Source organism: Pleurodeles waltl, chromosome 4_1, assembly GCF_031143425.1.
Source record: "Pleurodeles waltl isolate 20211129_DDA chromosome 4_1, aPleWal1.hap1.20221129, whole genome shotgun sequence".
NCBI lineage: Eukaryota > Metazoa > Chordata > Amphibia > Caudata > Salamandridae > Pleurodeles > Pleurodeles waltl.
The window spans coordinates 929,662,975-929,735,063 of NC_090442.1; positions in this window are offsets into that span (position 1 = coordinate 929,662,975).

A 72,089-nucleotide genomic window follows, 5' to 3' on the forward strand; every position below is an offset into this window, starting at 1 on the left:
GGGTTTTGTAATCAATCCTTTGCATGGATTGACTTCAGCGTCTAAGCTACTGTCATGTTTTTGTGCCTAAAGCTTTTTCTTCCAAGATGAGCAACTCCTTAAAAGGGACAATCTTGGGCTTCATGTGCCTTCTATAGCTGAATACCAAAAGGAAGTGTTCATGCTTCAAAACCAGGGAGAGGCCTGTCTGTTGAATTCTGTCCTTGAGATTAGCAGGACCTTATAGCCTCTCACATATTGTTGAAACAGAACCACTCTCAATGCACCAAAGTCAGATAGTGATTATCCAGCTTGTAGAATACTCTGCTGTCTATCGCAGTATGTATGAGTACAAGGTCAGGAACAAAAAATGCCAGTGGTAGCCAGATCTTTTCCAGTTTGATATTGTAGGTGTCAGGGTTGAACTGAGCTAAGCAGCCCAAAGGCCGAGAGTAAAAGTCTGACAATGGGCATGTAACTTATTGGGTAGTATGTATGTGGATGTAGATATAGCTGTACACATGCCTTGTGTGGAGGACCTCCCTGATGGCAATCCCTCCCATCTGAATCCACTAGTTCACAATGGTGACACTTCCTGACACAAGGATGCTACCTCTGATATAATTTGAGGATCCTTGGCACAATAGTTGCCTACCCTGCCACAATGATGACTTCAGCTTATAAATTGGAAGACACCCTTGGTTTAACTTTTTAATTATGGCAACACATGGCATGCTGTGAACATCCTTGGCATTCTGGTGTAGAGCCTTGGAACACATATAGCCTTTAATGGCATTTTGATGGGTTACTTTTTCTAATGGTGCCACTGTGGACAAAATCGTGATGATCAATCCGTGCATGAGGAGCAAATCCTTGGCACTATGGTGTCCACCCCAGAAAAAATTGTGGTTTTGCTTTCCACACTCTAGACATCTTTGACATTACGATACTAATCTCCAGAACACAATGGTAATAATATGGCTAAATTAGGCCTAGTATCTCCTTTTGAGGCAGTTGTGCACATTAGTAGATTTAAAAATGACAAGCTAATTTTTGTGGAACAAACATGCACATACTAAAAATAAATATGGCAATTTGAGGTAAAGTTGTGCTTTTGTTGTAGAAAATGGAAAGTTTTTTTCTGGGACAATTACGTATGTTGTTTCCTGTAGCCTACTGTAATGCTATCTGTATTTAACCGCCGACTCCATCTTGACCACTGACTCCATTTTGTGCCAAGCTTAGCTTCAAATGCTGTCACATTGGTGGTGCAAGTATTTTATCGCGCACAGCCTGTTAACAGGTTTTTCGCTAGTTCTCACCAGGGAAAGGGAACATTACATGGGGAAGGAATACAGATAAGTATGTACCAGGCTGAGAATGTTTATGGTAGTGCAGGGTACGGCTCGGTCTTGGAAATACACTGTGAGATCTGGCCAGTCTCTGTCATGTTTTTTCAACATTGACCTGGTACGGTCAGCACTTGAATTTCACAACCTCCTCAAAGGGAGGGGGGTTTCTAGAACCTTTCTCTTAAGTTTGTTCAAAGTATATAAGGTGGGGAAGCTTGACAACTGTGAGAGAAGGAATTCATCGCTGAGGATGGACGCATTGCTCAGAGAGTAATCCTATCAGGGATGTTGTCTTTCGTCACAATTATCACGGGTGTCACAACTTGAAGTTGGCATACAAAGGATAATGTTGGATTCAAGGCCCATGGTGATACAATTTTAATTCTTAATATCTAGCTTTGCTGTGTCCATGCATGGATGCATAGTCACTACATATACATTATATTCATTGCTGATGCATTGCATTGTATTTGATTATTATTATTCCACTGCTGTGATTATTTTAAGAGTTGCACATGTCTTGCTGCATTTACATTCAGTGCTCACGTTATTATCTTTGTGTAACCTAGTAAGTGCCTTAATAATTTCATTACTCAGACTAAGATTCCTGCATTCTTTGCATTCCTTTCACTTCGTTCTCTCTCGGTCTGAAGAAAAGCAGAACAAATTGACATAGTCAGCAGTACAAGAGTGGAAGGTTGAAAAGTGTAAGACTTAAGAGTGGAAGGTTGAAAAGTACAAGATTTAAAAGTGAAAAGTGTTTGTCAAGAAGCCAAAAGTGGTTTCCCAGGCAGTTTCCCAGGTTTCACGTGAGATTCCCAGGTGGGAGAAAGAACCTTATAATGCTCTTGCAAACAAATGGTCTTCTGGTGTTGGTTTATACAAGAGCTGGGACGGATGTCTTAGCAATCCTGAGCCAAAAAATGTTTTACTGTGTTTACAGAAAGTACCTCTTGAACTATGTGATCTATCTATTTGTTCTCTACCGATAGAAAATGCATAAAAAATGTAGGCAGTTGGAACATGAAAATCAGCAATTTGAGAGGCAGCTAGTTGAAGCTAAAAATAACGTAACCATACTATCTTGTCAAAATAAGTTATTGCAAGATAAGGCAGATACTTATCAGTCTGTCGCTGAAATGGCAGCAGTCAGAGTCGCTCAATACAGGTATTGGAAATGTAGGGGTAAAATCAATCAAAAGAAAGTTCATTTAGCTATTGCTAAGGTAGGTTTAGACGGAGTCCCAGAAAACTGGGACTCAAATATCTGGGAATCTACTGATTTTTCTAATTCCAGTGATAAAGAAGTTAAAAAGGTGGAGGCCAGATTAAGCCAGACGAGCCAAAAGTGGTTCGCGCACAGCCAATATTTAGACACAAAATACAGGGCACTCCTAAAAATCTGGCAGGAATTGAGATGCTCTCCCTAGAAGATTACACCTAGCAAGAAGTTAATTATATTATAGACAGATTCAAGCAGAGATCTGGGGAAACATTACTTACATGGATGGTGCAATTATTTGACACAGGAACCTCTGGAGTAATATTAGATAGGAGACGCTGCTAAGTTTTGTACTCTTAGCACTGACCCTATAATACAGCAGCAGTTCAGGGGTTATCAGGGTAACCAACAGATCACCCTGCTGCAGCTAGCAGTCATGGGGTGCAACCATAAGTATCCTATAAAATCAGATTGGCCACAAAATGACAAGCCCTGGCACACCTTGTGAGATGCAATGCAGCGAATTAAGGAGGAGGGAATGAAAACTGCTATTTTCTTTGGTGATGCTCACCATCTGTTAGACGGACAACTTTCTGTATCAGTGCGGAATAAAACATTCACCTTGCTCTTCCAGCTTATATGAAAGTAATAATGACTCTCTTAATTCTTTGGATAGGGCAGGCAATGAAAGATGTGCTAGAGGCAGTTCGCGTGTTAGGAGAGCTTGGAGACTGAAATAAACTTGAGAGATCCTCGAGGTCTGAGGGTTGCAGGAATAATAACAGAGTATCTAGGAGAGACATGTTTATGGCATTACTGAAGGATGGAGTAAATAAAGAGCAGATTGATGGGATAGATACTAAAAGTTTGTGGAAGATATACCGCAAGAGAGGAATGGACAGAAAAGAAGGCAGCAGGAAAATAAACAAGCAAGGTAATAAACAAGTGAATCAGTCTAGACACAAACACAGGAGGACAGAAAAGAAAGGGAAAGAAATGTTTCTTCCCAAGGGAAAGAGGAGGAAGATTTGGACAGTGAGTGGTTAACTGCTGAGAACAGGAAAGGAGAGGAATCTACTTGCAGATTTGAAAACATATATTAAGACCTGACTTAGGCAAAAGTTGACAGGTTTAAATCAGATTAAGCTCCAGTACAGGAATGGAATTGTAAAGATGACAGGCCCCATGTTGATTTAGAAATACACTAGAAGCACAAAAATGTTCAAAGGGTCCAAGAATTAGTCAACACCGGAGCGGAGGCCTCTTAAATTTATGGAAATTCAAAAAAGATTACCGGTCAGCACTACACCATCACAGGGTTGGGTGGAAAACGAATCCTTGCCATGCAGATTATTGTTCAGATGAAAATAGGAAGAGCACCAAAAAGAGAATATATTGTTCTGATTGTGCACCTCCTAGAATATATACTGAGAATTAACATTCTAAAGGGGATGACATTGTCTTTGGATGATGGTTGTAATCAATTTGGATCAAAGAGATACATTTCAGTGGCAGCAACGAGAGTGGGTCATTTGAAGATAGCCCCAGTGAAGGTGCCTCCAGCAACCTGTTGGTTCGTTTGAAGCAATACTGAATCCCAGGAGGGAATGAGGAAATAAGTGAGACTATACAGGAGTTGATTGAGGCTGGTGTGGTAGCCCCAGTCACTAGTGAATTGAATAATCCTCTGTGGCCCGTAGGCCAACCTGATGGGCGCGATAGAATGACAATTGATTACTGCGAGTTGAATAAATGTACACCTCCTTAGACTGCTGCAGTCCCCGACACCATCACTTTTCTTGATAGAATACAGAAACATAAAGGGACCTGGTATGCAACCATTGATATTGCTAATGCTTTCCCTTATATACCATTGGCCCCTGAGAATCAGGAACAATTTGCTTTCTCTCGTGGTGGCAGACAATTCTGGATGTTACAACTCCCACACCATCCGTCACCATGTGGTGGCAGAACACCGGGATTAAGTATCTGTCATACTAAGGGTTCAATGGACCCATTACATTGATGATGTGATGATTCAGGGAGAGACACTAGATCAGGTGCAGACTCAGTTGGACTGGGTTGTGGAACTCTTGCAGAGGAAAGGGTGGATGATAAATTCAGATAAAACACAGGGGCCCTCTCAAAATGTGAAGTTTCTAGGAATTCATCGGAATCAGTGACATAGAAAGGTGTTACCGCAGGCAAAAGAAAAAATCTTTAAATTTGCAACTCCCCGCACTAAGCAAGAGACTCAGCAATTCATTGGATTGTTTGTTTTTTGGATACAGCATATCCCTCACTTGAGCCAAATTTTGGCCCTTTTGTACAAAGTGACACGAAAAAAAACATGAGTTTGAATGGGGTGAACAGCAGCAATGTGCATTTGACTTGGCAAAGGAGGTGATTCAACAGGCTTTAGACTTATGGCCAGCACAGGATGGAGACAATGAGTTGCATGTAACCGTTCAGGGGCAACATGAAAATTGGAGCATGTGTCAAAAACAGGGAAGAATGCAGGTGCCCCTGTGTTTCTGGACTAAAACATTACCTGATGCTGGAGAGCGATATACTCCCTTTGAGAAACAGTTACTTGCTTGTTACTGGGCTCTAGTGGATACTGAGCATATGACCCTAGGTCATAATGTGATTCTGAGACCTGAGATTCCAATAATGCAGTCCCCTTACAACTCACTGCATAGAACATGCACAAGAAGCTAGTATCATACGTAGGAAATGGTACATACAGGACAGGACCAGCAGCTTTACATGAACAGGTGTCACAAGCCCCTGTTCAGGATGATGAGAGGGTGCAGGAGGTGCCATAGATAAAAAAGTCATCAGTGAGATGGGGTGAGGTATTTGAATCCTTGTCCCCTGAGGATAGGAAGCATGCATGGTTTTACCAATGGTTCAGCAAAGTATGTGGGGGCCAAAAGAAATTGAAAAGTAGTGTCATAGAACCCAGTCACCAAGAAGTTGTTATCTACTACAGGAAAAAGGGAAGAGTATTCAATTTGCAGAACTGTGCGAACAAAAATTACCTGGGACTTGTCATATTTATACTGATTCTTGGTCTACTGTCAATGGGTTAGCCACCTGGCTTCCCACATGGCATGCACATAACTGGCAAATACATTCAAAGAAGGTGTGGGGAAAAGAGTTATGGCAAGAAATTTGGGAAATGCTAGAGCAAAGTTTTGTTACTGTGTATCATGTAGATGCCCACTGTCCCACCGACTCTCTAGAACTCTGGTTCAATTCCCTTGTAGACAATAAAGAGAAAATCTCAGAGACAAAAGTGGAAACACCAGATTCTGACTTGGTGGGGATGGCTAAGTGGGCACACCAAAATATGGACATCTGGGAAAGAAAGCCACTTAGAGGTGGGCAGAGATTAGAGGGATACACATTCCCCTAGACTTAATGAAAACCGTGACCATGCAATGTCTTATTTGTCATCACACACAACAGAGACCTGTCCCGCAAACAGTCAGAGGTCAGTTGGGGAGAGGGAAGTTGCTGGGACAGATATGGCAAATTGATTACATCGGGCCACTACTGACTAGTCGCTGGGGTCAATACGCTTGCACAGTAGTAGACACTTAGGCCCTCATTCCAACCCTGGCGCTCAGTGATAAAGTGGCAGTAATACCACCAACAGGCTGTTGGTATTACCGCAGTGAGAATGTCTTAAGGAGAATACAATAACAAAGCTGCTTGCTGTCAGAGAAAAGTGGATTTTCTTGAGTAATAGATTATAATAGAATTAAGTCTTCATTCTTGAGTAATTGCAGTTACCAGCAGGATATGAGGAAGAATAGATCACCTGAAAAAATGCTGTCAGAAATACATTGCTGAAGTTGTTAAGTTATGAGGTGCTGAATATCCATAAACGCTTTTGTGAGGAGATTGGAGCATGCTAGTCACCTACAAAATGGCAGGCACAATGGTGTTTCAGGTGAAAAAACCTCCTGTGATCCATTTCCCAGAGAAGAAGTATTTCTCTTGGTGAGGATTTAGCTCATTTGACTCACCAGGGCTACGGGTAATGAAGTGTGCATTCTGCTTTAATTTTTTCAGCTTCTGGGAAGTTTTATGAATAAAAAAGACTCTTGCTTCGGACTGAGCTTTTCACAGGGTCTCCATCTTGATGGGCGCTGAGACCATGCCCCCACATTAGTGCCCACTTCTAACTTAGCTGCTCATCTCTAAGGGAGGCCTTTATATTTTTATCTTTCTGTTGGGGCATATGTTGTGTATAGGATAGGTTCACCGATAACAGTGTTCTCATATTTGCCTCTGGCAGAGGATCCTTTGCATTTTAATGCAGATTTAAAAGGTTGTGTGTTCTCTGTGCAGTAGTTTTAGTTGTTTAATTTTCAGTCTCTGTCTCTGATTGTTTTGGTCTTTCCTATCAGAACATTGTTATGACCCTCAGGCACTGTTGGCATGTCTCGTGCTGGTTGCTCTTTGGTGATATTACTTTTTATCTACTTCAAAAAATCTTCCTTGTTTTCACATTGTTTAAAAAGAGATCTTATTCAGTACATTTCATTTAGTTTGTTTGCTTAACTTCTTTCACTGTCACTTTGATCCTCTGGCATCAACTATCCTTGTCTTTTTGCACTGTCTGAATCAGACTTGGCAGAGATGTAGTCCTCTGCCTCTTAGTTTACCAATTTTCTACATTTTGTAGTTTCTGTTGTTGTTACTTTGATCACTTTTCTGGTCACAAGACACACAAAAAACAAAATAATAGGAACAAAAAGAGCATCACAGCCTGTGTAACACCCTCCTCATGGAATCAATCTTTTCATTGAATTGTCACACCTATTGTGTAGGTACTATTTTGAAGAGGGGTTTGTCGAAATTTTCCAGTTCCCTCTTCTACTTTCTTGAAGGATATCTTTGGAGAAGTGGATGTGTTGTCAGTTTTTGATTGACCCTTCTGGTGGGTATTTATATTTCAATGTGCTGTTGAGGGAGTGAAGGGAAGAGTTTATAAGGTAGGCTGTTCTTTGGATTTAAGACAATTAAAAACTATCTGACAAACTTTTTTTGTTGAATCTTTCCTTAAAGATGTTATCTAATTATTTTTAAATTGTACATTTATTGGTATGCTGGAGAAACAATAGAGCAATGTCATGTAATTGTGAGAGATAACCTGGAGGCCCTACTTATAGTGATTTCATTGAACTGTCCTCAAACATTTCTCTGAACCTTTCTGTTATTCAATAATTATCAAAAGATAGAATAGCCCTGTTGGAAAATTGATTATTGGTAAGGGCAGGTAAGTACCTACACTTAGCAAGAGGCCACTAACCTCCACTTTGGTCCAGTTAGGTCTCAATAAATTAAACCCAGCTCAACCATTGGTAGCTTGGCAACGATCAATAAGGCTTAACTTAGGAGTCATATGTGTAAAGCACTTAAAAATCACAAAACAGTAAATAAGTGAAACACAAAACAGAATATAAATTAAACACCAATTTATTAGAATAGATTATATTTTTATCTTTAAAATGACACCAACACGATTGAAATCGGATAAGGGGAACTGGAAATATCAATTTTTAAAGAAATTAATGTGTTTTAGCGCTTAGAAACAAATAGCACCAATCTGGTCATCTGGTCACACTTCGACCGGGGCAAAGTCAAAGTTTGAGGCTGACCACCATGGAGTCCTGCTCGGTTACAGCCTGCAGGAGGCCTCGGTCAACAGTTTAGCTTCGGACTTAATCGTTTTCTTGAAGATTTTCTTAGTCGTTTTTTTTAGATGAAAATTCTTTAACCAGGGCAAACCTGAATCTTGATCCAACATCCCTGGAGCCCTCTTCGGACACACTGCCTGGGAGATCCCAGTCAACTTTCCACGTTTGGACTTAGTCACTTTTTCTGAGATTTTCTTCACCAGGATGAACCTGCAAGTCAGGCCGGGTCATGGTTTAGGCAAGCCGACTAGAGTTACCGTGGCAGGTCGGTCCCTTTATTGAGCTTTTTACAAAAAGTTTTCCAAACTTCTCCAAACTTCTGGATCTTCTCCCAAATGTTCTTGTAAGGTTCTTTTGAGGTCCACATCTCACCCCAAGGTTCCAGAAGCTCTGAGATGCTCCTTGAGGGTGCAGACCACAACTCCCAAAATGCACCTGGTGCAAACTCCAAAACAGCCACTGGATAGTGGTCAGCTGGTCAGTTTCTTCAGGAGCTGGTGCAGGGGACTCTAGTTAGCAATTTTTCACACGTAGCAGACAGGGAGTCGCTCCTTGAACCAGTTGAAGCCAGCCAAAGCCCTTCTTGTGGTGGAGCTCAAGTGTGCAGTTGGTGCAGTCCTCCAGAGTGCAGTGTCCAGGTGCAGGTAACGGAGTCCAGCAGGGCAGTCCTTTTTCTCCTGTAATTCTTCCATGTGGGAATCTGGTAGGGATGTGAGGTGGGGGTGCAGGTCTGCCAGTTCTATCCTTGCTTTTGGTTGAAAAACAGGGGGTCCTGGTACTCCAATCAGGTGCAAGGTCCTTCTCCCTGTGATGACCTCTTCCTGTGAAGTGTGGCAAAATCAATCCCAGGGAGCCACATTCCCCAAAAATCCATCATGGCTGAAAATGATTTTTGGAGGTTACATCTGGCTGAGCCCACCCACTGGTTTGGCAAAAAACCATAAACACACCCTTCTCCTTCCCTCCCCTAATCTAATCGGGGGGTCACTCAATTGTCTGGGTTTGCAGGATGTGATGGAGGTGCTGGGTTTCTCCAAATGTCCTTCCTGCCTTTGAGGACCATTTTGGCAGCCGTCACCCCTTCCTGCCTCTCCATCTGCTGAGGGAAGTTCTCCTCCCCCAGGAACATCTCTTTTGTGTTCAGCCCAGGCTACTTCACACCTGATCAAGGCAGCCTGGCTAGGCTACCAGAGGCTGACCAATCAGAGCAAAGCACTACAGGGCTGAAGTTGGCAACTTTTTGGGTAGAGTTTAAAACTCTTTACCTGAACAAGTTACTTTAAATCCAACAATTAAAAGGCGTGGGATTTATTATAGCAATTAATTTGATACCAAACTGGAGGTATGTGACACTTAAGGGGACTTTATAAATTAAAACAAAGTCTCCTCATTCTAGCCTATGGATGCCATTCACTACAATGAGGAAGAAAACTAATTTGGCTGTTTTACCTCACCAAGGGCTTATAAAACTATTTTATAAGGTCCCTGCTTATTGGTATATGGCACCCAGCCCTAGGAGCACATAGGACACACCTTAGAGATGACCTATATGTAAAAATAAGGTAGTTTAACACGTTGGAAGTACTTTTAATTCCCAAATCGAATTTGCATGTTATTTTAATTTAAAAGCAGCCAGCAAGGCAAGCCTGCCTTTAAAATGACACTGGACACCGCAGCAGTGCACATATGGCTGTACTATCTATGCTGGGATCCCTAAACCTACATGCCCTTCCATATACTAGGGACTTATAGGTAGGTTAACATAGCCAATTTTAATTAGCCTAATTTGCATACCAATGTTATACTGAGCACAGGCCCTGGGATTGGTTAGCAGTACCCAGGGAACTCTCTGTGTCAGCAGGAAAACACCAGCAAAAAGTGAAAAACAGGGGCAAAAAGTTAGGGGCCTCTGCAATCAGCTCTGTTTTCTCACAAACCCTATAATAGTTATGTTGCATGGTTACTGTTTGAATAGCACGAAGTCTAAATACCACATGTCTGCCTCTGCTGCTTAGGCATGGGTGCAATGAGATTTGAAGATCCATGTGGCAAGAGTCTGGTCAAGTCAGGGTGCCTTTATTTATGTCCTCCTGATTGGTCTTTATGAATATTTCTCTGCTTAGGCCCACATTATAAGTAGTTTGCAGTAGGGTGAGGTAATTACATCCAATAGTAAATATTATTTACACTTGAAGGGGCATTCACACATGTTGTAAACACTGCATATTCTGTGGTTTCTATAAGAAAATAGTGCATAGCATGCAACATTATAATATATCTATGTCATGTTTTGCCTTTTCCAGACCTGCCATAATTTATGAGGGAACATTGAGAGGCTGTGATCATTATCAAACAACACATAGGGGGTTATTACAACTTTGGAGGAGGTGTTAATCCGTCCCAAATGTGACGGATATACCACCAGCCGTATTACGAGTTCCATAGGATATAATGGACTCGTAATACAGCTGGTGGTATACCCGTCACTTTATCGTCACTTTTGGGACGGATTAACACCTCCTCCAAAGTTGTAATAACCCCCATAATGTCGAGTTCCTTTGCAAACTCTTGTTTGCACAGGGATCAGAATGTAGTCCTTAACTTGTAATGACGACCTATGTCTGTGGGTCTGAATGCTGTGACATCTTTTTAGAGGCTGCCTGTGGCTTCAGTATTAATTTTACTTTTTGCTGTAATTCTCAATGGAAGAGGGTACTCGTGGTCAAACTTTAGTGGAGCCTTAAGATTCTGTTTTTGCACAGTAGTTGAAAGCAAATAGTAGTTTAAGTCCAATGTGGCCCTGATACTGTAAGCGTTTATTGAGGTGTCAACAAATATATAAACTATCACAGAACATGACATCCAAACACTTACTCCCTCATACTGCTGTTATTTTTGTAAGGATCACCCCAGTTTCTTAGCCCTGGTAAGAGCCCTTTTGATTGTGTATCCTTTCTCTCTGCATTTCTGCATGTCTACTTCTCATCATCACCCACTGATTCATCTCTTTCCCTTCTCTTGAACCCTGTGATACCCTTGACATGCTCAGTATGGCTCCATAGCTGTGACAATATGGTACTGAGTGCTAACTGCCTGGACATAGGTGGAGAAGGCAACAAGGGTGAATTAAGGACTCATTGCTGTTGGACGTGAGGACATGCTCACTTACAGCATAGACATCTGACACTTTGAGACAATAATTTTACTAATTTCTGGTGATACTGTTGATCTGAATTTGGTTTTAACAGTGGGAAACTGCAAGCCTAATCTTTTATTGCCTTTTCACTTGCACTGTGATTTTAGGCATTGTCCTGCCTAGTTCACTGGGTTTTTTGGTTGCGCATGTCTGCACCCGAATGGGCCCAGGGGCCAGAAAGTCTGATTCTTGTTTTACAACGAGGCTAGCCTATTCTTCTATAGAGACCAGTGATCTCACTTGCGAGGGCATTTCTTGGACAAATAAATATCATCTGCTCAGTTTGAGTTGTCACTCACACACAAAGCACTACCCAGTGGTTTTTAACTTTTTAGTTGATTATAAGCTTGGTGCCTTCTTTCTTAAGAGACTTGGTAGAGTGAACACTTCACTCCTGATGTTGAAATGCCCTTCTCTGATAACTATAAATTGGTCAAACATGATTGTTGGGGAAAAAGGGCTGAGGTATTGCAATTATTTTTGAGGCCAAGTATGATTTTTGGATAGAGAAACTTGATGTTGTTAACTGTGAACCACGACTCCTGAACAACGAAGTCGTAGACAACCAAAGCGGAACAACGCTTTCATTAAATACGATTTCCTTGTTCGGTGCTTTAACCACACATGTGCTGAACAACGCACATGTGTGGTTAAGGCACAGAAGAAGGGATTCGGCTTCGTCGGAGGATGTTATCAGGTAAGTGGCGCTGGGGCTGTTTTAGGGGCGGGGTGGGTGAGACAGGCATTGTTAGTTTTTGGGGGGTGAGAGTAATTTTAGTTTTAGGGGTTGAGTGGGGGGTTGGGGTAATTTTAGTTATAGTGGCAGGGTGGGGTGTTGGGGTATTTTTAGTTTTTGGGGGTGGTGTTTGGGATGTTTTAGGTTTAGGGGTGGGGGTGGAGGGGTTGGGGCATTTTTAGTTTTAGGGGTGGGGGTTGGAGTATTTTTAGTTTTAGGGGTGGGATGAGGGTGGGGGGTCGGGGTATTTTCAATTTTAGGGGCAGGGTGGGGGTCAGGTGGTTTATGTTTAGGGGCATGGGAGGAGGGTTTGGACATTTTTAGTTTTTGAGGGTGGGGTCGGGTGGGTTGGGTTTATGGGTGGGGTGGGGGTCAGGGCATTTTTAGTTTTTAGGGGCAGGGAGGTGGGTTGGGGTATTTTTAGTTTTTAGGGGTGGGGGTCGCTGTAGTTTTAGGGGTGGGGAGGGAGGTCAGGGTAGTTTAGGTTTTGGGGGTGGAGGTTGTGGTAGTTTAGGTGTGGGGGTTGGGGTATTTTTAGTTTTTGGCGGTGGGGGTTGGGTAGTTTAGGTTTAGGGGCAGGGTGGGGGTGGGGGGGGTCAGGGTATTTTTATTTTTTAGGGGCGAGGGTAGGGGGGTCGGGGTAGTTTAGGTTTTAGGGGTTGTGGTAGTTTTAGGGGTGGGGTGGGAGGGTCGAGCGGGGTCAGGTAGTTTAGGTTTTAGGGGGTGGGGGTTGTGGTAGTCTTAGGGGGCAGGGTGGGGGGTCGGGGTAGTTCAAGTTTTAGGGGTGGGGGATTGGGGTACAATTGTGTTAGGGGCGGGGGTTGCGGTGGGGGGAGTCACATGCTGGAACCACAAATGCTGGTCATGCATGCCTTTACCAGGAATGCCTTTACAATGAAAAATCGTTATTAAGGCATTTGTGGTGAAGGCATTCATGGTAACAACGCAGTCATTGTTCCGACCGCGTTGTTTAGGCATGCATGGTTCCACATGCGTTGTTCTGACTCCTATTCACTGTGAAGGCTTGGTCTTCTCATTACATCGATCTAAGAGCTTCACTTTATCTTGTTCCTGGATTTATCGCCCCCCAGGTTTGGCGGGTAGGTGGTGCTCTCTGTTATCTGAGGTTTTATCCCTTTAATACTCAAATGAGCACATTTTATCATACTGGGAGATCTTATTAATTTTGATGATCTAAACTGTTGTTAGGTGTCTTTCCTTACAGGTGATTTTCATGCCTTGGATATGCAACAATTATTTCACGACTGTACTCAAATTGCTGGATATATACTTGATCTATATTTACTAACTTTTCTTTCCCTGTTGTAGATTCTCCCATCCCTTTGACATGGTCAGATCATCCGGCCATTCCTATGTCATTGTCTGTTTTTGAGGAAGGAAGACATTTTTTAAGGTCCTCTATACACCTTTACAACCTTTTGTACTTATCTTCAGAATAGTATCCTTGATTTAGATGGCCTGCAAGACAACAATATTAGTGCAATTGACAAGTGGATCGATTCTACATTAACACTTTCAAAGAATGCCAGGCACACCATTTTGGTTATCGGAACATTCCAATTTCCTCTCCAAATATCAACCACATCCGTATCTTTGCCCTGAAAAAGTCCATGTGACGAAACACGTGTCGGCTGTTCACAGACTATACTTTGTCTACAAGGAATAAACCTCCATCAACCACTATACAGTGTATGAACTCTGAAATTTTTTCTCCACTTTGGAATTACTTCTCGGACTACTTTTGGTGTACCCTGGCATTCTTTGACTTTGCTTCAGCTCTGGTTGGTGTTCTGATCAGTGTGCCGACACCCGTGGTGGTTGGCTGTTTGTACCAGGTTGGCAGCCCCAACAATTGTGTTGAACTTGAACTACTGAGTCATACATTTGAATGCGGATGTGCGAACATTTAGCATCAACCACCAATTTTGTTTATCTTTTGCACTACATTAACACTTTGATGACAGTGACTCCTGCCACCATGCACAAAGTGTGGCTTCCTGCCCTTTGGTTCAGTGATTCTTTTCTACCTCTGAAGAAAAACTGTAGATGCCTCGAGTATATCTAGTGGATGCATTATAATCAGGATGATAAAGCCAAGCTTAAAATCAGTTCTAGGGATTATCATAAGCAGCTTTTGGTGCTGATAAGATCGATAAGTCTCAAAACTCTTCAGGAGAACTTTTTCAAATAGTGAAATCTCTTGTTGATCCTATCAACACCTCTCCTCATTCTCCTTCACAGAGAACATGCAACAAACTGTCTGAACTCTTCTTTAGAAAACGTGCCTCATACATGCCGCTTTATTAGCTTTAAGGAGGAGGAGTTGGTTAATGGACAGAGACTAAATTCTGAACTGCATTAATTAGTTTTTAATCCTATTGATAAAACTCATTTTCTGGTCATTTTTAGAAACTGATAAATCTGGTTCTCATTTCGACCTTTTACTACTAGGAAATGTTTAAAAAGGGCTATCCCAGTTCTGGCACCCCTTCTGGGGAAGCTGCTTCATTTCTCAATGATAGAGGGCATGGTTCCCTTGGCCTGGAAGCATGCCATGATAGTACCTCTGCTAAAGAAACTTGACCTGTATGGATACAAGCCTGCTAACTTCCATCCCATTTCTCCTCTGCCTATAAGCACGAAGATTCTGGAAAAACATATCAATCACCAATTGTCCGAACATCTTGTAATGCATTACCATCTTTACCCATCACAATCAGGATTTTACCAGGGTCATCACTGGTGTAACAATACCTCTGTGTCCCGTGCAGTGTGAGGGGTCCTCTAAGCTTTAGTAAACTGTGCATGGAGGGTGGACCCCTGTCCGAGAGCTCCCGAATAGGTCAGTGGGGTCCTCAATGTACTTTGCAGGGGGGGGGGGGTAAAGTTTTGTTATTCCACTCTAGGTCATGGAACTAAGTCTGTGCTCTTAGGGGTAAAAGAGAACCTTAGCTTTATTTTAGATAATGGGGGTACAGCAGCCCTTATTCTTCTGAATCTGAGTGTAGCATTTGAGGCTGTATGTCTTGAGATTGCATCTCATCCTGTGGCCCTGATGAGATTTGGTGACAGCAGTATTCAGGACACTCATTTCTGCAAAATCACTCTTCTCAAGTTGTTTCAAAACTTTATGTGCCCTCAGTTAAGCTAGTTTACCTTATGGGGCTCCTCAAGATTCTTCCTTGAACCCCATATTGCTCAATGTCTATGTCTGCCATGCGAGAGGATATAATGGCTTTACTTCATCATGCTGATGACGCACAGATCATTGTCTTGCTGTGTTCACTGGATGTTATCACGTCATCTAACTGTTAGAGTCTGTTTGTTGGTGTCTGGCTGAGGTTGCATACTGGATGGAAAAAACTGTCTGAAAGTCAATGTTTCCAAGACTGAGGTATTAGTTGTGAGAAATACACCCAATTTCTGGGAGACACAATGATGTGCTAAAGCTCTTGGGCACTCCCTACTCTGAATCAAGTAGTCAAAGATCTAGGATTCTGGCTTGACAAAAAGTTGTCTACATACTTCCAAATTAACAAAATGGCTGCTGGCTGCTTTGGTTTATTCAGGTGCTTAAGGAAACTCTTATGGTTATTTCCCTTGGCTTTGCTTATCTCTCATTTAAATTAGGCTGCAGATCATCCAGAATGTGGCAGCTCAATTGCTATGCACATCCCAAAGTTAGAGTTAGTTTCCTTGCATCTCTGGAAGCTCCAAGGCCTTCTGATAGACAAACAAAGACCAAAGCTCTATGCTATATGCATAAAGCTATAATGAGGTCTTGGCCTGCATCCATAGAATGGCTTGCCCATTCTTACTTTTCGGAAAAATCTTTGCGATCATGCAGTCAAAATATGGCCTGATCCCTCATTTTAAATTAGCCACACAAGGGCATGCTCTTTCGCTTTCCTGGGACCCAGGCTATAGAAAACTCCTCCCCCTATGCTGCCATGGTACTCGACTTTTGCGAGGTTCAAGAAACTACTGACAACTTGACTTTTCTAGTTCTCTGATGCCTGTTTTTTTTCTGTACTCTGCTGTTTTAGCACTGGGAAGCCCCATATGCATAAAATTGCATAACGTAACATTATCTAACGTAACATAACATGACAAACGTTTAAGCAAACTGAAGTCATACAACAAACTACAGAGGATTGCCCAGTGTGATTCCCTGAACTACCAATATTCTGCAAATGGCAGTGACCATTGGGTCTAGCCTCTATTTGTGATAAAGTTTAAATTAAACTTGTTTTAAATGAGATCATTCATCAACTGCAGTATGTAATTCCTTATACAAAGTATATAGGTCTCTCAAGTAACAATAAGCCTGTTGAAACCAAAAATACATTTACTCATGTCTTTGATTCAGAAGAGGTAAAGTGTTCCTTGTGTTTTTTTTTCCTGAAAAATATGTATATACTAATGTTGTATCTATTGTATATTTTTTATTTTGCTGAAGAAACAGGAGTTCTTGTACCAATAATTTCTGTGATTCTCCTGAGCATGTTCTCAAGGAAAGCTTGACTGCAGCTTGTTGTATTACGTTGAAAACAAAATTAGATGATGTATTCATCATGAAAGCAAACTACAATGATTAAAGATAATATACATACATTTTAGCTTTGAATGTGGATTATTAAACATTAAAACAGTAGGCAGGCAAATGGAGTTTTGATATGATTTAATGCGATTAATATGATATGATTTAAATGGTACCTACCAACCCGTTAATAATAATAATACAAATTGGTATCACTATTAAAATTGTTAAATTAAACTAAATAATATACATTTATGTCATTATTAGTTAAATAATGCTTGCTTTTTAATTTTCATTCAGTATCTTATTTAGGATTCAAATTATCTAACCATAGAGAGCACTGAGAAAGCCCAGACGGCAAACATATTTGGTATTTTGAAGGATCTGACCTTGCTTATGTTCATGAAAGACTTGTATTCCAAGGGACTCAGGGGCTAAATGAGAGTATAAAAGGTGACCCTTCAAGCTTACCCTGTCAAAGGACCACCTGTTGTATTTAAAGATTTTCCACTAGTTCTAGCTTCCATCACTGGAGCAACCCACTCAGCTGCTACATTGAATAGGGAAACTTATCATTGTGGGTGCCATGTCTGAGATGCTCGCGCTTCAAACATTTTGCTTTGTCAATAACAAGGTCCCAAAAAATTAAGGACCCTGATACGCAGAAAACATAGTGTAGATTTAGAGTTTGAGAGGCCGGACTCCCTCTGCCCAATTGCAGCTCATGCCCTCTGTCACGATATATGGGAGCCACTATGAAAATTCCCTGCCTGGGACCGCCATGCCTGGCGCTTCCAAGCAGGGAAATGTACTGATGGTCACCCCGCACTGAATAGGGCAAAGCAACTTCCAGTATGGTCTGATAATTCTGTGTTCGATGGGTCATTAGGACAAAGGCTTCTTCTGGCCATCAGCTTCCAACATCTGAGACTCCACCAACAGACACATAGTGGGAAACTGTGAATTTGATGGAACAGGAGTGCTACCAACGTCTCATAAACTATTATTTGATCTTGTGCAGCTCGTCATAAATATCAACCTGACATGGTCGAGTATATATCATTTTTACAAGACACATTTTACAGTTTGTCTATAAAGTTGGTCTGTTTTAAAAAAATAACACACTAAGAGGGTTTTTACAAGCCCCAGTGGTTCAGAGAAGTGACCTTCCTGCACTGCCATTTGCCACAAGAAGAGGACAGAAATGTGGCTTGTCTACATGATACTTCACATTTCTGTCCTCTCTTCCTGTACTGGCACACAATGGGCTGCCTAGCATTGAGGTAGGCAACTTCAAGCCATGGTGCAAGGATGCCTGCATTGCAGACAAGATTATTTCTGTGCAGGAAGGGGCACCATCCTGCACAACAAAAAAAAACATGGAAGATTTTTCCTCTTTCTATGTGTGCTGCAGTATGCCAGTTTCTCCAGATCTCTAGGATGGGGAGGAGCAAGTCTCAAGGAGGTAAGGAGCAGGTGGGCCCAGAGAGGGAGCATCTCATTACAACCCTGAATTCTTTTCAGGCTAGAGAGGTAGGGGTGTTGGCTAAGGAAATTGACTTGGCTCTACTTTGAGCTTTGTGATTGGCATCATACGTCTGCCCCATGCCCCAATACTAACTTGACTCTGAGTGTGGTATCATAGATAAGGATGCAGTAAAACCAGGGAATATCAATGAGGCCCCAGTTGAGCCCTCCTGTAAGCTCATGTCGGTACATGACGATAGTTGTCATACCCACCTTTTGGACACATTTTTGGAGAAGTTTAAGGTTTTGGTTGACTCATGTCTAGCCCCCTGAAAGAAAAGCTGAATTCCTTGAAACTGAAAGTTTCTGAGCTAGTTTCTAAGATTGAGGACTGCCAAGTATGTAGGTCCAATCCTGCAGGCATGGCATCCTCCTCTGGTAATTCATCAAAGATAGTGGACCATCATAAAGCAGGGTCAGCTTCTTGGGGTAATTAATTTAAACCTGTGGTTTTTGTCACTCCACCTGGGCCTACTATTTGTGTATCCCAAGAAGGTAACTCCAGTCTGTAACAGAAAGCGATTATTAGAGGGTTAGATCTTAATAGAGGCTTGCAAAATGTCCATTGGGTCCAGATCTGAAGAGGACCAACCAAGTGCCCACTCTCAACTTAATCTCTCACTGGAATGTTGGCCTTATGTTGCAGTCCTAACAAATGTGCCTTCGCTGCGGCTTGAGGCAGGAGAATCCACGCACAATTGAAAAACAAGCATTTGCAATGCAATGGGTCTCGCATTTGCTCAAGATAAGCCTATTAGGGTTGTAAATTCCTAACTGACATTTCTTGCCACAGAAACTGAAAATAAAAAGTAAAACAGTTGACATAAGCAAGCTGATTCAAAGTGCCACAGCCGCCGTGAGCGTGAGGGAGAGACACAAAACGAAAAAGAAGTTCGCTTGCAGTCAAAGTCATGACAAATGTGCAAATATCCATGTAACAGGGTTGATGGCCAAGGAGGTGACAAAAACGGCCCAAAAAAGGACAAACATAAAGCATTTACCAATAATAACAAAGGATTTTTGAAAGGCAAACCCATGAACGAGTGATAGTGATGTCCGTGCAGTGGGTGTGGTTAAAAGCCCAGATACATACCAACATGTTGGAAAAGCAGCGCTTGGGTGCTGCTATGCTCAACCTAATAAGGTCAGCTTCTGGCTGGGCATGAACTCTGATTTCCTTCTGAACCTAATGATATTTTGCTTGTGAGGATGATTGGGTGGGTTTGTCCATCAGCCAAGCAGTGGAAGGGGGACTGGGTCACAATTAGCTGTTAGTATCTCAGGTTGGCACATCGCTTGATTTTTCCTGCAGGCAGTATGAGTTAATGTCTGATATGATTAGTTTGGTACCTTTGTGTTGTCTTTATCAAACATCTCCAACCATTGGGCAAACCTCTGATCAGGAATCAAGATTGGGCAAGGGATTCACTGAACAGCCACCCATAAAGCAAAGCAACAGTTTCTTTGCACTCTCTGGCTTAGACAACTATGATGGACAGCCAACCATCAACAATTCTGTGGTAACCAGCAGACCTATTCCCGTCCTGACAAGGGGGAGGGAGGCTCTCCCCCTCAGACTATTGCACTAGCTTGGAAACTCAGATTGCGATTATTTGCTGGAATATTGCTCATTACGAAACTAAATTAAAGGGCGGGGACTGGGTGGAGTATATTTCTAAATTTGACATTGTGATGATGCAGGTGACAAGGTCACAGGGGGAGGCTGCATGGGATGGGTTCTTGAGCTTTTCTGTTCCAGCTGCACAGGATACTGGCCATAGGGCTAAAGGAGGGGGGGGTCGGTGACACCTATTCATATTGCCACAACATATCGGGCCTATCTAATTGAATGTAACCACAAGGGTATTTTGATTGTGTGGGTCATTTTCACAAATAAGTTTAATATTCTCGTAGTAAATTTCTATAATGCAGTGTGGCTAGTCGGATGCCAAATCCATGTTTTATTTTTCGCCATATCAATTTTGAAACAGAGTATTGAAGCTATTTCTAATTATGTTTGTGTTATTATAGCAGGAGACTTCCATTCAAAAATTGGTGTAAAAAATACTCTCCGAAATTCCTTTGAAATGAAAGATTTTAGCTCCATAGAAGGACAGGGTGCAGATTATAGGGGAAGGACATATCTTAGAGGCCCTCCTCAGCTCTGGACTGATAAATAAAGCTAAGCTGTTGGGAAGCCTTTCTAGGCAGACCCCTAACTTTAAAGACTGGGGTTCAGGTACAGTCATTGATTATGTTTTTGTTTCTAGAATTCAGAGTCAGTTTATACTTAGGGGTGGGATAAAGGAAATGGAGCACAGTGACTATAACCCCATAGAGATAGCATTTGATTTCCGCTGTACTCCTATCCCTGGTTATAAGCAACCTTAGCTTGATCATGGATGTTTTATTGTCTGTAAATCTCCTTCCCCCCACCACCTGAGGTTATGGCTCCTATGGATATAATGAACACCTCAGTGAGAGATATAATTAATGGCACTCGCAGACCATCAAGAAATAGCCTCCCTGGGTGGTTTGATAGCACATGTAAAGCCACCAATAGGATGTTGTGAAAGGAGCTGAGCAGTAACCCCAGAGATGGGATAAGGGTGAAAAAAATCAAGACTAGAATACAAGCTAGCAGTTAAAAATTGTAAACTGGAGGCCAAGAAAGAGATGTGGCATAGCCTTGTACAGCCATGTCGGACTAGAAACATTAGGATGGTTTGGAGCATTGCGAATAGCGGTAGCTTCTCAACCGGGGCGACGGAGGAGTTGGGGTCCAGCATCCCACCTGAATGTTGATATGACAATTTTAGCTGAATTTATTAATTCAGGGAAACTTTGGAGGATGCTGACGCATAGGCTAAATCCCACCCTTGGCGGGAGTTAGGCCCAGCAGCCAATGTTTTGCACTACGTGAGCAATGGGGCATTGATTATGTTGAAGATCATAAAAGGCTTGCACACTTACTTCTTTGGATATCAATCTGTTTGAACAAGCAACAGTTCTCAACAGGGAAATAATTTCGGATTGCTCGTCTTATGATTTGGGTCTGAATAAACCATGGTTGAATTATATTAGAAACATCACTATTAGTCTGGGACGACCGGAGTTATCTACTTCCCCACAACTAGTGAACCAAAGAGAGCTAGGTTGGGCCAAGAGTGAGTTTAAAAAAATAGCCATGGCTAACAGGGAAGCAAAGGAACTGGAGAAACCATATGTGCGAGATTTAGTCCTGGATAAGACTTGCAAAGGTGCAGAGCCTTCTCAGATCAATAATGTTTGGTAAAGGTCACTTGTAACCAGGTTCCTGTTGGGCACTATTAAGTGTAATCCCTGTTTCCTGTCGGGCCAATTTGATCTGAAAAATATTTTAGGCGAAGATTCTTACTGCCTATTTTAAAAAATCAGGGATTTCTACAGTGTAGACCAGCTTTTTTTTTCTCCGTATGGTAGTAGACCTTACAGTCTACCTTGCAGTGGGTAGTTTTGTTACATGTGCAATAGGCTGACGTCATTCCGTGAATATTCAAATTATTATTGTATTCGTGATCCTGTTTTTCTGTATTTTTGGTAACCTAACTGTCCTTTATAAGTGTTCAGATGTTTTGCTCATTTATGGTTATGTTTTAATAACCAAATAAAGAATAAAGAATAAAGGGCCAGATGTAGGAAAAAAGCAAATTGCGACTTGCAATTTGCGAGTCCGTGCGACTCGCAAATTGCAAGTCGCAATTTGCTATGCAGAAAGGTGTCTCAGACACCTTCTGCAACTCGCAATGGGGTCGCAAAGACCCACCTCATAAATATTTATGAGGTGGGTCGCACTTTGCGACCCCATTGCGAGTATGGGCACTCACGGTGATGGTGGCCTGCTGGAGACAGCAGACCACCATGTCCGTGACTGCTTTTTAATAAAGCAGTTTTTTTTTTTTCTATCTGCAGCCCGTTTTCCTTAAAGGAAAACGAGCTGCACTTAGAAAAAAACCCGAAACCTTTTGTTTCGGTATTTTTCAGAGCAGGCAGTGGTCCATAGGACCACTACCTGCTCTGAAAAATTGTTTTTGTGATCATTCACAAAGGGGAAGGGGTCCCATGGGGACCCCTTCCCGTTTGCGAATGGGTTACCATCCACTTCAAGTGGATGGTAACAGCGATTTCATTTGCGACCGCTTTCGCGGGCGCAAATGAAATTGCATAGCATTGCGAGTCGCAAATAGGAAGGGAACACCCCTTCCTATTTGCGAGTCGGAAATGCATTTTGCGAGTCGGATCCGACTTGCAAAATGCATTTCTGCATAGCAGAGAGGCTTTTGCGCCTCGCAAACGGCGTTTTTCGCCGTTTGCGAGGCGCAAACCCTTTGCTACATCTGGCCCAAAAAGAATATCTTTGTGGATCTTTGCATCCTATGTTCTAAATTTATAAACAAGATTTTAAAAACCACACAACATTTGCTAAAATGAAAATTGTTATTTAATTATTTTACAATGGTATTTTATTCTTTAAAAAAAAAAAACATTTCAAACTATGATCATCTCTGGAAGTTCATGATGTTTGCGATGTTTGTCACAAGTTTCATGAAGCATACGGAAGCAAAGTCCCATTCTATCTCATACCTCTACTACAAATTTTATATCTTTTTCCAGACACACTTCTCGTAGCCTGATACAGCAGAGAAACTATCTCCCTGAAGGTGCATCCAAAGTATAAAAGTTGAGGCAATCAAGGGCCAGATGTAGGTAGGTGGCAAATTGCGAGTTGCAATTTGCGAGTCCTTCCGACTCGCAAATTGCAACTCGCAATTTGCTATGCAGAACGGTGTCTCAGACACCGTCTGCAACTCGCTATGGGGTCGCAAAGACCCACCTCATTAATATTAATGAGGTGGGTCGCAATTTGCGACCCCATAGAGAGTCAGGGCACTCACGGGGATGGTGGCCTGCTGTGAACAGCAGACCACCATGTCCGTGACTGCTTTTAAATAAAGCAGTTTTTTTTTTTCAAAGTGCAACCCGTTTTCCTTAAAGGAAAACGAGCTGCACTTTGAAAATAAAACCGAAACCTTTTGTTTTGGTATTTTTCAGGGCAGGTAGTGGTCCATTGGACCACTGCCTGCTCTGAAAAATTAGTTTTTGTGCCAGACACAAAGGGGAAGGGGTCCCATGGGGACCCCTTCCCGTTTGCGCCTGGGTTACCATCCACTTCAAGTGGATGGTAACTGCGCCTTCATTTGCGACCGCAATCGCGGTCGCAAATGAATATACATAGCATTGCGAGTGGCTAATAGGAAGGGAACACCCCTTCCTATTAGCGAGTCAGAAATGCATTTTGCGAGTCGGATCCGACTCGCAAAATACATTTCTGCATTCCGGTGAGGCTTTTGCGACTTGCAAACGGCGTTTTTCGCCGTTTGCAAGTCGCAAACGCTTTGCTACATCTGGCCCCAAATTACTAAAACCATTTACCTGCGTCCACGTGGATTTCATTGCAGAAGTCGTTTTGTTCTGTATAAACTGTCAGAATGAAAATGGTAGTTTGTTCACAGAGCCAAGAGCTCCACACTAGTCCTCCTTGTCCTCTAGAGGGGACCTAAATATTGCTTCTCTTCAAATAAATCGTTGCCCGCCAAAGAAGCACTGGTTCTCTGAGGAGTAACAGACCAGTGTTAACTCACTTTTTACCCTGCAGGGCCTTTAAGTGAATGTTACTAACATTTTATAAGAAACTCCTTTAAAGCTCAGAACCTGATTTGGTAATTGATAAGAGCAGAATATCTGCCAGAGTATTGGATATCATGTCTCTCCAATTCAGATGGCATAGACATTTATAAACTCTAAAGCCCATATTTATGGGCTTTTGGCGCAGGGCAGCGGAGAAAGTTATTTTGCTGCACTGACCTACATCAAAGGGAAAGGGAAGGAATGCACCGAATCTTTGGCATACAATGTATTCCTATCCTTTCCTCCTGCACTGATGCCATTTTGGAAGCCTAGAGTCAATGTAGGCACCCTTGCACCATTGAGCAAGGGTCCCTATGTTGCAGGCAGGATTGATTTTGTGAAGGAAGTGGCACCTTCCTACACATAAAAAATCCTGGGACCCTTTTTGTGTGCTGAATGGATATATAGAAAGAGGACAAAACAAGGACAAATAAAGATATTTCTCCTTGTTGCACCTCCCGTGGGGAAGTGTAAGGTTTTGGTGCATCCTCAGGTTTATAAGGTCTTGTAAATCTGGCCATGCATCAAAATCAATGGGTGTTGCGTTGGAACACCCACCTCAATGCCCATGGAATGCCTCCCTGGTGCAGAAAAAGGCAACACAGTGATTTGCGCAGCCTTGCCCAACTCCATATCTAGGAAGCCATTCAAAACCACGCAAAGTGGTTTTGCGTGGCTTCATAGATATGATTTGAACATTTACATCACCGTTGCATCACAAAACATGATGCACCGGCGGTGCAAGGGGCTCATAAATATGCCCCCTAATATGGAAGAAGCAACATCTACTGCTTTTTGGATGGTGTCCCGCATCCACCAAATGTTACATCTACATCTGTTTCTTGTCCGTATTGTATAGTGTTTGCTTAAATGAAGTACATTTGCTAAAATCCATTAAAAGATAGTTACCCTATCATATCCAAGTGTTTTTCACAGCAATGTTAATCTCTGTATAATTGATGGCATTGCACTTTTAGATCAAGTGACGAATGACGAACACTTACAGTGCTCAGGCTTTTCTGGATATTTGTTGAAGAGAAAGAGACTTTAGTACATCCCTCGAAAAGTAATCTTTCCTGATCTTTACTATACACATATAGAGAGGGCATTGGGGATGGAAATAAAGAAATTACCTCCTCTTCAGTAGGCACAGTGGAAAAGTGGGCTATCTGACGTCTGCTACTGCTACTGTGCGTCATCAAAGTGTTTTAGTTGCAAATCATCCTATCAATGTTCCCCTTTTACCTTGCTTGCAATTTAAGGGTTACACCACTCCCTACTTGCAACTGCTACTCAAATATACATGGTTGTATTATTGGATTTGATGTAGGTCAGAGTAACAAGTCACCTTTCTCTGCTGCCAGAGTGAAATGGCAGGAGTGCACCATATTTATGTAATACACTGCATTCCTGCTCTTTCCTCTTGTCCCGTATAATGTTTCTGCAGCCTAGTGCCATCGCAGTCACATTTACACCATGGTACAAGGGATCTTGTGTTGTCGCCAGGATTGTGTTTGCGCAGGAAGGGGCACCTTCCTGCACAAAAACAATCTTGAGAGGCATTTTCCTCTTTCTATATGTGCTGCAGAATGAAGCACACATGGAAAGAGGAAGACACGCCTCATCTCAGGCGCTTAAGGTTTTGGATCATCCCCAGGTTTACATGGTCTTGTAAATCTGGGGAAATGGTAAAATCAATTGGCGTTACGTGGTAACACCCATCACAACGCCCATGGAATGTCTGCTAAGTGCAGAGTAGGACAATGCAGTGATTTGCACTGCCTTTCCTTACTCCATATCTATGAAGCCATTGAAAGCCGTGCAAAGTGGCTTTGCATGGCCTCATAGATATGATTTTGTAGTTTCCACTTCCGGAGCACCACAAAAAGTGATGCTCTACCAGTGCAAAGGGATCATAAATATGCCTCTGAGTTTGAGAGTAAAGACCTACATGAGACAGAAAGGTTTCTCACCACTGTTAGCACCATCTACAACTTTCATTCTTAGAGGCAGGAGAGAGAGAGGAACACAGCAATTACATAGAGTCCTGCTATGCCAGAGAAAGTGGCCTAAGCAGATAGTGAGGAGAGTGAGAAGACCCATTCCCCTACACAGCAATGACAGATGTCACTTGTAGCATCCTAACAAGGCACACTTAAAGGGGAGTGAACACCCGCATCCCACAGATCAACTAAGAAATGGGCTTACCTGTATGCAGCAGGTGGAGCTGCCAACAGCCTACTGGGAGGATCCAGTGGTTGCAAACTCCATTCCTATGGAACACATTCTATTTCCAGCAATGAAGAAGTGAGGTGGAGCCTGCGCAGCTCAACCTATAAAAACCTTTTTCCATAGAGTTAGTCAAAAAACAGAAAGTGGAAGGGAGTGGCCTCAGCATCAAACATGGCCGTTGCTCTTTAGATGACCCCCACCACCCTACGCTGATCACTCAAACTCAGCTGCCATTTCCCTAGGTCAAACCACCTGGGTAGAGCACATATTGGCAGCATTTAACTGGAGCCTGCTTGTCGGATGCTCCTTGCCATCACAATTTGCTCCCGGAAGGTGGAGTCTGGGAGGGCCAACAAGTGAGTGGAGAGGAGCCCAAATGGGCTTCCCAGCAGTTGGGCATTGGCCCCTTTGCATGTGGTAACCTCTGCTATGGTGATCTTACCTGGACCCCAGGTCTGGAGAGATTCCTCACTTCCGGCGGGACCCAATCCTTAATTACATGAGGCAGTGGCTCTATGGCCGCCTGACACTCCATGAGTTGTGTCCTAAACCCTGGACTCTCTGTGCACAGCAGCACTGTGATATTATCCTGCCCCAGCCAGAGCTCTGGATAGCAGCCAATCAGCCCTGAGGTTGTGGGTCCAGTGGAGCCTGGAATGAAACTAGCCATGAACTGATGAGGTGAAAGGCAGTTGGACCTGTTTGGGGGATGAGGGACAGCTACGTTGGTCAAGCGGGGCCTGAGAGAGGGCCTGTAAAAAGGACTCTTCTCCACAGCACCAATGGAACTGTGATGAGTGCACTTGAAAGTGACCCCCCTCGCTTCACCTCATACTTGGGAGCCACAGAGTGGGCTGGATGAGTGCGAGGGTGATGCATGGCTGCTGAGCTGCTTGAAATCTGTGGGGGATCGAGGAGATGGGCTAGTGGACCTGGCCCTTGTGCTGCTTTGTCCATTTGGGAGGCCCTCTGGCTTTGTGACTGCTGCACACTGGCCCCTGTCCCCACTTTGTCTTTTGCCGCCTCTATTTTTGTGGCCCAGCCTAGTGTGCTTGCCCAGGACATGTGACTCTCCTCCCTTACCTGGGTTTCTTGGGGCTGTGGTCACTCTGAAGGTTAACCTGAGGCAGGGGTGCTTTGTGAGGACCCTCAGAGTGGTGGCGGCTGCATAGCCCTGCTTAGCCGGCCACATTCGGTGGCACATTCGAGCCGCATGGCATATGTTGATTAAGATGGGGGGCTGCTAATGCAGAGACACGAGCAACCTATGCCTGCTCGGAAGCTGTGGTGGGCACGCAACATCATCTTTACATCAAGACACCCGCTAGCTGATACCACAGTGACAGGACCACTGGAGGTGTGATGTGGCCTTCTGCTCCAGGTCGCACGCCAGAGATGCTAGCTCTACTTACTTGTTGACCAGATGGTGGTGGACACCCTGACAGACTGAGTCTCTCCCTTCTCTACAGCCTCCTTCCAGTGTGATTTACCCCCTTAATCCACACAGGATACCGCAAAGGACAAACCAAATAGCTCTGCATCGCAGCAGAAAATAGATAAATTTGCCAAGCAGGTGCTTCCACTGGAGGACGCTGGTGTGGCTGGGGGCAACGTACACACATACTGAGGGGCTGCAGATTTCCTCCATTCTGCAAGCAATTAAAGACCTCAAGGACACTTTGGAGGGTAAAATGGGGGAGCTAAAAGTGGATCTTCCCCTGATCCGGTAAGACTTGCAGAACACAATACACAGGGTCACAGAGGTGGAGGGCAGGGTCTCTGAAACTGAGGTCATTGTCAAAGTTGCATGAAACTCACCTCGTCACTCTGCATCATATGGTTGGGCAGTTGGAGGCCTGATTGGAGGACGCAGACAGCAGGTCAAGATGCAACAACATGCCCATTCTGGGTATCCCTGCAGGCTCAGATGGAACATGCTCACCTCATTCATTTCAGTCTAGTTGAAAAGTTGAGTGCCCTCAGCGAATGTTTTGAAATGCTTTATTGTTGAGCAAGCACATCGGCCCCTTCCATTACCTGAGTTCTCAACTATGAGGACTGCAATGCCGTCCTTTGAGCCGCACGCAATGCAGGTTCATTGTCATGCCAGTCCTCCCCAGTGATGATCTTTCCTGACTATAGCCTAAAGGTTCAGCAGCAGTGCCGATCCTTTCAAGAGGCAAAACAGAAACTCAAGGCCATAGGCATCACCTTTATGCTCTTCTTTCCAGCCCATCTGAAAATCATAATCCAGGACAAAATCTTCTTCTCTGATATTCCAGAAGCAGTTTGGAACTGGATAAAGGAGAGCTCTAACATTTGCAATGGGGGACTTCCCTTCATGGGTGCATAGTGAGGAGGGGTTCTAGTGGTCCTCCAGTTGAGGGACGTACCACCCGTAGATGACAACCACATAACCAAGAGCAGAGAGCACAATCTTTTTGGTCTGAGAGACGCCCTCAGCAACATGGTGCTTCTACATTGACCAAGGGCTCGACTACACTCACTGCACCTACTGAGTTAGAGGCATATGGGATATCACGCTTTGCTGGTAGGTACCTTATTAAACACTCATAACAGCACATGATAGCAACATACGTCTCCTTATGTTATTACCCCACCACTTACGTTTTCTTTACTTAGTGGGTTTGTCTTTGCTCGTTGAAAGGTCAGATCACTTCAGGTTGTTGGAGTGGGGGTTTGCTCAAGAGGGGAGATTCTCAGGCAGTCTAGTTGGCTCCATTCCCTAATTGCATCACAATAGGTACTTCTAGTTCACAAAATATGGGGAGGGTTTTATGGGTGGGGGGAAGTGGGAAGGAGTTCCCTTGTTTGAAGCCACAGTCAGTATTACACGCAATTGAGACAAGCTTGAAACTTGAGATGTTACCACTGAAAATATCAATTACACAGCACTATGCCTAACAGACCAGAACACGAATACAGGATGTGAGAGCATAGGTCCTAAAGTAGTTTATCAGTCCTCTTATGGAACGTAAATGGTTTGCTTGACAAAATCAATCATGGAGCGATACTCAGAGTGGAATATTGCTTTGGTCTCGACATCCTCCTGCTCCAAGAAACCCACCTCATGGGTAATAACTGTCTATTTATGGCCCAGCAGGTCTCCTTGCAGATCTATCACTCAGGATTCCACAGAGGCTCAAAGGACATGGCCATCCTAGAGCGCAAGCACATGACCCTGGTGGTTTCCAAAGTGTGGCATAACAGTTTAGACCACTATGTGGTGGTGAAGGGCACTGCGGGATTCCTTCATTTCTATAATCAGAATGCACATCCCTGCCCCTGTTGCTCCATGGATCCTAGAGGGGACCTCAATGGAGTTTGCAGCCCTGGTCTGGATCTCACTAACTAACCAGCCGCTGCCTCATGGTGAGAGTACAAGTTGGGGAACAGTTTCCGAGTGGATCAACATAAAGAGGGGCACTCACCAGGGTTGCCCCCGCTTGTTGTTTGTAATGGCTATTGAGCCCTTAGTGGCCTATGTGTTTGTCAGTGCTTTATTCCATGTATTTCAATGGTCCACAGGAGTGAGCCCTATGTGGACGATGTCCTAATGTTCTTAGATGATCTGGAAGAGTCAGGGCCTCAAGCTCTTTAAAGCCTTCAGATATTTGGGTCTTATTCTGGCCTGCGCATGAACAATGCCAAAACGTCAATCTATCCTATAGCTCCCTGTCCACCGCTCATGCCCTGGGTGCCAGAGCATCAGGGGCTTCTGAAGGGCTTCAAATATCTGCATGTCTTTATAACCTCAGACTGCCTCTGTGTGTACCAGTCTAATTTGCAAACCCAACTGGATGGTCTCGCTAAAGACATTAAGGCCCTCAGTACAACCCTGGCGGTAAATCCCGCTTTCCGCCGTGCTGAAGACCGCCAACATACCATTGCGGTGGCAGAATTCCGCTACAGGTATTATGACTCACAGCTCGGAATCCGCCACAATACAGACACCCACACAAGTCCGCCACACCAAAGGTCAGTGATAAACTGGCAATACCAAAACCCACACCGTCACGCCAACAAGAATACACCCACACTATCACGACTCACGAATCAATGCAGCGGTCATTCAACCACGGTAATCCATTGGCGGTACACACCGCCGCGCTCAAAATACACACACATGTACAAAACACAACTACATTGGACAATTCCAAATACACACAACTGATACACATACACACACCACACCCACACACCCAATCCAATATAAAACACACCCACATCACCCACAAACCCTTACAACCAAAATTTTGAAAGACGGCCAGAGAGAGAGATTAGCTAACACAACACCAGCATCCACAGACACACAACACCATCACTTATACAACATCCACGCACCTCAAACAACACACAACACATCCTCTCACACATCACAACAGACAGCACCTCACACATCACCCACACCACATCATGGCACCTCAAGGACACCCCAGGTTTTCTGAGGAGGAGCTCAGGATCATGGTGGAGGAAATCATCCGAGTAGAGCCACAGCTATTCGGATCAAAGGTGCAGGAGACATCCATTGCTAGGTAGATGGAGCTATGGCGGAGAATCGTCGACTGGGTCAACGCAGTGGGACAGCATTCAAGAACACGGGATGACATCAGAAAGAGGTGGAACGACCTACAGGGGAAGGTACCCCCACCTACTCCCCCACAACTAACAACATGGGAGGAGCAAGTCTTGGCAATACTGCATCCTGAGGACCTCGCAGGAATAGCAGGAGGACTGGACTCTGGTAAGGCAAAGCTTTACTACTATATCCTCCACCCTACCTGTATGCCATCACATACTCCCACCCTCACCCTCACACCCATCACCCCAACACCCCACAGATACCCCATTACCACAACCCACACTTCCCAAAACCAAGCCCTGCATGTAACACCAATGCATGGACACCCATCACCAAAGCATGTCCAGTAGAGAGACTCACTCATGCACCAAAATCACCAATCACACAAAAGCCATGGCAATAATGCAAGCACAGGAGTAGAGGTTAACTCACCCATTGCACAAAATAGCACACACAGATACTAAGATTATGCATTCACACCCCAATAGGACCCATACCCAAAGTCAACGGACAGGAGGTGACAGACATATCTAGTCCCCCCACAGAAGAGGCCCACAGTGATGACAGCAGCGCTGCACGCCTGGATCAAGATGACCAGCCCGGCCCATCTGGGACCTCGGGACAGTTGGTTCCCCTGACACAGTCACAAACCACCACTGAACCGCCCCCCTCAGGAAACACAGCCACATCACCCACCCAGTGGGCCCATCCCTCTGTCCCCAGGACACGTCAATCAGCAGTGTGTCCAGCACTGCAGGGAACCCAGGCAACCCCACAAACACAGGACGATCAGGGACCTGGGGGCAGTGGCAGTGGGCACACGGTTCAGGGGACAGAGGCACAGGATAACAGGGAAGCTGGGAGGACTACTCTGCGACAGGCGGAGGACAGGCCCAGGGAACCCACTCTCCATGAGGCACTCTCCAACATCTTGGGAGTCTACCACCATTCCCAGGAGACCATGGGCACGGTACTGGCCAAGTTTAGGAGACCCAGCGGCTGCAGGAGGAACACTACCTGGGGATCAGGGAGGACTTGAAGACAATCAACACCACCCTGGTCACCTTTGCAGAGGTGCTGGCAGACCTTGTCAACACCAGGAGGGACACACTGGCATACCAACAGGCCCCTGACACCAGCCTAGACAAAGAACAGCCCTCCACCTCTGCCGGCGCTAGTGGACAAGAGGCACCGCCACAGGAACAACAGGCCAGCAGCACCCCGCCCCCTGCAGAAGGAGAACCAGCCCGCAAATGGTCCCTGAGATCCAGGAACAAGACAGAGAACATTGCCAAGACCCCGCCAGGAAATAAGACCCCCCTGAATGTCACCCATCTGTCCCACTTTGACACCCTGCCCAGCTTAAACTGCCATTGCTCCACTTCCTATGCGCCATTGGACAATGCACCTGGAAAAGAAATAGACTGGACTCTGCCATGGACATTCTTCCACCATCACCCCAACCCATTTCACACCACCCTCCACTTATTTGCACAGAAATAAACACCCTTGAATCACAAAACTATCTGGAGTCAGTCTGTGCTTTCACAAATGTGTAATTGCAAAACCTCTGGAATATAGCAATGTCAATGTACATGTTCACATACCAATGTAACACAGCTGTAGGCAAGCAGTAGAGATAGCAGAGGGCACAAAGTGGGACCCAGATCTGTGAAATGGAAAGGCAAAGTAACAAGTCAGGGTCAATACACTGAGTGAAAATGGCAGACTTATGCTAGCTCCAACAATAGTATGAGATGTGGGAAGCAGTTACATCTTCTTACCTGTGTCTCACTGGAAGTATTGCATGATGATGTTGTTTCGGTTGTCTACATCTTCTTCTTCTGCCTCCTCTTCTTCACTGTCCAGAGGCTCCACAGCTGCCACAAGACCACCATCTGGCCCAACCTTCTTCGGTGAGTAGTATAGGGAGCCACCTGTAAGATGGAGGCACGGGAATCTGGCCTTCAGAAGGCCGAAGGTGCATTCTATAATACTCCTAGTTTGCCCATGTGCCTCATTGTAGCGTTCCTCTGCCCTTTTATCCTGGGATTCCTCACTGAGGTCAGTAGCCATGACAGGTTGGGGTAACTAGAGTCACCTGCAAATGTCGAGGGACAACTGTTAGACGGACACTAACCCTTAGGGACAACCCCATACCCAGACACCTATGTCAACTGTGTTGGGACCTTGGGCTCACCTATTAGCCACACACGGTGCCTCTGGAGTTGCCCCATCACATAAGGGATGCTGCTATTCCTCAAAAAGTAAGCGTCATGCACAGAGCCAGGATACTTGGCCTTCACATGGGAGAGGTACTGGTCTGCCAAATACACCATCTGCACATTCATTGAATGGTAGCTTTTCTGGTTTCTGTACACCTGTTCATTCCTGCGGGGGCAGGGGACAAATGCCACATGTGTACCATCAATGGCACCAATGATGTTGGGAATATGTCCCAGGGCATAGAAGTCACCTTTCACTGTGGGCAAATCTTCCTGTAGCTGTGCATGTGTTTCAGCAGGGCAGACAACACTCTGGACAACACGTTAGAGAACATTGGCTGGGACATCCCTGATGCCATGGCCACTCTTGTTTGAAAAGACCCACTGGCCAGGAAATGGAGTACAGACAGAACCTGCAAAAGAGGGGGGATTCCTGTGGGTTGGCGGATAGCTGACATCAGGTCTGGCTCCAACTGGGCACACAGTTCCAAGATTGTTGCACGATCAAGTCTGTAAGTGATAATGATGTGTCTCTCTTCCATTGTCGACAGGTCTACCCGGGGTCTGGACACCGGAGGATGCCACCATCTCATCACCTGCCCCAGCAGACGTGCCCTATGGATGAGAACAGTGAGCAGAGGGTCATCCAACACTTAGGTATCACAATGTGTTCTTTGCTAAAATGTTGGAAATTCGCAATGTGCCATTATCTGTCCGTATTCCAGGCCTAAATAGGTGTGATGCAGTTTTTTCCCCTGCATGTGGCCCCCTGAAATGGCGGCTGCCTGACCTGTAAGGTGGGACAAGGGGAAATGAGGTAACTGCGCTGGCGTAGTACACCGTCGCGGTAGGCAGTGGAAGAACGCGGCGCAATTCAGCATTGGTTAACATTGGGCCCTAAGTGTCCCAGGAGCCAATGATGATGTACACCGGTGGTGACGGTACGCACCGCCGCGGACGTGGGTGCCATTTTCTAACTGTTCCCTCACTTGATACCTGACCTTCAACAGGAGAGGACCTACACTGCAAGTGCTGCTGTGACCTGTGTCTGGAAGCGACGATGGCTACAGTGTCTGGTGAAAGGGCCCCTGCCTTCACTTCGGAGGAGTTGGAGAAACTGGTGGATGGGGTCCTCCCCCAGTACACGCAACTGTACGGTCCTCCAGACAAACAGGTGAGTACACTGTGAGCATGGTGGATGGCACATGATTGTATGGAGTGTCGTGGATGGAAGAGGGTGGGGAGGAGGACGGGCCAACATGTCAGGATTGTGTGTGTATGTATGTCTGGGCCAGGGTTGGAGGTGTTTGGCAATGCGTGAGGTGAAATGTACAGGATAGAAACATCCATTCTAACTTAACTTTTCCTCTAGGTCAGCGCCCACCAGAAGAAGGGTATTTGGCGTGCCATCACCAAGGACGTCCGGACCCTGGGTTTCTACCATAGATGGAGCACCCACTGCCGGAAAAGATGGGTGGACCCGCACCGCTGGAGCAAGAAGACAGCAGAGGCCCAGCTGGGGATTGCCTCCCAACGTGGAAGGGGTGCCCGTCGCACCATGACCCCCCTGATGTACCGGATCCTGGCGGTGGCCTATCCGGAGTTGGATGGACACTTGAGGGCATCACAGAAGTCACAATCAATTAATCAATCAATCAAGTAATTTATAAAGCACGCTACTCACCTGTCAGGGTCTCAAGGCACTGGGGGGGAGCTACTGATCAAATAGCCATGTCTTGAGGCGTTTCCTGAATGTTGGGAGGTCCTGGGTCTGGCGTAGGTGGAGCGGTAAGGAGTTCCAGGTCTTGGCGGCGAGGTGAGAGAAGGATCTTCCTCCGACGCTGGTGCGGTGAGTGTGGGGGACGGAGGCGAGGGCGAGGCTGGGGGAGCGGAGAAGCCGGGTGGGAGTATGGAAGGTGAGTCTGTCGTTGAGGTAGGCCAGACCTGTGCTGTGGAGGGCTTTGTGTGTGTGGGTGAGGAGTTTGAAGGTGTTACTCTTCAATACGACTAGCCAGTGTAGTTCTCTGAAGTGGGCAGAGAAGTCATTGCGGCGTGGGACGTCTAAGATAAGGCGGGCGGAAGCATTTTGGATACGTTGCACTTTTGTTTGTAGTTTGGCCATAGTTCCTGCTTATAGTGCGTTTCCATAGTCGAGTCGGCTGCTGCTCAGGGCTTGGGTGACTGTTTTTCTGGTTTCTACGGGAATCCATTTGAAAATCTTGCGGCGCATGCAAAGGGTGTTGTAGCAGGAAGAGAAGATTGTGTTGACCTCCTGAGTCATGCTGTGTGCTGAGTCCAGGATGATTCCCAGGTTTCGTGCTTGAGTTGTGGGTGTGGGTGTGGCTCCTAGGGAGGTAGGCCACCAGGAATTGTTCCAGGTGGAGGGGTTGCTGCCAAAGATGAGGATCTCTGTTTTGTCAGTGTTTAACTTGAGGCGGCTTGATTCTATACAGTTGGCGATGGCGTGAAGTCCATTGTGGAGGTTGTTTTAGCGGTTGTAGGGTCTTTCATGAGGGAGATGATCAGCTGGGTGTCGTCTGCATAGGAAACTATGTTGATGTGGTGAGTTTGTGCGATGTTGGCGAGAGGGGCCATGTAAATGTTGAAAAGCGTTGGGCTGAGGGAGGATCCCTGGGGGACTCCACAGATGGTCTTGGAGGATTCGAACAGGTAAGGCAGAAAGCAGACTCTCTGGGTTCTGCCGGAGAGGAATGAAGAGATCCAGTCGAGGGCCTTGCCGCGGATCCCGGTGTTGTGGAGGTGTGTTCGAAGAGTGTGGTGACAAACGGTGTCGAAGGCTGCGGAGAGGTCCAGGAGGATGAGCGCTGCGGTTTCGCCTTCCTCGAGCCTGGTCCTGATGTCATCTGTAGCAGCGATGAGTGCGTTCTCAGTGCTGTGGTTTTTGCGGAATCCTGATTGGGAGGTATTGAGCGCTTTGTTGTCTTCCAGGAAGCGGGTTAGTTGGCTGTTCACAATTTTCTCAATAACCTTTGCTGGGAAGGGGAGGAGGGAGATGGGCCTGTTGTTCTTGGGGTCATGTGGGTCCGCCTTGGGTTTCTTCAGCAGGGCGTTGATATTGGCGTTTTTCCAGCTCTCCGGGAAGATGGCTGTCTCGAGGGGAGCTGTAGATGATGGCGCAGAGGTGGGGGGCGATGATGTCGCTGACTTTATTGAAGATCTGGTGTGGGCAAGGGTCCGAGAGGGAGCCGGAGTGGATGGAGGCCATGATGTTGATGGTGTCTTCATTGTTGACGTGGGTCCAGGTGCATAGGAGGTTGTTGTCGCTTGGTGCATTGGGGTTGTGGCTGTCTATGGTTGGCTGGAGGGTCTGGGGGTTGAAGCTGTTGTGGATGTCTTTGATCTTTCGACGGAAATAAGTGGTGAGGGAGTTGCAGAGCTCCTGTTATGGTGGGGGTTTGTAGGAGTAGGAGAGCTCTTTGATGATGCCAAAGAGCTCTTTGTTGTTGTGAGCGTTGGTGTCTATCCAGATTTTGTACTAGGTTTTTTTGGTGGTGCGGATCTGCTGGTGATGTTTGCGGATGGCAGCCTTGAGGGCGATGTGGTTGGATTCGGTAGGTTCAAGGCACCAGGTCTTCTCCATTTTTCGGCATTCCCGTTTGGAGGCCTGTAGGTCGGGGGTGAACTAGCTGGCCTTGGTTCCGTGGTGGATGTCTGAGGGTTGTTTGAGTGGCGAAAGGGTGTTGGCGTAGTCGTCTATCCATTGATGCAGGTTGGTGGCGGCTGAGTTGGGGTCCCGGGTCCTAGGAGGAGGTGCCTGGGTGAGGGTGGAGATCAGCTGTTCTGTCGGAATTTTGTTCCAGTGGTGGCGGGGGGGTTGAGAGGTGTGGTGGTGAGTGACCGGCTTCTGCAAGGAGAAACTTAATGCAGCGATGGTCGGTCCAGTGGAGTTCGGTGGCATGGCTGAAGGAGACGTGGTTGCTGGCTGAGAAGATGGGGTCGAGTGTGTGTCCTACGGTGTGGGTGGGCGATGTGACGAGTTGTTTAAAGCCGAGGTTGGCAAGGTTGTCGAGTAGGTTGGTGGTGTTGATATCATTGTTGTTTTCTAAGTGAAAGTTCAGGTCGCCGAGGAGGATGTAGTCAGTTGAGACAAGGGCTTGGGCACTGATGATGTCGGCGATGGCGACGCAGAAGTGAGGTCGGGGGCCCGGAGTTCTGCAGACCAGAGTTCCTCTGAGGGTGGTGTTGGCGTTGACGTGGATTTTGAAATGGAGGTGCTCGGCGGAGTTGAGGTTGTTGTGGGTGCAGGTAGAGGCTCTGATGGTGCTCTTGTGGACTTTGGCGATTCCTCCTCCTGGTTTGTTGGTGTGGTCTCTTCTCGTGATCTTGTAGCCTTCAGGTATGGCTATGGCTATGTCTGGTTCCGAGGCCGAGTTCAACCAGGTTTCGGTGAGAAATGCGACGTCAGGAGATGATGAGGTGAGTAGGTCCCTCACAAGTGAATTCAGCTGACTCGGATTCAGCTGACTCGGTGCGCTTCACGAGATGTCTGGGTGGGGGAAGTGGACTGTGGGTTCCCCTAGGACAGGGAAAACTTGGTAGGCTAGGTCCCTTGTTAGGCAGGCTCTGTGGCACCCCAACCCCACTACTGGTAATAGCCATCTACACCTAGCCAGGCTCCTGTGGCTTCCAGGTGTGCAGCAATTGGGCTTAGGCCTCGTCCCCCATGGGCATGTGAATTTGCTAAGAACTGTTAGTGCATGGCTTAGTGTATAGGGCTGCTCCCTGTGTGTTGTGTCTGCCAACGGTAGTGGTGTTGCATGCACTGAACATGTGTTTCTTCTGTCTTTCCCCCCTTTTTGTTTTGTCTCCCTGTTCTTGCATGCATTAGCATCATCTGGCGGAGGAGCAGTGGCACCGGAGCAGGAGGGAGCTGCATCCCACATGGCCCTGGAGGGTGAAGCAATGGAGTCTGAAGCCACCAGTGGTATGGAGGGGGAGGGGAGCTCTACGATGGGGACAGGAGCATACACCAGCGACAGCGACTCCTCCTCTGATGGGAGCTCCCTTGCGGTGGCAGGCACCTCTGTGCCCACCGCTTCAACAGGTACAGCCGCCACCCCCCTACCAGTACCGTCCTCCCAGCAGCCCCTCAGCGTGTGTCCCGTGCCTGCTCACCCAGGAGGGTTGGCATCTCCTTCTCCCCAGGCACCTCAGGCCCTGCCCCAGTCAGCCCTGCTGCCCTCAGTGAGGAGGCTATTGACCTCCTGAGATCCCTCACTGTTGGGCAATCTACCATTTTGAATGACATCCAGGGTGTTGAGAGGCATTTGCAACAAACAAATGCATACCTGGAGGGCATTCATTCTGGGCAGGTGGCCCAACAGAGAGCATTTCAGGCTCTGGCCTCAGCACTGATGGCAGCCATTGTCACTGTGTCCAGCCTCCCCCCTCCAACTTCCTCCACCCAGACCCAATCCCCTGCACCTCAGCCTATCCCAAGCACACCATCAGACCAGCATGCACACTCATCAACACACAAGAGTGGACATGGCAAAGATAAGTACCACACATCCCACAAGCACTCACACAAGCACCATCCCTAAGCAGACACATCAACATCCACTGCCTCCACTGTGTCCCCCTCCTCCACGTCCTCCTTCCCTGTCTCATCTCCACTCACACCTGCATGCACTACATCCTCAGCCACTACCTCCATCACTAGCATGCCCATCACCACACACCGCTCACGTGCAATCACCACCCCCACTGCCATTCACAAATCCCCAGTGTCCTCTCCCAGTGTGTCTGTGAGCCCTCCTCCCAAAGTACACAAACGCAGGCACACACCCACCCAACATCCATCCACCTCACAACAGCCTCCGGCCCATGCACCTTAACCCAAATTCAGCAAACGTACACCTCCTACAACCATTACCTCTTCCTCCACTCCCAAACCCCCTCCATCTTCCCGTCCCAATGTGTCTAAAAAACTTTTCCTGGCTAACATTGACCTCTTCCCTACACCTCACCCACCCCCCCGTCCTTCCCCTAGGGCCAGGCTTTCCAGGTCCCAGCCCAGCACCTCAGCCACCAAATCCACAGGCACAGTGGTGCCAGCAACTGCGGGGTCATCGAGTGCGCCACCCATCAGGGCTGCCAGTGTGCCACCTAGCGAGGCCAAGAACATTCCGCCACCTGCCAAGGTGAAGAAGGTGCCCACATCCCAGAGGGAGAAGCCGCACCTACCAGCCACCAAGGGCTCCTCCAAACCAAAAGGGGACAGTGGCAAGACACCTGCGGCAACATCAAAGGTGGGGAAGGGACACAAGCCAAATAGCAGGTCAGGACAGGGCACGGTGGCTCCGACTGAGGGACTAGAGTCACCCCTTCTGTCAACCAATACACCAACCTGTACGGCGGCGGACACCGCCACCTGCACTACCACCTGCACCGTCACCAGCACCGCCACCTGCACTGCCACCTGCATTGCCACCTGCACGTCTGCAGCCTCAGCAACAGTCCCCAGCATCTTCCCCAGTGGGCAGCCATCCGAGGCTGCAGGAGACATCCTGATGTGTCCCTCAACAGGTGCTGACACATGCACCACCGCCAGCACATCCACCACAGACACCGCCACAAGCACCGCCACCAGCCCCGCAACGTGCTCAGACAGTGCCAACACATCTGACATGGCTACCATCCTCAGTGGGCAGCCGTCCGAGGCTGGAGGAGACTTCCTGGACCCTGCCCAGCTTCCATGAGGCATGACTCTCATCACTGTTTGCACCTGCAGGTGGCAGACGAAGCCGCAGCAGGGTGGGGTATGTCTCTGCCTCCATGGCGTAACATGCTACCTGTTCCTAGGCAATCTTGTGGCACACACACCCATATGAGGTAATGGGACCAGCCACACTGCATGTGAAGCACTCTGGGCACCAAGCCCCCTCCAGAACCAGTGGAGAGATACATCCACTACCTCAGTCCTTGGCAGGATGAAGCATTCTGGGCACCAAGCCCCCTTCCAGAACGAGTGGAGAGATACATCCACTACCTCAGTCCTTGGCAGGATGAAGCACTCTGGGCACAAAGCCCCTTCCAGAACCAGTGGAGAGATAGATCCACTACCTCAGTCCTTGGCAGGATGAAGCACTCTGGGCACAAAGCCGCCTCCAGAACCAGTGGAGACTGTTATCCACTTGAGAGACTGTGACTTTGCACTCCCCAGGATTAAGCAGTGGGCAAACCACCCACTAGTAAGACTTGAGAGACAGTGGCTTTGCACTCCCCAGGAAAAAGCAGTGGACAAACCAACCACTGGAAAGACTTGAGAGACTGTGGCTTTCCACTCCCCAGGGTAAAGCAGTGGGCAAACCACCCACTGGAAAGACTTGAGGGCCTGTGGCTTTGCACTCCCCAGGATAAAGCAATGGGCAAACCACCCGCTGGAAAGACTTGAGAGACTGTGGCTTTGCACTCCCCAGGATACAGCAATGGGCATGGAGCCCCCTCGTGCAGCAGTGGCGTTGTGCGTTCATCCGGCTGAGGTGCCCCCCCTCCCCTTCCCCCTGAAGTGCTGTTTAATTTCGATCTGATGCCCCTGAGTTGTTCCCTCCGTTTTGAGTCAGGTATCTTGTGTGGGCTTCACCCATGCGTTTAGGGACCACTGGGTCAAGGACAATGATTGGAACACTATCCGGACTTGTGTAGTTGGTGTGCATATTTGTATATACTGATTTTGGAATTTGGCCTATCTGATTTTTCTTGATTACACTTGTTACAATCATTCCCTTTTGTCCTTGCATTCTTCTAGGGGGTGAGGGGTGTATATGTAATGTTGCTGCATGTATTTGTGTGTATGGTGTTGTAGGTGAGGGTGGGGGTAGGGGTATTGCGTGTTGCGTGTGTGTGTTCACTTCCCCCTCCCCCTCCCTCCTCCCCTGTGTTGTAGGTGCAGTACTCACCGTGGTCGTCGACGGTGTCTGTCCTGCTCCTGATACAGAAGGAGGAAGACCAGCACGGGCAGGACCTGCAACTCGGACTCCATGGCGTCCTGGTTCCTCGCTGGGTGTCAAGAGGTGAGTGGTTTCCCTTCTGTGTACTGTTTCCGCCGTGCTTTTGATAGCGTTGGTTCTGCCCCGGAAAAGGTGGCGGATAGGTGTGTTGTAATACAGTGGGCGGTACTTTGTCCTCCGCCTGTCTGTTGGCGGTGACCGTTGTGTTGTTTGTTTCTACCGCCGTGACGGTCGGAGTGTTAAAGTGGCTGTCTATGTTGGCAGTTTCCGCCATGGTCGGGATTCCATTTTTTTTTTCGCCGGCCTGTTGGCTGTATTACCGCTGCTTTAACACCGACTGCCAGGGTTGTAATGAGGGCCTAAATTTTGGATAGCTCTTTCGCAGTCCCTACTGGGTTGTTCGGCCATCTTCAAAATGGTCTCCCTTCCGAGGCTCCTCTATCAACTCCAGAACTACCCTTTGCTGGTAGGACATACCTTCTTTACTGGAGTTAGTGCCTTAATTTGAACTTTGCTGTGGGGTGGGCGGCTCCCACAGATTTTCTTTCACAAGTGTTGCTGCCCCACTAAGACTAGCTACCTCAGGGATACTTCTATATTACTACGTCGCCCATCTCCTTGTTCTAAACAACTGGTGGTTTGAGGGGTTTGATGATCTGGCATGCGTGACCGAGGGGTGGATCAAGGGCCGCAGTAACCTTGCACACTTGCTACAGGGAAGTAACTGCCTGAGCCGTTTATCTACCGCCACGAGAGTAGTGCTGAAAGTATGGGCGTCTGTGCTTAAATCCTTGTGATGGGCAGTTAAATTCACTTTAGAGACCCCATTTTGAAGGGGGAATCACTTCCCACAGGTCACAACACTTTGTGGCTTTTCTGCTTGGAACCCTATAGGTATTTCTGCACCTAGAGACCCCATTTACGATGAGTCGCTGAAGACATTTCAGGACTTTCAATCAAACTATGCCCAGTTCTTCGATACCTCCAGCACCTCATGGCCTCATGCGCTACATACAATCCGTCAAAGACATTCCTGAATATTCACCAGTAGAGGCAAAAATCCTCTTTACTAACATCAAAAAACATAAATTATCAGACATAAATTGTATGCTTCTCTACAACATGCCATACTCAATGGCTGGGGGGATGGAGATGTGGGAACAGTGCTTGGGCCCGTTGGAGGATGATGACTGGATTGAGGCAATGGCTGCTACTGGGGAGGTGGCAATCACATCCCAGTTTAATTTGATCAAACCTAAATTGATGCACTATACTTTTCTCACCCTGGCTCGGATGTTCAAAATGGGACTGATCCCCACGAGCATTTGCTTATGATGCAACAACCCTGCCGAGATCTACTACACACATTTTGGACTGCCCTGCACTTTTCACCTTTCGGAACCAGGTGCTGTGAATCTTAGCTTAGATTCTGGGCTGGGAAATCTCCAGGGACACAGTCACAGTATCGAAGTGAACAAATTTCAGAGGGCTTAATACTTGCTGAAAGGGACATAGCACAGGCTTGGAAGGCCACAAAAGCCCCGTCTGCCACCAAATGGGGCACGTGCAAGGATCATTGCATGGGACTAGAGCTCCTGATATACCTAGCGTGAACGTGCCACAGAAACATCACACAATTTGAAAGGGATGGCCCGATTTTAGAGGTATCACATAAAAACCATGCCCACCAAAGCCTGGTCAATGGATTGGGAGTTATTCTCCCAAAGAGACGGCTTTGAATTAATGCTGGGATGTTGGACTACCTGGGGTCTGTTTTGCGGGATCAGACTGAAATAATGTTTCTATATACTCTGTCATGGCAAACTTGTAGCCATTCTGTAATGTCTTGCTGTAATTTTACATCACCTACTATTTGCAATGTACCTACTGTGGGAGTTGTATGGTTAAAACAAAAATCAAAAAAATGTTTTTGAAACAAAAACAGAAAGTGGAGTGGGTATGGATTCTTTTTATTTGCTCCTCACTGAGATATGAGTGGAGGAGTTGTGAGATGGAGATTCATATGCATAAATATATTGAGGCTGCCTTGGAGGGGCATTACCTCAAGCAGTAAGCAGGGTAGGGGAGGAAGTGGCCTCAGCAGGCAGTGAGGAATGAGGTAAGTAATGAGGACTGATACAGGTTTCAATAAATACATTAAATCATTTGATCAAAGGTTAAATTCAGAGATCAAACACTAAGGGACAGATTTAAGAGCCCCTAGTGCCCCCTTGTGCCATATTAGCATCATTTTCTTTACACTAATGTGGCCCAACGAGGCCAAAATCACTATGCAAAATTTACACAGTGGCGCAAATCATGCATTGCACCACTTTGTAACACTTTGCACTACATTATACCGGCACCAGGCATAATATATGCAAAGGGGGCTTTCCCCATTAGAGGGGGGCGAAAAAATGGTGAAAAGAAATCTAAGAGATTTCTTTGCATCATTTTTTTGGGCAGTTTTAATACCTACTCAGAGCAGGCGTTAAAAGGAGGCTCCTGTTGATTACAAGGGCCTCAATGGGCTTTGCAGGATTAGCGTCAACATTTTTTACACTAATCCAGCAAAGCGCCGAACTAGCGTAAAAGATGATGCAGCTAGTTCCCTAACTACCGCGATGATGCTCCATATATTATATATGGCGCATACATGGTAGGGTTGGGGAGCGCTAAATCTGTCACTAACTTTTTTGGGTGTCTGTTTTATGAATCATAGAAAATAAGACAGCTGAGTTTGTGCTGTGTTTCGTGTGTCACCAGACACCTTCATACGCACTTGCCAATGATAGAGCGGAACGTGGTAACAATTTACCTGCGTTCGGACGCTCTTTAGGTCGATGAATCTTTTGACTAAGTGGGAACTCTCTGTACTCTTAATCGATCAATCACCTTATATCGATAATCAATAACGAACATAAGCAACACCTTGAACAACATAACACTTAACAATTAGTCCAGAATACATTTCGGCGAACCCTGACCTTTCAGCCAGGAATAACCACACCAGTTTATTGCAAAGTTAGTGAATTTATTTCCCTATATTAACAAAGCTAGCACGATATAGATGTGTCTCAACACCAAATGATAAACATAAATGAACATTAATAGCTGTCCATATCGTCGAAACAAGTGTAATCTATGTAGCATTTGAATCACAAGGCATTCGATAATGGCAATGCAAAGCACTAATACGATAATCTGTAATGGGCTAATTGCATACATTTAGTCAGCATAACAAGATCTCAAATTGCATCGTGCGACATATGGAATCCTCGTCTAACCTCAAATTAGCATCAGCATGTGGGACTTCATGCAAAAACAATTTGGCAACATCAATTTGGAAAACTCCTAGCTAGGGTCCTTATCAAAGTCAGCAGTTGGTTACCTAAAAGAAACACAATGCAATTTTACAATTTCCTTTCATAATTACCAATTCCGATCAGCAATCAATGAATTCTTCGTCTCACAGGTATCGTTTCTCGATCAGCATAGGGCCGGGACAAAGGGGCAGGGGTGAACGGGGCAATTGCCTCACGGCGGCAAGATAAGATTACTACTTCATGCAAAGGGGCAAATCAAAGTTAAAGTCTCTAGGGCAAGAATCATTAAGGTCTCTTTCTCTCGATTAGAGAAAGCATCAAAGTCTCTCAAAATGGCGTCGCAGCAAAATGGGTCATAGTAGCTACGAAGTCAAAATGGCGGGATGTCCGAAGATAGAGAGAGCTTTCCTCTCGTGCACCTGGGTTTTATAGACAACAGTTCAAGTCCAGTAGGGTCTCCATTGGTGGGTTCATAGGTTAGCTTCAAATTGACCAATCAAAAACGACAATTCTCAAGCTTTTACTTAAGCATACATTATCCTTGGAGATGGGTACGTAATTTGCAACATTGTCTCTCGATTAGCTTACTCTCAGAGCCTCCATTGTCCGCACCTGCAAGTCGACCTTGAATTAAAGAGAAAATATGCCAGGCTGGCACTAACTTTAAGATAAGCATGTGAACAGTCTCTGTGGAAAAATACAGCTTCAAGCAGAACTACACGTTTAATAGCACAGTGGAAAAAATACGAATATCTAAACCGTGAGACCAGGCAACTAGGCCAAAGCCTCCGCTAAAGTAATGCTAAGCTAAGGCATTTCAAATAAGCAAATCGTAGCACACGTTTATGATTATGTCGGATTAGTGCAATTCTAATACACCACGTTATATAAAGCACGCGTATAAATGATGGCAAACTACCCTGAGGGCACATTTTGTTCCCGTACAATCTTTATTAGTTCGGTTAATATCACACATGATTGTTTCACACTACGTTTATGCGTTAATAAATCAAGACCTTCATTTTCTGCTTCATCAATCCCTCCTCTGATGACTACTTGTCATCACACAAATTTAGCCCACAAATTTTATCCCATTAAAATTCTGTCAGCTCCCTTTTCCTTTTAGTTCCCCTAGTTTGCGCTTTATATTCTTCTGCCATTCTTTTCATAATTTTCTCCTCCTTTCTTCTTTTAATTCTTTCCATAATCATTATTATTCCCCTTTTTATTCCCCAAATTCCAAATACACAAATTATCACTATTAATATTCCTTCTATTATTTCCAATAATATTCCATTCCAAATTCCCCCAATCCAATGTCCCACTGAAGCAAATCCCTTTCCAACCTTTTCCCACACTCCTGGTTCTTTCAGTTCTTTCAAATCTGCACTTTCTTTTGTTAGATTAGCAAGCATAGTTTTAATTTTCACACTATTATCAGGTATATAGGTGCAGCAGTGACGTGCACCAATCATTTTGCAAACGCCTCCATCCTTTGCTAAAAGAATGTCTAAAGCAAGCCTATTTTGAAGAGTCATAGCTCTTTCCGCTGCAAGTTCAGCATCCATCAGGATTATAGCACCTGAAAACTTTGTCAACATGTTATCCACTATAGTAGACAACTTTCTTATTTTGATGGAATTCAGCACAACTCCCAATGAAGGAATCATGGCTCCAAATATGTCACCTACCACAGCAGCTGCGGTCTCTCTTTTCTGGATACGATGGGATCCAGGTGTCTTTTCAATCATCGATATGTCATCCAGTTGATAAACCTTTGGAAACACTATACCCAAATAACATCTTCCCCACCATCCCTTTGGAAGACGATAATAGGCATTATGCCCACAAATGTAATACACCCCTGGAATGACAGGGTCAAGTCCGTCCATCATTAATGTCCATTTGGCCTTAAAAATAAACGTATGTTTGCATTCACTCGCTCCTACAAAAATATTATCATAGTAAGATTCACCTCGATATATACAAAATTTCCCTACATGCCAAGCATCTAAAGCAATTTTCCCTTGTGTCTTTATAGCAGCAAAATCATAATTATCTACTGAAGTCCTCTTGTATAGCTCCTTTTCTAATTTCGCTTTCATTTGAGCCCTTCTATCATCTGTGCGATCTAAAAAGCTTATTTCTACAGCAGAGACGGAGCAAGTAAGGTTCTCCCTATGAGCATGAGCCGTTTCAAAAGGTTGCATTGGCTCGAAAAAGTCCCTCATAATTTTGTAATCCCAATATTTTGCAGTCTCGCTTAGCTGCGCTATTATAGGAACATAAGCAAAGGTAACATCATAATTCGAGTAAAAATACTGTATGTTAGCTTGACCATAAAACCTAGACATTACTATACTACATGTAATCCCATATGTAAGAGGCATGTGGTGATAAGTCACCCCTTCCTTTACTGATGTTGGTATCTGGGTACACACATAACAATCTTTCGCATCCATAGTCTCAACATACTCTGTTAATAAGCGATAGAAAACGTTATACGAAAGCTCTTTCTTATCATGCAAGAGCCTCTCATCCATTGCTAGTCTTTTCAATGGTGTTAGTTCAGTGACAGTAACAGGAACAATAGTAGAAGCAGCAATAGTCTCATTCTCACCCTTTCCATGCATTCCAAACACAATTGCCATTATTATTAGTACACATGTAATCACCAAGCCTATACACACATATTTACAATATTTCTTTCTATTATTCTGCATAGCGTACCTAGGCATGATCTGTATAGAATCAGAGAGCTAGAAGCACTTATAAATGAAACTACTTAGCAATTCAGTTACAAAGCTGAACGAGCACAATGTTCACACCGTTTTCTTCAAAAGGCCAGTCACTTATCGGTTAGCAGCATTTGTCTCAATTCGGTATAGCAATGTCTCAGCTGGTTGTTTGTCTCACGTTATATTGCAGCAAGCAATACCATTTACTACCGTTTCAATCAACAGAGTCTATGAAACTTTTCTTTTCTATTGGTATCTCTTCTTCTTCTTCGTTCTCGATGCTTAGAGATACAAACTCATCAGTCCAATCATCGTTTACTGCATATGCCCATTCAGGACCGGAATACCTCCTGTTTGGTATCCTTTTCCTTTTCAATTTTGCTTCTCTCTTCGATTCTGCTTCGCTGGCACTCTCCTCCTTCGCCAAGTCTTTTTCCTCACTTGACGATTGTTCCACGACAGTCACTTCCTTTCTTTTCTCTTTCACTTTCGGCCTTCCTCCTTCGTTCAAACCTTCTTTACCCTTTTCTTTTATCGGTGAGATACTTAGTCTTCTTTTTGCACCGTGTCCATTTGATGGACCTGCACCCTTTTCTGTAGAGGTTTGAACTCTTTCGTTCTGCTCTTCTTTGTCCCCACCTTCAGGGGAATCAGTCACGTTTTCCTTTTCTTTTTCTGTATCGTCTGTTTCTGGGAAAGCCCCCTTCTGCTCAGGCTCTCCTGCCTTCTCACTCTCTTCAAGCCCTTCGTCACCGTTACTTTCTTCAGGCTCTGTATCACTTTCAGCTGCTTCAGGTTCCTTGTCACCTTCAGCTGCTTCAGGCTTTTTTGCTACCTTCCGCTGCTTCAGGCTCTTTGTCACCTGCAGCTTCGTTGTCGCTGTCTGAACTTTCTCCTTGGTCTTCCCCAAGTGAGTCGGACTCTTCGTTCTCCAATAATATCTCCTTTTCTCCTGCTGTTGCTTGTTCGCTTTCAGTTCGCTTTTGTTCTGTCTCAGCACTCGGCACCGTTTTATCAGGCACTGGCACTTTCAGCGCTTCAACTTCCTCATCTGTGGGACACAACACCTTCTTTGTATGACTGGCGTGAATCCAGTTGGGAACCCCCGCACACTTCACAGCGGTAGTTGTCGTCAGGATCACTTGGAAAGGGCCTTTCCAACGGGGTTCCAGACACGACTTCCTCACGTGCTTCTTTATCACGACCCAGTCACCTGCTTTCAGTGCGTGTCCTGGACCTTGGATCGGTGGCAAGGTGGTCGCTTCCACCTGGTGAGAGAAAGAGCGAACCACGTCAGCCAGACCTTTGCAGTAGTCTAACACCATATCATCTGTAATATTCAAAAGCATGTTTGCGGGAACTGCAGGAAGTCTCATAGCCCTGCCCATGAGAATTTCGTGTGGAGACAATCCAGTTTTTCTATCCGGAGTGTTTCTCATTGACATTAGCACTAAGGGCAATGCGTCAGGCCATTTCAAATTTGTTGATGCACATATTTTTGCCATTCTCGACTTCAGCGTACCATTCATCTGCTCCACCAGTCCTGATGCCTCAGGGCGATAGCTACAGTGCAGCTTTTGCTCAATGTTCAGTGCTTCGCAAAGTAACTTCATCACCTCGTTATTGAAGTGACTTCCCCTATCTGATTCTAAAGAGATCGGGAATCCGAAACGTGGTATTAACTCCCTCAATAATAGCTTGGCAACTGTAAGGCTGTCGTTTCTACGTGTGGGGTATGCCTCAATCCAATGACTAAAAATGCACACAATCACCAACACATATCTTAAACCTCCATGCACAGGCATCTCAATGAAGTCCATCTGCATACGACTAAAAGGACCGCTTGCCCTACCAATGTGACTCGCGTTCACAACTGTTCCCTTTCCTGGGTTCATCTGCTGGCAAGTGACACATCGATGGCAAACTGCTTCTGCAGCTTGACGAAATCTGGGGTTAAACCAATCAGTTTTGAACAGTCTTATCATGGCATCCCTCCCTAGGTGAGCTTGCCCATGATAGAACCGCGCAAGCTGTGATAAGAGACTATTTGGCAAAACAAATTTTCCCTCATGTGAAACCCATAGCTCGTCTTGTCTCTTTATACATTGTGATTTAATCCAGGAATCTCTTTCATCCTCCCTGACATTATTCTGTAGTGCTTTTAGTTCCTCTATGGTGTCTACGACCTTCAAGGCAAATGCTTCAGCTGGTTCGAGTTCTGGTTCACTTATTGTGTTCCAATCATCCCTTAGCAATATACAGTTCAAGGCACAAAATCTTGCGACTTGATCTGCATATGCATTTCCCAGAGACACATAGTCCTGTCCTTTCGTGTGAGCACTGCACTTTACCACTGCAACTTCGGCTGGCACTTGAATGGCATGTAACAATTCCCTTATTCTCTCCCCATTTTTCACTGGGGATCCTGAAGAAGTCAGGAAACCTCTCTGTGACCATAGTTGTCCAAAGTCATGCACAATCCCAAACCCATATTGACTATCAGTGTAAATGGTGACTTTCATCAATGCAGACAATTGACATGCTCTAGTAAGGGCTACAAGTTCTGCTACTTGTGCAGAATAGACTCCTTGGAGCCATCCCGCTTCCAAAACCCCTGTCACAGTACATACAGCATATCCTGCTTTCAAAATTCCCATCCCATCTCTTAGACATGAACCATCAACAAAAAGAATTTGGTCATTTTCATCAAGTTTTGTATCCTTGATGTCTGGTCGGGGTTTTGTGCAAAATTCAGTCACCTGAAGGCAGTCATGCTCGACGTCTTCAGCGTTCTCAATTTCAGCATTTTCTCCAGGAAGCAAGGTAGCTGGATTCAACGTGGTGCACCTTTTCAGCTGCACATTCGGTGAGCCCAGAATAGTCGTTTCATACCTTGTGAGTCTTGCTCCAGTCATGTGCTGCGTTCGGGAGCGGGTCAAAAGTATCTCAACTGAGTGAGGGACCATGACTGTTACTGGGTGTCCCATCACTATTCCTTCACTCTGAGTGAGGCTGATACCAACTTCTGCTACGGCGCGCAAACACCCTGGGAGTGCTGCTGCAACCGGATCCAAAGTAGCTGAAAAATACGCTACTGGTCTGTTTACGCCACCATGGGCTTGAGTCAAGACAGACAGAGAACATGCATCACGTTCATGGCAAAACAATGTGAAAGGCTTCGTGTAATCAGGCATACCTAAAGCTGGAGCCCTACACATGCATTCCTTTAATTCAACAAAAGCATCCATCTCATCCCCTTTCAGTTCGATCTGATCCAGGGCATCCTTCTGGGTCAATTTCAGTAAAGGCTTTGCTAGAGACGAGAAGTTGGGAATCCACTGGCGACAGTATCCCACCATTCCCAAAAACTTTCTCACCTCCTTCCTTGTCTTTGGTGGACTCATTTGAAGTACACTTGTAATTCTTTCCTTCATTATTCTCCGTGACCCTTTCTCTATCTGGTGACCCAAGTATTTCACTTTCCTCTGACAGAACTGCAGTTTGGAAGGAGACACCTTGTGTCCATTCCCTCCCAAATGGTTCAACAGAGCAATGGTATCGGCTGTGCAGCCACTTTCTGTCTTTGATGCAACCAGTAAGTCGTCAATATACTGTACTAAGGTTGACTCGAATGGCAACTCTAACTCTTCCAAGTCTTTCTTTAGAACCTGATTGAATATCGACGGTGACTCAGAGAACCCTTGAGGAATTCGACACCAACTGTATACTCTGTCTAGGAATTTGAAACAAAAGAGGAATTGGCTGTCCTCATGAAGAGGCACAGAAAAGAATGCTTGTGACAAATCGATGACTGAGAACCACTCAGCTTCGCAAGGAATCTGGAACATTATCACAGCTGGATTCGGTACGACAGGGCAGCACTTTATTATGATGTCATTTATTTTCCTCAAATCCTGCACAAGTCGGACTTTCCCACTTGGCTTTATTAATCCCATTATCGGTGAATTACATGGGCTGCTTAACACTTCTTTCAGTACTCCCTGCTTCACGAATTCGTCAATAAGTTTGGCAACTTTCATGAGGGTATCTTGTGGCATGTGGTATTGTGGGGTCTGGGGAAAGATCGCATTGGGCTTCACCATCACTTTCACTGGTTCCACTCCTTTCATCAATCCCACCTCTTTCCCTGTCATGTCCCACACTTCCTTTCCGACTGTCTCCCTTAATTCTGCTGGGATATCTTCTTCGGTTATCATCGGTAAGAGACAAATCAGAGGATACTCTTCGTCGACTGTTTCTATCTCAACCCCCTCTACACTGTCCTCGTCTTCCCCATCATTGCTCGTCTCTATTGTTATTCCTTCGTTTGAACACATGATCGAGCAACCCAATTTACACAATAGGTCTCTTCCTAACAGTGCTATCGGGCTTGAGTCACACACCACAAACTGATGTACCCCTTGATAGTTACCAATGTTGACTGGTACCGGATCTGTTATTGGGTTCGTCAGATGTCTGTTTGCTACTCCCACCACTTGAACTGTCCTCCCTGAGAGTGGCAAATTTGGTACTTCACTGCTCTTAACAGTTGAACGTGTGGCTCCCGTGTCAACCAAGAATGAAACACGATGACCCATTACTCTTCCCTCTACGTACGGACCCCTTTGATCAACTTCTAGGGATGCCGCAAGCACACAGTCTCCTTCTTCTCCTGAACTTTCACTCTCCCATACGTTGTTTATTCCACTCTCACTGTGTAATGGGAACTGTTGTACTGTGCCGTTCGTACTCATTACCTGACCCGTTACCTGTGGAGGAACCATCACTTGCTGCTGACTCATTGGTGCCAAAGGTATTTGCATTTGCTGATTAGGTACCAAAGGTAACTGCTGTTGCATCGGCTGCATCTGCGTCATCTGCACACGGGGCATCTGCATCTGCTGCGGCTGCATAGGTTGTAATCCCTGCAATTGGTTTATGGTCTGAAAATTTGGGTTTGGACCTCTCATTTTCGGACCTCTCATTGTCTGAAATGCATTGACATCATTGTTTTGCTGACCAACACCTACACCTGCACCTGCACCTTCCTGCACCACCATCGGACACTCGCGTTTCCAATGACCTACGTTTCCGCACGCGTGACACGGCATCACTTTCTTCATTGCCTGCACACCTGTCACAACACTGTTCAAATCCAGACCATTATTCACAAAACCTCCTCTACCTCTGCCTCTGGCCTGTGGCTGAAATGCCATGTTTCCTTGCAACTGCGGCTGCTGTTGCTGAAACGCCATGTTTCCCTGCAACTGCGGCTGCGGTTGCGGTACCTGCTGTTGGAACCCTTGCATCCCTGGCAACCCTTGCAGTCCTTGCAGACCTTGCAAGCCTGTCTGAGCCGCCTTAAGCTGCATCATCATCACCTTCTCTTTCAGCTTTTTCTGTTTCACCTCAATTTCATCGCTACAGTATTTCGCATAAGTCAAGACTTCATCAATCGGTTTCGACTGCCAGCAGATCAAATGCGATTTTATCATCTGACTTATCTCTGGTCTCAGCCCTTCCACAAATCTGAACACAAAATGAAGCATATCTTTCGCCACTGTAATTCTTGAACGCCTTCAACAACCTCTCATAGTAACTATGAATCGATTCTTTAGCCTCTTGGGCAGTTCGATCAATTTTCTGCCAATCCACATTTTTCGCGGCAACCTTCGTCTTCAAATGCTCAATCACCTTATAGTACAAGCTCATCACCATAGGTGATGGTGCACCCGTCTCTCTGTCTCTCTCTGGTTCACTTGTCGGCCAACCTACAGCTCTTTTGCAATCCTCCCACAAATCTGCCGGAACCACAATCTCGAATAGAGTGTTCAGGTCTTCCCAGAGACATTTTGCAAGCTTCACAAACCTATCAGTCTGTTGATACCATTCAATCGGCTTCTCTCTCAGTTTGGGAAAATCATTCGTAAAAGACTGAATATCGCTCCTGTGCCATGGTACATGTACTAATTTTCCCCCTGCTGTCTCCCTCATTGGTAACATAGTTACTGTTTCGCTGCTCTGCGGTCTTTTCTCATTATGCTCTGTAACACTGTCCCTCCTCTTATCCTTCCTTTTTACCCATCTGCTTTCCCACTTGTCTAAGCACCTCCACACTTGGGCACTCTGCAACAATTCTCTAAGGTGTGCCTTCATGCCTGCTGATCTCATGTGTTCAAAATCTGTGGTCCCAAAATCCAACCTATAGCTCCTGCTCAAGTGTTTCGTCTTGCCTATGTCAATCCCGTTCCTGTCTGCTACTTCCTGTAAACTTTTATGCACCTTGTTTACTTCTTTCGTGATCTTTGGACATAGATACCTCAACTCCTCTTCCGTGTAGGACTCTAACCTGTTCACACCCATATTCCCTTCCACCAATTCTTGTGCTTCCATGTTCAGCCTCATCCTGCTCAAGTAATCGTCTCCTTTCCCACTGTCTGAACTTTGTGTGGAATTTAGACTGTTGAACCATTGTGTCAGCTGTTGCGCATTTACCCCCATCAGTGTAGCATTCACATCGACTGCCATCGATGGTTGCGGCAACTTTTCAGTGTTCGATGTTAATGGTATTATCAGTGGGGGGCTCGACCTCACCAGTGTTGACTGAGCGCATACGGGACTAAACTCCATCAAGGACCCAGACCCAGTTGGCTGAGTCGCTATCGGAGTTATCCCTGGAGTGTTTTCTATGCACCTTCTTTCCGCCCCATTCTGCAGCATTGGTCCCTGACTGCTCATACCTAAGCTAGGCTGACTATACAAAGGTACCACTGGACCTACGGTAATGGGCAGTGATATTGCATCTGGATTCTGTCCATTTCCCATATTCTGAGGCATGTTCATCCCCATATTATGAGCCATCATTGCCGGCATGCCCATCTGACTCCCCGCCATTTGAGCATGAGCGTTCCCTCCCTGCATCTGCCTTTGAGGCATCATAAACTGAGTTGATTCAGCTTGTGCCATTGTTGGGTTGTAACCATTCTGTACGCCCCTTACGGTTGGATCTAGAATCATCCCTCCATTGTTGTCACTGCTGTAGTGCCCTGGCATCTGCGGCTGATAATGTTCTGCTGGTTTCAACACGGGCACATCTGGATACATTCTCCTGACCTGCGGTATCTGTGGGGTGAGCAGTAAACTCGGGTCCTTAGATCCCGATGGTGCTCCTGGACTCTGCGTTTCACTGTTCTGTACCGATGCCGGAGGGGCAGAACTGGTACTTGGACCTTGTCCATTCTCTGCATAAGGTGGTGGACGGTCGTTCAGCAATTGCATTATCAACTCCTCATCCTCTAACTCCTCTTCTCTTCTCAACTTTTCCTCGTCCTCTCTGTCCTTGGAACACTTCCTGTCTGTCTTACAGGTAGCTTTCTTACCTGTCTCTTCTTCATCCTTAGTAATTGCGGGGAACAATTTTATTCCCTGCAATACATCTGACCTCCACACCTTCTGCGCATTATCCCACCTAGCATCCGCTAGTGTCTTTTCTACCTTCCTCATCCTTGTTTCAACTTGTTTTTCTGTTGCTGTCTAGCCATGAGTTCCCAGATTGCTAGGGCCTCAAACTGTGCTGGCCTTGGAGGCACCTTCATGTCATACATCGTGAATCTCAAATTCTCTAGGACCCTTATATTGAATGTCCCATGTATCGGGAATGCTACGCTCCCATGTTTCTCTGTCCACTTGTGCCATTGCTTTAGCCAAAGACACGGAGCTACCCCTTTTTCCTCCATTACAATGTAAGCTGGTGTGCCCTCGGGCGGCGTCTCCTCTCCTACGCTCGCTTTAATGTAAGACTCCCCCTTCATCGCACTCCTGAATGCTTTAAGGAATTTCATTTTCTCGTCTTTTAATTCACAAAGTTTATAATCAATAGGTCACTTTTATTCCACAAAATTTGTAATCAATAGGTGACTTTAATTCCCGGAATACTCTTCACCTGCCTTTCCCCTTTCCAATCGAGTGCCACGGACTGCGTCCAATCCGTGCGCGACCCTTCTTTCCAACCAACCTATCCCAGCGCGGCTCTTAGTGACGTCACACTCACACACACTGCAGCTGACAAAGCCTCGCGGCTAATCCTCCTTCACTCAGTTCCTCCCGTAACAACTTTTTGCATGTATCGCGAGCTACCAAAAACTAAAACAGATCTGTCGGTTTACTACAGGAAGGGTAACACAATCGCTTCAGGACCTTAGGGACTTTTCACTAACCTCGGCCACTATTCGATCTCTTTCACCAGCCTCGGCCGCTATTCGGTCTTTCTCAGTCCCCACATTCGCAAGCAAATCTGACCCGCAGACCTACTCTCAACTTGTCAATGATCTGTTCTACTGCACTTAGAATCTTGTCAAAGCCCGAAGTCGAAGTTCCTATCACTCCCTAACACACGTGCCCACTCGTTGACCACGCCCGATCAACCTACTAAACCGCCCAGACCACAACATGGATCAACATACTCCAGAGTCTCTTGACCTCGCAGGGCCCGTCTCAACAACAACAACCACGTGGACCTTTTTATGCACAAAGCGCCAGACGCACATGAAGTTCGACGACTTCCCTACTCTCACACTCGGAGCCGCACCTCCGCTAACTCTATGAAGTTCGACGACTTCTCTACTTCTACACTCGGAGTCGCGCCTCCGCTATCCTTAAAGAAAAATCCTCACAACCTTTTCACACACTCTGCGGCAATAAGCTGTGCAAGCGCAAAACCCTAACTTCACTCATACCATCGCTAGTACCGCCAACGCTGTTTCCACATCTCCTTTCTCTCCATTCGCAAGCTCCGAGATCCCGGGAAAGTCGCGGTGGACCTAGCCCATCATCATCTTGTCAATTATTTTCATCCAAGAAAAATCTAATTCAACTTCTCGAATGAGGCCTCAAAATGCGTAACCGTTAATTCGACACCATGTACTCTAATGGTACAGGGTCCCAAAAGACGAAACCGTCCTCTGCTACCATCTACTGATAGAGCGGAACGTGGTAACAATTTACCTGCGTTCGGACGCTCTTTAGGTCGATGAATCTTTTGACTAAGTGGGAACTCTCTGTACTCTTAATCGATCAATCACCTTATATCGATAATCAATAACGAACATAAGCAACACCTTGAACAACATAACACTTAACAATTAGTCCAGAATACATTTCGGCGAACCCTGACCTTTCAGCCAGGAATAACCACACCAGTTTATTGCAAAGTTAGTGAATTTATTTCCCTATATTAACAAAGCTAGCACGATATAGATGTGTCTCAACACCAAATGATAAACATAAATGAACATTAATAGCTGTCCATATCGTCGAAACAAGTGTAATCTATGTAGCATTTGAATCACAAGGCATTCGATAATGGCAATGCAAAGCACTAATACGATAATCTGTAATGGGCTAATTGCATACATTTAGTCAGCATAACAAGATCTCAAATTGCATCGTGCGACATATGGAATCCTCGTCTAACCTCAAATTAGCATCAGCATGTGGGACTTCATGCAAAAACAATTTGGCAACATCAATTTGGAAAACTCCTAGCTAGGGTCCTTATCAAAGTCAGCAGTTGGTTACCTAAAAGAAACACAATGCAATTTTACAATTTCCTTTCATAATTACCAATTCCGATCAGCAATCAATGAATTCTTCGTCTCACAGGTATCGTTTCTCGATCAGCATAGGGCCGGGACAAAGGGGCAGGGGTGAACGGGGCAATTGCCTCACGGCGGCAAGATAAGATTACTACTTCATGCAAAGGGGCAAATCAAAGTTAAAGTCTCTAGGGCAAGAATCATTAAGGTCTCTTTCTCTCGATTAGAGAAAGCATCAAAGTCTCTCAAAATGGCGTCGCAGCAAAATGGGTCATAGTAGCTACGAAGTCAAAATGGCGGGATGTCCGAAGATAGAGAGAGCTTTCCTCTCGTGCACCTGGGTTTTATAGACAACAGTTCAAGTCCAGTAGGGTCTCCATTGGTGGGTTCATAGGTTAGCTTCAAATTGACCAATCAAAAACGACAATTCTCAAGCTTTTACTTAAGCATACATTATCCTTGGAGATGGGTACGTAATTTGCAACATTGTCTCTCGATTAGCTTACTCTCAGAGCCTCCATTGTCCGCACCTGCAAGTCGACCTTGAATTAAAGAGAAAATATGCCAGGCTGGCACTAACTTTAAGATAAGCATGTGAACAGTCTCTGTGGAAAAATACAGCTTCAAGCAGAACTACACGTTTAATAGCACAGTGGAAAAAATACGAATATCTAAACCGTGAGACCAGGCAACTAGGCCAAAGCCTCCGCTAAAGTAATGCTAAGCTAAGGCATTTCAAATAAGCAAATCGTAGCACACGTTTATGATTATGTCGGATTAGTGCAATTCTAATACACCACGTTATATAAAGCACGCGTATAAATGATGGCAAACTACTCTGAGGGCACATTTTGTTCCCGTACAATCTTTATTAGTTCGGTTAATATCACACATGATTGTTTCACACTACGTTTATGCGTTAATAAATCAAGACCTTCATTTTCTGCTTCATCACCAACAATGCCAACATTTCGAAACAGGAAAGAGAGCATCTCCATGGAACACTGCCAGCTCATAACCACTATGTTAAAATATAAAAATGCACTTATTCTCTAGTGATGTCTTTAACCAACTGAGCCAGGCGATGAACATCCAAAGCAATGACGTGTGTAATAATACAGAAAGAAAAGACAAGGCAGCCCTGCTGCACACTTGGAAAGATTATCATTCGATAATCAATGTTACTAAACGCAGAGCGATGCAAAAGAGTAAAATGCCAAGTGCATCCATATTAAGAAAGTCCATTGTAAAGAATTGGCACTCAATTTGTGTCATTTGTTTAAAGCGAGTATTTTAGCTGGAGAAGCAAACGTCCTGCTTCCGTTTCTTAGCCATGAGGCGAATTCGTATTTTATGCGCATCGGTTACTGTAGTTGAGATTCAGCTGGTATAACTTTGCTGAAGGCTTGCTTGGGTCTGTGCTACTGTGCACTGAGCAGAGTTTTATTAGCAGGACTATTTTTAAAGATTTGCTCAAGGCCTCTCTCAGAAACCGATCATATAAACTGAGCTGCTCTCCGGAATCTGAAGTCTGTAGATGCTGATATTTTTAAGCTATCGGTTAATTCAGAGTTTTCTAGAAGCCTTTTGCAGGTTTCTTGCCGATTTCATTTCACTCTTTAGCGCTTATATATTTTGGGTAGACTTATCAAATTGTTTGCACTGCAGCAAAGTCATGCAAAGTGACGGAAAGTGGTGCTACGTACTGATATAGCATTGACTTTCCAGAGCAAAACATTTTTTGGCAAGCGTTCCCTTTGTGTAGCACAATTAGCGCTTTGCACTACTTTGTGTAAAGAAATATTCCATGGGCGGTGCATGAACATTCCAGGGCAACCCCTCATGTTTTTTCACTCCATATCCTCTCTACTATAAATGTTAGACTGGGCTATGACTTTAAAAAAAGCCTCCTTCAGGCCGGTGGAAATAAGGAAAATTGTTTTTATTCCTCCGTATGTTTCACACATTGCATGTGTGCTTCATTGTACATCACTCATCCAATATGTGAAATGCTTTGAAAAATGTCTAGACATGGGATTTTGCAGTGAAAGGGTTCCCTTCCAGTACAAAACCTATGCCGGACAATACTCACACATCTTTGCAGTATGTTTCAAAGGTGTGTGCACGGTACTGGGCAACATTAAAGAGCATCAGTACAGGAGAAGAGGGCAGCTGCAGGCCTCATTTCATAACTATGGCTCTGCAGTGTTCTGCAGTGTCTCATTTGAGTGCTGCATGCTGATGCACTATAGTAATGCTAATCTGCCTCTAAGGGCCCGATTTATACTTTTTTAGCGCCGCATTAAAAAATGACGGAAATGCAAGGCTAAAAAAGTATAAATCAGGCCCTTGGGCCCATATTTATACTTTTTTAGCGGCGCATTTGCATCATTGTTTGATGCAAAATCGGCGCAAACTTACAAAATACAACTGTATTTTGTAAGTTTGTGCCGTTTGTGCGTCAAAAAATGATGCAAATGCGGCGCTAAAAAAGTATAAATATGGGCCTTAAACTCCCAAATTTGTCAAAATTTGCCTACCTCGTGTTAACATATTTAAGTGAATGAATATGACTAAGTTGGTGATTTTTTTAAAGTGATTTGTAACATTTTTGGTAGGTGAACATTACCTCCTTGAAAATGTTCACCTAAAAGAAGTTTAGTGGAAAAATTCTATCACAACCTTTCATTTTAATATTTCTTGTATAAAATAGTTTTCTGAAAGTGAGTTCTACGGATTCATCAACCTAATGGAGCCATTCAGCACACTTTCAATTTCTTTTTAATTCTTTAAAAAAACATGCCAAAGTGGGATTTTCTATTTAAAAAGAAAAAGAAAACAATGACCCCCTCACATTGGGAGCTTTTGTCCAAGGCATGGGTATCATCTAAATGTTTTTAATTGCACTTACCACAACATTTTGGATAGTGAAAGTAAATACTTGCCATTGGTTTGGTCACTCTAAATAGGGTGGGCAGACAAATGGCAAAATCTCCAACGTACCTCACTCCACAGGGCTGCCAGAGGTGTATGTTAGCAGTGGAAACAGAGTAGCCTCTGCCACTGCCATAATGGAAGTCCACCTGTTTCTAAATGAGGGTGGGGCAAACCTTCAGTATGACAGAAAGAGTTCTCTGTCACTATTGTGATGGATTACCCTTTCTGTTGCATTCTTAATCAAGCCCTTGGTCTCCATATATTGGGAAAACTTCGTACGGTTAGTCCTACAAGCCCTAATTCTTCAGTGCAGGCTTTTGGACCCCAAATCACTCTCCAGCCAAGTATCCTGCAGGATCTAGTCAGCTTGGCCATCTTGGGCTCAGGACTCATTCTTTTTGTGTCTCTGAAGCAGATCACTTGACCCATGGAAAACAGTTCTAGTGCCTGGGTGTCAGTAAGATTCAGGGATCTTTTAAGCAGTGCTTTATTTGTAAAATAATAAGTGCCGGTGCCCAAAGTGCTACTCAGATACTCACGGCTGGTGCTATAAAATGTCAGAGCATGAATAGGAAGGGTGCAGAGTAGCGCATCTACCTCAGGCCTCTTTAATTCACTGCCAGGCACTCCCTGCTCTTTTATCTCACTCTTACAGGAGTTTGCTTTCTCCCTTGGCAATGGATTTTCCGTATTTCTCTTTCTCAGTCATTTCATTTTGTTTGTTTTTCCATCTGTTGGTCTTGAGAAATGTCTAAAGCTGAGAAATAAGCATCGGTCCCCAAAAATAAGTGATAGTGCCCCCTCATTCTTGATTCTTTGTGTGAGTCTACTTTTTCCAGCAGAGGCTAGCAGTTAGCAATCAGGATTCTTCTTCCAGCATGTTTACCTTCTTCAGATGGAGCCTTCCCATGTTCATAAACATTCTGAGGAGGTGGTGTTGTCAGATTGAGCCTGCCAACCAGCCAGTAAGTGGAGTAACTAGTCTCCCACCTTTTTTTGCAACGCTTGCTCTTTGTCTTACTATAAAATTAACCAGGAGCCCATAATTCAAGATGGCGGGATGCAGTTGCCGCCAGGCATGCCTTTCTGCAATTTCTTGGCTGCTCCCCTACCTGACAGGGCCAAAACTAATGTCTCAGATGGTCCTGGGAACAATACAAGAAGCCCACATTGCCATTGCGAAGTCAAAAGAGGTAGTGCTAAAGCTGCCTTTTGGTCTTCCAACTAATCCTGTCCACTCCCATATAGCTAATCCCTGCTAGATGGTTATCAATTAGCATCCATTGGCCTATGAGAATGTGTATTACAGCTCAGGAAGTATGACAGATGGCAGAATTGGTTTCAAGCCAGCTCTGGTTCAGGCATTTTAAAGTACATTTTTATAAAGCTATCCTGCTACTTAAGTTATCACAAATCTGATGTTAGCTTTAATTAAGATCTTAAAAACTAAACAGGATATAAATTTGAAGCATTTTTCTAGTCCTTTACAAAGCAGAGGTGGAAAATAAAAAGTTTAATCTCACTTAGGGTTATTAGGGAAAGCTCAGTTCAGGTCTACAAAGTGAAACTGCTTTTGTTTTTTTTTAACTGTGAGGGCACATTCAATTCAATATGTAGTGTGCCCTATTTTTTACAAACTAACAACTTGGCCTGTGGGTCTACAAGACAATTCTAGCAGTGACTGATGAATATATAAATATAGGCTTTTCCTACATTGCAAAGGCATTTTACCAGAAATGTGTCACTGCAGTGCATTTAAACTGGAGTCTAGCCAGAGCATATACTGTAAATGCACACTGCTGCCCACATATGACATTTAACTTTCCATGTCATCTGTACACTTAAACACCATTTAAAAGGGACATATAAGGAGGTTAAAAAGGCCAAATAAGGAGTTCCAAAGTACATAACGTATCTTGGGGTGGAAGGACTGACACTTTGCTACTGTTAAACAATGGTAAAGTGTATTGAGTTCTAAAGCCACCAAAAATAGGGTCCAAAAATGGCACAGAATCTTGGGTGACCTTGCAGATAAAGATACATTTGCTTTAGTCAATCTCACTCTTTTGCTTTAGTCATTCATGGCTATAGTTTATTTGTGGGTTTTTCCTATTTGTTTTGTTCCTCAGTGAAGATTGTAAGGGCCAGATTTCAGATTTAGAATTTAGTGGACATGGAACTCCACTGCAGATGTGGTGGAGCACACTGCCCGCCAAAACCTTTGGTCCGCTTGCCTCATTTAGTGACAGACAGATCTTCAAAATTCCGTTGACGGAGCAAACAGTCATCAGAGGAAGGGCATTGCAGCCTCTGCCCTATTTAAGGTTGTTAGAAATGGGGTCTTTGGTTTACAGTCAGGTTGCCCCCTGTTCAAGCAAGGACCCTTACCCTAGTCAGGGTAAAAGAGAATCACCCTCAGCGAACCCCTGCTTAACCCCTTGGTAGCTTGGCAGAGCAGTAGGCTTACCTTCACGGTGCTAGGTGTAAAGTATTTGTACCAACACACACAGTAACTTAATGAAAACACTACAAAATGACACAACACCAGTTTAGAAAAATAGAAAATATTTATCTAAACAAAACAAGACCAAAACGACAAAAATACACAATACACAAGCCAAGTTATCAATTAAAAAGCAAAAAAAGTCTTTATGTATTTTAAAACACACAAAAACACTGTTAGCGTGAAAATATACCTTGGGTGCGTCAAAAATAACCCTGCTCGGGCGAGTGTGTGCGTCAACAAGGGCTTGCAATGCATTGATTCCACTCACGAGTGGGACCTTGCGTCGTTTCTCCTTTCGCCGGATCGGGGCGCATCGTTACTTCTCTCCGTAGGAGACCGATGGGTCGATCCGGTCAGTACTCTCGGATCCAGGCAAGCCTTGCGTTGTTTTTGCACGCCCAGCGGTACTTGCGTCGGAAATCCAGCCGCACGATGATCCAAAAACCACGAAGCACGGGTTGTGATCTCCCAGATTCTGTCAGTGATGCTGCACATCGTTTCTCCAGCTCTGTGCATTGATTCTTCGGGCGTGTTTCAGGCGAGTGTCGATTTTCAGGCACAGAGTCGGCGGCGCGTCCTTTCTTCAGCCGCAGATCGGAGTTGCGTTGATCTTTTCCCCTCACGGTGCTCTGTGTGTGGATTTCCTCCTCTTGGGCTGCCAGCTTCTATTTTCAGGGTCCCAGGAACTGGATGGGCACCACAGGGCAGAGTAGGAATCTCTCCAGAGACTCCAGGTGCTGGCAGAGAGAAGACTTTGCTGTCCCTGAGACTTCAAACACCAGGAGGCAAGCTCTAAATCAAGCCATTGGAGAGTTCTTCTCAAGATGGAAGGCACACAAAGTCCAGTCTTTGCCCTCTTACTCTGGCAGACGAATCAACTGCAGGATAGCTCCACAAAGCACAGTCACAGGCAGGGTAGCTCTTCTTCCTCAGCTTTTCAGCTCTTCTCCAGGCAGAGGTTCCTCTTGTTTTCAGAAGTGTTTCTGAAGTCTGTGGTTTTGGGTGCCCTTCTTATACCCAATTTCTCCTTTGAAGTAGGCCTACTTCAAAGTAAAGTTTCTTTTGAATGTGAAATCCTGCCTTGCCCAGGCCAGGCCTCAGACACTCACCAGGGGGTTGGAGACTGCATTGTGTGAGGGCAGGCACAGCCCTTTCAGGTGTGAGTGACCACTCCTCAGCTCCCTCCTAGCACAGATGGCTCATCGGGATATGCAGGCTACACCCCAGCTCCCTTTGTGTCACTGTCTAGTGTGAGGTGCAACTAGCCCAACTGTCAAACTGACCCAGACAGGGAATCCACAAACAGGTAGAGTCACAGAAATGGTATAAGCAAGAAAATGCTCACTTTCTAAAAGTGGCATTTCAAACACACAATCTTAAAATCAACTTTACTAAAAGATGTAATTTTAAATTGTGAGCTCAGAGACCCCAAACTCCACATGTCCATCTGCTCTCAAAGGGAATCTACAATTGAATCAGGTTTAAAGGTAGTTCCCCATGTTAACCTATGAGAGGGACAGGCCTTGCAACAGTGAAAAACGAATTTAGCAATATTTTACTGTCAGGACATATAAAACACATTACTATATGTTCTGCCTTAACCATACACTGAACCCTGCCCTTGGGGCTAGCTAGGGCCTATCTTACGGGTGTCTGACATGTAAGAAAAGGGAAGGTCTAGGCCTGACAAGTGGGTACACTTGCCAAGTCGAATTTACAGTTAAAACTGCACACACAATCACTGCAGTGGCAGGTCTGAGACATGATTACAGAGCTACCTGTGTGGGTGGCACAACCATTGCTGCAGGCCCACTAGTAGCATTTGATTTACAGGCCCTGGCACCTCTAGTGCACTTTACTAGGGACTTACAAGTAAATCAAATATGCCAATCATGGATAAACCAATTACATACACATTTTGTAAAGGAGCACTTGTACTTTAGCACTGGTTAGCCGTGGTAAAGTGCCCAGAGTAACAAAAACAGCAAAATCAGAGTCCAGCACACATCAACAACCTGGAGAACAGAGGTAAAAGGTTAAGGGAGACCACGCCAAGGATGAAAAGTCTAACGAAGGTTGACTTTGTAATGGCTTTTTCTTCCTGTCTGTCAGTGCCAGGAAAAACCTGGCAGTGGGAGACAGGAAAAAAAACCAATAATGAGGCCCACACCCTGTGGGGGTCATTCGTTTTTTGTTTTTTAAAAACACAGTCCCTCAATCAGAATTAGTTTTTGAAAAACAAAAAAGATGTCAGGAGTGTGGTGTTTTTGGTCATCGAACCTTATAATGGCCATACACCAAACCTTTAGTGAATTGAAAGGAACTGTCATTGCTGCAGTTCCTTTCAATGTACAGAGATGACCACAGAGCTGAAGGTCATCTCTAAATCTGGTGGGTGGAGTGGCCAATACCAACAGACACTATGGGGGTCATTCTGACCCCCGCGGGCGGCGGAAGCCGCCCGCCTGGCGGGAACCGCCAGAAGACCGTACCGCGGTCAAAAGACCGCGGCGGTCATTCTGACTTTCCCGCTGGGCTGGCGGGCGACCGCCAAAAGGCCGCCCGCCCGCCCAGCGGGAAAGCCCCAGCAACGAGGAAGCCGGCTCCGAATGGAGCCGGCGGAGTTGCTGGTGTGCGACGGGTGCAGTTGCACCCGTCGCGCTTTTCAGTGTCTGCCAAGCAGACACTGAAAATCCTAATGGGGCCCTGTTAGGGGGCACCTGCAGTGCCCATGCCAGTGGCATGGGCACTGCAGGGCCCCCCAGGGCCCCCACGACACCCGTTCCCGCCATCCTGTTTCTGGCGGTGAAAACCGCCAGAAACAGGATGGCGGGAAGGGGGTCGGAATCCCCATGGCGGCGCTGCTTGCAGCGCCGCTGTGGAGGATTCCCTGGGGCAGCGGGAAACCGGCGGGAAACCCCCGGTTTCCCTTTTCTGACCGCAGCTTTACCGCCGCAGTCAGAATGGCCCCAGAAGCACCGCCAGCCTGTTGGCGGTGCTTCCGCGGTCGTTGGCCCTGAAGGTCCATGACCGCCAGGGTCAGAATGACCCCCTATATCTGTCAAACTTAAAATCAGGGCCCCATGTATCTTACAGGAGTTAGCACTCGAAGCTAATTTGTGCTTGAAACTGCACTTGTTAAGTGACATGAGCTAAGCAGAGTTTGATGTGACAATTGGAGGCAGTTTCATCTTGAATTAACTTTTAACTGGAGACAAATATTTGGAGGTTTTGACGGAGCATAGCATTTTGTGTATGGCTGACTGTCCTGTCAATTTGCTATGTGGCCTTCTGACCTTGATGATCCTAAATTTATACCTATTTAATTGCCTCGGAGATCAAAACTCTTCCAATCAATGCCAAAATGGACAAGGCTACCTCGCCCAAAAACCTCCAATTTCTTTTCAAACTCGAATTGAAATGTGCACAGAAATGCATCTTAAACAATGTCAAGAATGCAGCAGATGACGTAAGCACGATTATAACTAGATATAAATGAGAATGATTGATCAAAACTAGTTGGAATAATAATAAATAAACCCTGTAGTTAGTCACGGATGTTTAACAATAAAAATCTGTATAGAAAAATGTCTTCCGCCTGTGCCCGTGAATCACTTAGTTGAAAGGAATCCTCCAAAGTTAAAATACTATAAATGATTTGGCAAGATGGATGCAAGGCAGCATACTGCTGGTGTCTGCAGACTGACAGCATGATAAGATGCATGTAGTGTGTGACTGGGGTGGCTGAATTAACGGAGAGGATTCCATGCCTCACTTCACAGATAGCTTTAGAGACAAATTATAGTTTTACTCAGAACCTACACGTAAGAGGATTACCCTTTAAGGAAGTGCTTATTTTCAGTAACAAATTACATATGATCAGATAGACTCGGGCCCTTTTAAAAGGGCACTTAATATGAGGTAGCACAAACAGGGGTCAATTTTGCCTTCTTCTATGGGGACAGCCGTGCCTGTATGAATAATGCGTTAAGATGCTAAAAGATGTTCACTAGACAGTAAAGGTGATTCCTTTGTTCGTGCTATTTGTCCTGGTAAAGTTACTGCTTCATGACTTTTTCTAAAATGTGGTCACACAAGTAATGATCTCCTCCATTTGTTGATGCTAAAAGCCAAAAATGAGGATTTCCCCTTGATGTATGAATATGTAGCTTGCAAGGTTTACTGCTTATTTGGGGACGGTTGCTCAACTCCCTGATTTTCATGGAAATCAGATCCGTTCAATGAAACATGTTCTTTGTAATGTTGCATTTAAGATCTTACCTTATTCTGCAGAATAGGCGGGTTATATACTTGCATTTCTGCCACTTCCTTGAAGAAAACCCCTGTGGGGTTTAAGCACCAGATTTATTGTGTTACTCTTAAAGTCCTATATCACCTACTGCGAGGTGAGTATTTCCACTAGCAGATTCTGAAAAGAAAGTCCACTGTGGAAATGACTAATGGATTATCCCTTTGGAGTTTATCCTTCATGGGTCAAGCTGGAGAGGGTAAAGATGAAACTTATATTGTTATCAAAGAATATTTTACAATGACAGAGGCAAATAGATATCTGTGCTGATTGTTTAAGGAACCAGCCAGGCATGATTAAGAACTTCAGAAGGATCAGAAGATATTCTGATAATACGTATATGGATCGCAACCATAGTCATGGTTTCAGGGTATGCTACAGTCAGCTCCTCCTTTCAGAAGCCAGGTACCCCTTAAGTCTCTGTTTTACTTTCTTCATCTTTGACCATATACTGTGCTCTACTGTTAAACTTTAACTTTAGAATAACTCTGCTGGACAGGTCAGTGGAGGGTATTTTCCGCTGGTGGACAGGGATATCTTAAAGATTTTGGGCACCCTGGGCCAAACAACTTTGAATCTCTGATTCAATTTCAGCTCTTTCATGCCCTCTTTTGCCAGGTCACTGACAGTGCATAGGCACACACATCCAAATTCTGAATGTGTTTACATCTACTTTTTAGGGACAGGAAAGCATGTTTTCAATATTGTAACATGACAGAAGCTCATTAATATTACTGCAAATAATCTCTGTGTCACCCTTATTTTTCTCATATCCCTGTTTTGGTCTAAAAGAAACCTTTTTTTATGGATGTTGCATAAAACATAAACCCAAAATTTCCCTGCAAAATGTCAGTAATAAACTCTCACACATTATTACTCACAATAAAAATAAATTAAAGGAAAATTGGATTTAAAACAATGGGGCATATTTACAAGCCCCTTGGGCCACCGGAGCATCACTTTTTGTGATGCTCTGGTGGTGTGTACTTTAAGCTGTATTTCCAAGCCAGCATTAAGCTTTTAGTGGATTAACACCTCCTTGCAAATATGGCCCCTTAACACACTGCACTTTGCGTGTGAGGAGCACTCAATGGGTGCAGCTTTGGGCATACCACAGCAACACCCATTGCATTTTGATGCTGCCCCAGATTTATGACATTTCGTAAACCTGAGGCGGTGCCAAAATCTAACACCACCGGTGGCGTTAGCATGGCGCAGTGTGGAGAAATGCTTTAATTTCTCCTTGTTTTTTGCTCTTGATATGCGTGCTGCATACTGCAGCCCACATAAAAGAAGCAAATCACCATTAAAGATTGTCTTTGTGCAGGAAGGTACTCCTTCCAGCACAAAAACAATTGACACTGCAAAGCAGCCATCCTTGCACCATGGTGCAAGGGTGGCAGTGTTGGAGCTCGGCAGACAATTTAGAGCCGTTGCAAAGAGAAACACAGGGATACGCAGTAGTCCTTTAAATATGGAGCATCCCTGCATTTTAGAAGAGACGCAGCGCAGAGCTATCAATTTTGGCGCAGCAGCTGCACTGCGTCAATTTTAGTAAATATGCCCAAATGTGTTTAAGAATCATTCAAGGTCATCAGGGCAAGCCTCTTTGAGGAACAGAGCTTGATCAATAAGGGGCCTCATGAAAGTCTGGGGCCCTGTGCCAGAGCCCACTTTGCCCATGCCTTAAAACATCTCTGCTAGTGGAGGACAGCCTCCCATATTTAAAGTGGATCGACTGCTGCTGTAGCTACACTGAAGGTACTGATCCTTTTCTGAGCAGGTGCCATGTTCGAAGTGCTAACTCAGCTAAGTATTTTTTTCCTGGAAAAAAAAAATCCAAAAACACTGCTTGCTTTCAAAATAGAACATAGAAAATGTTCCTGATATGCTGAGCGCTTTCTCCTTATACTTGGGTATCATTGTGCATTTTTCCTGACCGACACCACTATGTCTGGGATGATGGTTGTATGCAAGGAAATTTAGTGACAGTCACCCTGCCCTGAATAGTGTAAGTCGTACATCAGGTCAACAATTTGCGTTGTCAGAGAAAGCTGAGGCTCTACCAGTGTATAAATAGAACTTCCCTGCACTCTCAATGGAGAGTGATACCACTTTTGTGAAGGCGTAGGAGCTAAGTTTCAGGAATTTGTCCAACTTCAGTCTCTTCCAAAACCAGCAGTGATGATTTCTGCCAAACAATGTCCCACTAAGAAAGGATGGGTATCCTGCAGGAGCAATTTGTAGTTGCAGAGCTCACTGAAAGGAAGAAGAATAAGGCAGTTCAGGATTTGAGCTGGGGATTTTATCAAAGGCTTGGGACTTTGAGCTTGAGAGGGTGGATAGCTGCTGAGGAACAGAAGTCCTTCCATTGCCCTGATGGGCCTGAAAGCTTTGAAAGCTTAGAAATGGCTTTCCACTAGTGCTGCAAAGGGCTAAAGATGTGCTCATTCTTTTAAAGCTTCACAATATGTGAAACTTGCAATGTCTAAAAGTATATATATATATATATATATATATATATATATATATATATATATATATATATTCAAACTCGCTATAGGAAGCTGGCCTGGTGTGTGGTGGACACCAATGGTATTGGCACCTTATACCAGGTCCACGCAACCCGTATTAGTGAATGAAGACAGTGTCTAGGAAGCCAGGGCTCTCTAGAGGTAGCTGTGGATGAGCAGCCAAGAATTACCTAGGAGGAGTGTAAAGCACTTGCAGCACCACACCAGTCACACAGTAATTTATCACACCTGAAAGGAACCACGCAGTGTTGCTAAAATAAAGGTACTTTATTACAGCAACACTGAACTAGATTACTTATAGGCAGTCCCCCAACTGGAGGTAAGTACACACAATATATATGTACAGTAATATTTAGGAATAAGCATAAGAAACAACAAACATTGGCAAGAAATTGTAGAAAATAGATAGGGCCCTGGGGAGGACCAAACCTTATACTAAAATAGTGAAATACAAAGTGAAGTCCCCCACCCAAGGATATGGAGTAGTTAGAGGGGAGCTGGGAAAACTCGAGACCCCAAGAGGTGAGTACCTAAGTGAACCCCAGCGACCAGGAGAGCAGAGGTAAGTACCTGGTCTTCCCAAGTACTAACAAGAAGACTTAAAAAAGGAACTTTGCAAGAACAGGACCAGACCAGAGGAATCCAAAAGTGCATTCTGGAAGAAGAGGACCTGCAAAAGAAGGGTACAGAGTCCAGTCCACATTGGAGTTTCCAGATGGGGCAGGAGCCACTACCCACCCTTCTGTGCATGAAGATCTGGGTCGATAAGGGAAGATGATGATCAACTGTGGGGTCTAGGAGCTGCAGAGAAGTCATCAAAATCATTAGGTGATGCCCACGTCGGTCACCAGGTCACAGTCGCTCAGTAGTCAGGAGAATCACCAACAAGCAAATGCAAGTTGCAGCAAAAGTAGAGTTGCAGGTTTGAAGAGGACCAGCAAGGTCCAGGGGACTCGACCATTGAAAGGAAGTCTTGACTGACCCTCAGCAGTTGGGAGAGTCAGCAGAAACAGTTGCAGCCCCCACAGGCAACCCACTGGCAGCGGGCGCAGTAAGATGCAGTGAGGCCCAGTCAGCACACCTGGAGAAAAGTCCCACGTCACTGAAGCAGCAGAGGAGAGATTGTCCCTCTAAGGATGAAGTGCTGGAGGCCGGGTATTCTTGGAACCTGGAGATCCCTTAGAGCAGGAGTCAACAAGCCTTGTTTGCCTTAAGAGCCGTGGTGCACAGGGGCACTGTCCTGCAAGGAAATGCAAAGGCTCACTGTCTCCCAAAATGAACAGAGGGCAGATAGGACCAAAGAGCCCTCTCTGGACCACCACCTGTATTGCAGGATCTGCACAGTTCCAGAGGAGGGTAGAGCCACGCAACCATACATCGTTTTCTTAGGTGCCAGCAGATGCAGGTGAGTGACTCCTTCACTCCAAGCAAGATTCCTTTTTGCTTCTTGGTGCAGCTGAAGTCTTCCTGACCCCAAAGGATGCAGAGCCATGGAAATAATGCAGTTGCTGGGAAGGAGCCAGGGAAATAATGTTGCAAGACAAGGTCATCTTGGGAGTTACAGTCTTGTTGGTTCCTGAACTGTTCAGTTGTGGTTCCGGTGGCCAGGAGCAGAAGGAGTCGATTACAGAGGAGTCCTGTGGGAGTCTTGCACGCTGAATCTGGGGACCCACCCACAAGGGAGTCCCTAAATAGCCACAAAAAACATGTTTGGTCACTTCACACGGCGACCACCTATCAGAGGGGTTCACTAATTTTTCCTCCCTGACATGGCCACTGAGGTTCTCCCAGGGACCTCTGCAGATCTTGTTTTCAGGATGGCAGAACCAAGTAGCCACCTGGAGGAGCTCTGGGCACTACCCCTGGGGTGGTGATGGACAGGGGAGTGGTCACTCCCTTTTCCTTTGTCTGATTTTGTGCCAGAGCAGGGACTATCGATCACCCTGGACTGGTGCAAACTGGTTTATGCAAGGAGGGCACCAAATGTGCCCGTCAAAACAAACTGGTGGCTTGTGGAGGCTACCCCTCCCCAACCATGTGCCACCTATTTCCAAGGGAGAGGTTGCCGCCCTCTCCCACAGGAAGTCCTTTGTTCTACCTTCCCATGCCTGAGCTGATCAAACAGCTGGCTGGCAGAAACCTTGCTGAGGGGCTGCAGCAGCGAGGCCTGCCCGCAAATCCTGAAAGACTGGTAGGAGCAATACTGTGGTGTCCTTTAAGAAGAGTACATGAAATCATGCCACTAATACTGGCATTAGTATTGGGGTACGATTCCGACATGTTTGATACCAAACGTGGCTAGATTCTGAGTCACCATTATGTATCTGGACTACATGTAGTGACCTGTGGCCAGTACATGGGTAAATGGCTTCACTGCACTTACAAAGTCCACTACATTGGAACTGGAGTTTGTAGGGGCACCTCTGCTCATACAGGGTGCCCTCACACAGGAGCCTGCACCCTGTCCTCTGGGCTAGGAGGGCCTACCATAGGGGTGATGTACAGTGACTTGGTGCAGGAACTAGTAGTGAAAGGGTGCATGCACCGTTTTCACACAGGCTGCAATGGCAGGCCTGCAGAGATAGTTTGCATGGGTTCCCATGGGTAGCATAATGCATGCTGCAGCCCATGGGGGACCCCTGGTGTATACTAGGGACTTACAGGGGTACACCAGTGTGCCAAATGTGGGGTGTAAAGGGTACCAAAACAACCAAATTTGGAGGTGATTACTGGGGTCCTGGTTAGCAGAATCCCAGTAGAGATAGTGTAAAGCCACTAGTAAATAGGCAAAAAGTGGGGGTAACCATGCCAAAATGAGTGACTTTCCTACACTTGCAAGTCAACCGATTTGACACACCCCTACTTCTATCTTGTCCCTGAATAAAAATTTATTTTACCTACTCAGACATCTTTGTTGGCTGTTCTGAATGAGTAGACTGGGCCACTGAGATAATGATCAATGGTTGGACTGACTACAGGAGCACTAATCCTGCAGTGCCTATTTAGGGGCTGCACGGTTTGACGTTTCCACCGTCAATAAAGCCTGGAAACTAGTTCTTGGACACTCAGTTGACCAGGGATGTCTCTAGTGTCCCTCTT